Source organism: Ambystoma mexicanum, chromosome 11 (assembly GCF_040938575.1).
Source record: "Ambystoma mexicanum isolate Mex_15411 chromosome 11, UKY_AmexF1_1, whole genome shotgun sequence".
In the NCBI taxonomy this organism is placed as follows: Eukaryota; Metazoa; Chordata; class Amphibia; order Caudata; family Ambystomatidae; genus Ambystoma; species Ambystoma mexicanum.
In genome coordinates, this window is record NC_090934.1 from 584,273,164 (window position 1) to 584,345,252 (window position 72,089).

The following is a 72,089-nucleotide window of genomic DNA, read 5'->3' on the forward strand; positions in this document are numbered from 1 at the left end:
AGGAGGCACAGAGAGAGAATGAGGCTCTCTGTCTGCACAATGATAGGCTCCAGCAACAGGTAGCCATGCAGGAGAGACTGATAGAGTCTAGTAAGGCCTTAACTGAGGAACTGAAAGCGCAGGCTCTTGCATTGCAACAGGGAGCAGGGGCTGATAGAGATGAAGTTCGCTGGGAAACGTAAACACCTGAGCATAACCTCAGGAGCCCTAGTACCAGAGGCCTTCATCTCTCCCAGTCCTTGGACTCTGCCACCCCCATGTCCCCTGGCGCACATGAGCACAGGGCCACAGGGAGGGCAGATTACTATCCGGCCAAAAGTATGGGGTTCATAGGCCAGTACCTCCCAGGAATGGATGGGCGGGCATCCGGGTATGGGCACCTAAGCACAGTGCAATTTAGTGGGGAACCCCAGGAGAGTAGGCCCACTAAGGGCATCCTGAAAACCTCTGCCCAGTTAGGTCAGTGGGGGGGGTACCCATCAAATCCTGGCAGCAAGGAGGGATCTGAAGACTCCTCTGAGCGGCCCAGGACACAGGAGACCAGGTCCCCACATTCTGCCAGCCATTCCCAGGCTCGTAGAATCCGGGAAAACCTGGAAGATCAGACGGGTACCTCTGGGAGCAGTGCCTCTGAGTCAGAGGATGAGTGGACCAGGGTTACCCGAACCAAAAAGACCAATAAGGCAAAAAGGGCCTTGCTTAAGGACCCCTTAAAGCAGATCAAGGCAATAAGGAGTATCATCACCCCTTATCACAAGAACTCCAAGTATTCTGTTTGGGAACACTTGGAGCTCTTTGAGCAAATGATGGAGACTTTCCATTTGAAGGACAGCAGTAGCTGCATCCAGTACGTCAAATGGACATTCTCCCCAGAATACTCCAGTTTCTTTGCGGGGCTGGAGGACCAAAATCATTCAAGATGGTCCACCTATAGTGCGGCCATCTTGAAATATTTTTCTGTTCATAGAAATTCCCAAGAGGCTCGCGAGGCAGCCTACAATTTGTGCAATGTGGGGAGGATCAGGCCCCACAAGAATTTGTGCAAGAATTGAAGCGTGCCTTTGCGCAGACCACCAGAAGGGTGCGCACGGACAGCAGAGAATTCATCAACACATTTTTCCATGCTCTCCCCAAAATCATAATGACCCAGCTCGTGAGAGATTTTCACGAGAAAAGATCTTTAGACTGGGCATCTATGAGGTGCAGAAACCGGTGGAAAATAAGAATCAGCCCAAAAACCCCAAAACCAACAGCACCCCTGCTGCTGCCAAGGTGGCAGAGGTAAAGGTTGCCCCCGTTTTAGATTTGGAGACGGGGGACCTAAAAACCTGCCTGCACCAAATAATTCACATCCCAGAAGGCCCTCGGGCCATTCACAGACAGGGAGTCAAGGAGGTAATCCCACAAATGGGGTCCCTCGCTCCCCTGACTATGTAAGTCCCCGCTACAAGGGAAGCAGACCAATCCTGGGTTATGTGTGGACTCCTCCAGCCCAAGGGGGGGATCCAGCCTAGCACCTGACCCAGGGAACTTCCCTCCTAACTTCCCACAGGAGGGCAGAAATTCCCCAAACACTGGGCAGAACTTTTTTCCCAGGTATCCACCCAATTTCCAACCCCAAAACCATCCTTCCTTCTTTCCCCAATTCCCTGAGCCCAGACAACCTAATCCAGGAGAGGGGAGGCCAAGGGTGGAGGGGTACCCAAATCTTCCCAACCCGGGGCACTACCAGAGAAGGGATAGCTACCCTTCCCGGGATCAGCCCAGGGGAGAAAGCAGAACCCCGTATGAGTCTGAGCGGGTTTCCCAACTTGAGCACCAGGTCCAAAATATGGCACGGGATCTGGGTCACATACTGAGGGCTCAACAGAACCCTCAGATGAGCATGCCACCACAGAATGCCCCAAACTCTGGGCCTGGTGCTCCAGAACAATGACGGGGGCAGCACCCCGATAACCCACCGGTTCCCAGGGAGGAGGCACAAGGGGAAGGGGGGTGTAAAGCCTTGGAGATAGCTTCCTTCCCAACTTGTAAACAGCCCCTGGAAACCCAGGAACCAGAAACGAAATCTCCTACCCCTGAAAGTCTGCCACCCAAGGAGCAGAGAGGAGGTAGGAGAAACAAAGTACCCAAACAGTCCCACTTTGTGGAGGAGGTACAGATCTTCCAATTTGAGGGAGAGGGATCCTCAGAGGATCCTGGGAAAAGGATCTTCTCCTTCAAAGATGGGGGAACTCCTCCCAAGGAAAAATGCGTCCCAAGGGAGTCCAATATAGACTGGGTAGATGTGGGGATTGAGCTGTCGCCGCCCATCATTCTATCCCAGAACAAAACCGCATCATAGACTGGGTAGAGGTGGGGATCGAGCTGTCGCCGCCCATCATCCTATCCCAGAACCAACAATACCAAAATCCCATGGGTCAAACCCATCCTGCCTCCAGAAGGGGGAGGGCGGCCCAGAACTGGAACCAGGGGAACCAAAAAACACTCCCATTTCCAGTTGCGAACTTTTTCTTTCAGATTCCCTTTCAGATTTTTTTTTTTTTTGTGGCAGACGGACAACCAGTGGAATAGTTTCAAGAATATTATCATGCGTGAGAAAATGATAAGCTTAATTTTCAGAAATATGTCACAAAAGGGGGTCTTCCATTAATAGAAATGCAGAACTATGTGAGATATTACTTGTCTGCTATTCTAGGGTGATGTGGGGCATCCAGAGTCAAGGCAGCGCTCAAGGGAGTTTGTTAGAAAAAAGGGGGTTGAGTTATTTGTTGAAGAAGAGATTCCACTCGATGGATATATTTAAACCATTTTTGACATTTTGACAGAGTCCAGACGATAGATCCAATTTTGCTCAAGTTTTCGGAGCGCTAGGTCACGATCACCTCCACGAAAAGGGTTTTGGACAGTCTGTAAGATGACCCAGAAAATGTCATTATGGCTGTGTTTTTTCTGCTTGAAATGAGCTACAAGTGGTTTGTCTTCGACGAGGTTGTTAACACAGGAGCGATGTTCACAAATTCTCTGTTTAATTTCCCTTTTGCATTTGCCGATGTATATCAGGTCGCAAGGACATTTTATGGCATATATTGACCATTTTGTTTTGCAGTTGGTGAAGTTTGGAAAAGTCCATCTAGTTTCTTTTAAGTCGATGTATTTGATGTTTTTTGTTAAACTACACACTGAGCAATTTCCGCATTGAAAATTGCCTTTCACGCTCGGAAGATCCCACAACGTGGTTTGTCTTGTCTTTGCTTTTGTCCTATCTTCATAGGTATGCACTAGACGATCTTTTAAGTTCTTATTGCGTTTGAACGCAAATCTTGGTTTTTCTGGTTTGAAAACATCTGTGTTCAATATGTCCCAGTTGGTAAGAATGATCTTTTTTATGCGATTGCTGAAGGACGTGAAGGTGGTTACGCATGTCATTCTTGTTGTTTGTATTTCTTTTGCTGTAGGAGTGAGACATTGTTCCCTGTCGGTGTGTTTTGCTCTCCTGCGAGCTTGACGAATAACGTGTCCCGGATAGCCTCGTTCTTTAAGACGTGTACTGAGGTCACTGCTCGTGGAGTCATATTCATTAATGGTACTGCAGTTTCTCCGTAGTCTGAGAAATTGACCGAAGGGTAGGTTCATTTTTAGGCCTTTGGGGTGGAAACTGCTGTAGTCCAAAAGGGTATTTTTTGATGTAGACTTTCTGTATAGGGTCGTGGCTAGGCCATTGTTGTGGTCTTTGTAGATGTAAAGATCTAGGAAAGGTATTTTATTTCGGTTTTGCTCACAGGTAAATTGGATGCAGGGGTTGCATTTGTTGAGCCAGTCTAAAAAAATTAACAATTGATCCTCCGTATCTTTCCAGATCATGAAAACATTGTCGATGTACCTACACCAGCAGCCGATAGAATTCTTGAAGGGATTGGAGATATGGTAAATGGAGTGTTGTTCAAAAGAATCCATAAAGAGATTTGCCACGTCTGGGGCAAAAGTTGCACCCATACTTGTCCCGTGACATTGCTGATAGAACGTTTCTTCAAAAATGAAGTAATTTTCTGTTAGTGCTAACCTTATGCATTCTAACAGAAAAGAAGTGGGTGGGTCTAGGCGTGTTCTTTTATCCAAATAGGAGGCCAAGGCTTCAATGCATTCCATTTGTGGAATGCTGGTGTAGAGTGACTCTACATCTAGTGTCACTAGTAGATCATTTCTGTCTACAGTCAAGGTTCTTAACTTTTTTATCATGGCAGTGGTGTCTTGTATGTAGGATGGCATGCAACTGATGAAAGGTCTTAGAAAATGATCGATGTAAATCGATAGAGGTTCTAATATCGAGCCAATTCCGGCTACTATGGGTCGTCCTGGAGGGTTCTCTGCGTTTTTATGTATTTTGGGAAGCAGGTAGAAGGCTGGAATAATAGGATGATGGTTGACCAGGAATGCTTTTTCGTCGTCATCTATCCAACCTTCTTGCCAAGCGTGGCACATTAGGCTTTCGATTTCAGCTAGTAATCGGGTGGTTGGATTTGCTGGAATTTGTCTGTAGAACTTAGTGTTGGACAGTTGTCTAGTCACTTCATTATTGTAGAGGAGGCGACTCCAAAGGACAATTCCTCCCCCTTTATCAGCTGGTTTTATCAGGAAGTTGTGATCACCTTCTAGTGATTTTAAAGCTTCTCGTTGTGATTTAGTGAGGTTGTCCTTATAACGAATGGTATTCGATTTGAACATTTCTCTCATCTCAAGTAGAATGCGGTTTTCAAAACTAAGTATCTCCGGGCATACCATCGATGATAAAGGTGTAAAGGTTGATGGAGGTTTTAGGCCAGTTGTCTCTGGTGGATCTTTTTTAGGGCTATCTCTGAAGAAATATCGAAGGCGGATGGTTCTGAAGAATTTTCTAAGTTCTACTTCTGTGCTGAACTGGTCGGGTTTTGTGTTCGGTATAAAACTAAGACCTTTACTGAGGAGATTGATTTCATCTGACGATAGAATGTTTTCACTTAGATTGAAAATAGGAATTACCATGTTTGCGGCGGTGGCACCCATTGTCGGGTTCGCATTTGGTGTGGTCCTTGATATCTTGGCCGTCCGCGTTTTCCTCTCCCTTGAAAAAATTGTTGCTGCTGTGGTTGGTTGGTTCCTTGGTTTGCCTCTGCTTGTCCGCTTGTAGTAGAATCAGAGTCGCCGCTATGGGAGCTGTTCGAGAATGTTACAAATTTTTTGTTCCTTCTTTGGTATTGTCTACTGTTTGATGTTCGGTTTTGTTGGTCGTAGAAACCGGGTACCAGATACGGATAGGTTTTTTCTTCTTTATAATTTTTTGTATCGTTTTGTAACTTCCAAAGTTTTTTATCAATTGTAAATTTTTTGACCCATGCGTATAATTACTGCATAACTTTGTACAAACTTATTGGTTTTCCTGTGCCAAGGATGGAATACTTTACCTTTCGACTCTTGTAAAGGTTTTTAATTGTGTAAATCTAATAAATCGAATTCTTTAATGTTAGAAAAAGATATCTTGATCTTTTGGTGTTTATGTTATGAGCTAACTGATATGTGCTAAGTTAGCCCCACTGTGATCTTTTTCCTACTGAAAGCGTCAATGACTAGGGTAGCTGTTGACTCCGATTACTTTCCTAATTGTTGCCTTACCCTCTGGAGTCAAGCCCCCTTAGAAAAAAGGAGGGTTCCCTGCCTTATTTTATAGACATCAAAATTGGGCGACACAAGGTGAAACACCCGGTCATAGTAGTGACTCCAGAGGGCACCCCTTGTTCACTAGGGAATGATCTCCTGAGAAGGTTGTCACCCCTAATAGATTGCGTAAACAAGGTACTCTGGACCCAGACTAGCCGCCCAATAAATCTAAAACACAGTGTCAACCATGTTAGTTTAAACGGCACGTGCCACATGGTTGAACAAAAATCTGACCAAGTAGAATTTCACTTCCAGAACAACCAAATTCCAGACGTAACAGTAATAGCAGTAGGAAAACAGACTGGTGATGGGGGGTCCTCTCTATTATTGAAAATCAACCTTCCTTCCAGTTGAAGGTGGTATTCCACACTGGAAGGAAACACTCTGAAATTCTGTACCAATCCACAATCAGACACTCCCACTCCTATAGTCCAGAAAGATGCGAAATCAGCTCAGAGCCTGGCTGATATCCAGCAAATTGGAGAGCAGTTGTTCATCCCTGTTCAGTTAAATGATGGGAAGGACTCTGTTCTTGCTCGGGTGTGTGTGAACAACGGTAAGAGCTTCATCAGCGAAGCCATGTTCCGCCAACTCCCAAAAGATCCAGCCATTCCCACATTCAAACTGATAGACAAATGGGAAATGGATCTGGAAACACCCAATTCGAAACATCTCCTGCCAAGCAGGTGTATGCTCAAAATCTCCATTGGCAACAAGAGCATAGTCCATAATTGTTGGGTCGTGCGAGACGTCACTGCCACCTTTTACTTAGGCTGTGACATTCTCAATCGCTTTGCCATTAGTTTGGACCTAATAAACTTCAAAGCTTGGTCCCGATTAGCGGATAATCCCATGGGCTTTGAGGATCAAGAAAAAGCATTTAGGTCAGCTCAATTGCTACCTTATGCAGTCGAAATTCAGATTAAAGAGGAAGTCACCATCCCAGAAAGGACCCGACAATTCTCCCTGGAAGTGAAAGTTAAAAGAGGACAAAAATTGAAAAACCCTGATGCTTATATTCATCTAAATGCTTTCCTCCAGCAGCAAGGGTTAGGGGTAAACCCAACACCATTAGTCAACATAGAACATGACACCATTCCAATAGAGGTGGATAACAGCGACTTAGAGTATTACTCTAGCCGCAGGCACCATTATTGGAATGGCGGTTGATGACCGACATTTCTCCATTGATTTAGGAAATGAACCGTTAGGACCAATCCCCAAGGACTGTTTTGACAGTGACAGTGATAACAATACAACACCAGACAGGATCTTTACCCAGCATGGGGGGAACTTCCTGGTGTACACTTCTTGCCCTTATGTTAAGGAAGATGTGACTTGTGACTTCAGAGGGGATGAGGTGATTTTCCAGGTCCATGAGGGCTGTCTTTCCCACCTGAAGCCTCCGGTCCAAATCAGCACTCTGACCAGGGACTTCTCCACCCAGCTGGAGGAGGCTGCTGTGATAGCGAAACCAGAAGTTTTTCCAGGCTTCAGGCAGATGGTGGAAGAGAGAGTCAACCTAGCTGATGCCTGCGTGACTCTAGAACAGAAGCAAAAGTTGAAACAAGTTTTCTTGGATTTCCAAGATCTCTTTGCGGTAGACTCATATGACTGTGGTCGCACCGACATCCACACAACAACAATTCCCACAGACCCTGGCATGACTCCAGTGTTTGTGAAGCAATATCACTTGCCTCTCGCATCCATGGAGTCCCTTAGTGAAATAATTAAGAACCTTGAGTCCCGGGGAATAATCCATCCAGTACACACCACCTTCAATAATCCGGTGCTGGGAATATTGAAGCCTAACGGCCAGTGGAGACTCTGCGCTGACCGTAGGGAGCTCAACAAACAGGTCCATACTTCCCGATGGCCCCTGCCCTACATTGACCAAGGGCTGGCCCAGATTCAGGGGTCACAGGTATTCACTGCAATAGACCTGACCAATGGATACTGGACCGTGCCTGTCAGTAGGGAGGACCAATACAAACTGGCTTTTACCTTTGGGGGCCAGCAGTACACATGGACCCGGACTCCCTTTGGATACCTCAACTCTGGCAATGAATTCAACATTTTCCTACACAAGGCCATGCCCGACCTGGGTGCGAGGGGTAACCTGGCTTATGTAGATGATGTCCTCATTAAAAGCTCAACTGTTGAGGAACACATAGCGGAGATCTGTTATGTCCTGACCCAGTTGAGGGCCGCCGGAGCAAAACTTTCCTACCAAAAAGCACAGTGGTGTAGAACACGTGTTAATTTCTTGGGGCATGAGATTACTCCTCAGGGTCTCTGTCCCCAGGAAAAGAAAGTGGAAGCACTCCAGAAACTAAAGGATCCCACAACTCTGCGGGAACTAAGGAGCCTCCTTGGACTGACTAATTACAGCAGAAAGTTCATTGAGGGCTACGCAGAGATCACCAGACCCCTGATTCATCTCTTGAAGGGGGGGGTCAAGTGGGAATGGGGTCCAGAACAATCCGAGGCAGTAAGACATCTCAAAAGAAGCCCCTCACAAGCGCCTTGCCTAGCTTACCCTGTCAGAAACAAGTTCTTCCTGGAGACAGTGTTCTCTAATACGTGCCTGACGGCAGTATTATACCAAAAGCATGACAAGGTCAATAAAGTAATCTCCTATGCGAGCAAAACTTTATCCTCTGTGGAGGAAAAATTCAACGATTGTGAGAAGGCACTCCTGGCAACGGTGTGGGCATTGAAGAATTACCGCCCGTTCATCCAGGGGGAAGACATCATAGTGGAGACTCCACACCAGCCTCTGCAATATCTCCAAAGTGACAGAATCCGGGCCGGAAATGTGAGTAATTCCCGAATTACTTCCTGGATTCTGTCAATGCAAGGCTTTCCTGTGGAGGTCAGATATGGCCAAAACAAGAAGAGTCCCCTCGCGCAAGGTCTGGCTGACTTGCATGATTGTGCCAGAGAAAACTGTCTCGAGGACGAAAGTCTACAAATCAAGGACAACATGGAGGCATACCTTAATTCCCCACACAAAGTCTTTGAAGAAGACAAGTGTGAGGGAATGCCCACTGTCTATGTGGATGGATGCTTTTACCATGTTGACAACAACGGGGAAAAAGAACTGGTGGCCGGCGTAGGGAATGCATGGGTGAATGAGTCCCCAGAACCCTCCGCTGGGTACAATATTGGTCCCCGAAGTAGTCAGGTAGCAGAGTTGATGGCTGTGCATCAAGCCATCCTCACTGCTGTCCCACATCAACTCCACGAACTGGTCATAATCACAGATTCGGATTATGTCCGGAACGGGTTCGTGGAGCATCTGGTTAATTGGAAAACCAGAGGCATGTTATGTGCTAATAACAAACCCCTGGAACATGGGAAGTTAATCCAAAATATTGATGATCTGGTCACATCGAATGGGATGACCATCTACTGGAAAAAGATCAAGGGTCATTCCAAAGTAGAGGGACCAGACAAAACTGGAAATGACTTAGCTGATCAGCTGGCCAAAACCGGGGCCATCCAAGGGGATCTAATAAAAATAGAGTCCCTGTTGGGGGAAATCCAGGTCATTGCTATCACTAGGTCCCAGACAAATGCTCACAATGATCTTTCAACTGCACAATGGAGTAAGGAGACCCCAGATGCCGATTTGATTACGGCTCAGAAGGGGGATCCAATAATTGGTAAGTTTTACCAACACATTGAGGACCCTGAGAACTTTCCCCTGACGGATACTGATTACATTGGGAAAGAGGACCTTAGAGTGTTGATGAAATGTCCAAAGATGTTCCGAATCCAAGACGGTTTGTTGGTAAGGAAATGCCAAGCTGGCCATGATCAGTGGGTGGTTCCTACCTCATTCCGGAGCCTGATGTTAAGTCACGCCCATGATGCGGCCACCGCCGGTCATAGGTGGTTTCACACAACACTGGAAATCTTAAGAGAGGTTGGATACTGGCCACACATGGGGCAGGACCGCGACCAATACTTGAAGGGGTGTCTGGTGTGTGCACAATTTCAGCCAACATCCCTCACACCCCGGGCGCCTCTCCAAAAGAGGGGGATGACACTGCCATGGTCAGATTTGCAAATCGACTTCGTAGGCCCTGTGATTCGCTCGTCTAGAGGAAACAAGTACATGTTGACGGTCACATGCTTGTTTACCAAGTGGGTGGAATGTCTCCCGGCCCCAAACTGCAAGGCAGAAACAGCAGCTGCCCTGATGATTAACCACATCTTTTCCCGTTTTGGTCTACCTCAAAAGATTGAGTCAGACAGAGGTAGCCATTTCACAGCGAGGTAATGACAAAGATGTGGGAGATACTGGGGGTCAAAAAGAAGGTACATATTGCTTACCGGCCAGCCTCTTCTGGTGCAGTAGAGAGATACAACAGAACCATTGTGAGCATATTAAAAAAGTTTGTGGCAGATTCTGGGCCAAGTTGGGATATCCGATTACCTCTGGTCCTAATGGCCATCAGATCTACCCCTTCATCTGCAACCAAAATGTCACCGTTTGAGCTGATGACTGGACGCAAGATGGTGCTTCCCTAGAATTTGCTCTACAGGACCCAAGAGCTGACATTGATAAATGCCTCCACAACTCATGAGTATGTGGAGAATTTAAGGAAACACCTTCTGCTTTTGCCTATTCTCACCGGAATCTAGAAAGATCAGCTGATGGCATGAAGACCCATTACGACCTGAAGACAACCCGAAAAAAGTATAATGTGGGAGACCGGGTGTAGCTATACAATTTCCAAAGGAACCAGGCCAAACAGCGAAAATTTTTGCCTACATGGAAGGGACCGTTTGAAATTATAGACAAGATCTCCCCAGTAGCCTATAAGATCAGCATCCCCAAAGGTAGTCTGGCGGAAGGGGAAGACAAATGGGTACATATAAATGAGCTAAAGTGTTGCCATCCCAGCACACTCTGCAGCAACTGGAGGAATCCTCTGGAATCCCAGAGGCGGCCGCTCCAGAGTAATTCAGTTCCAACCCTAAAATATCCCACATATAGTCTCTAAAATATCGTGATTCTGGTATGAAAATGTTTCCTGTTATATCTGGTTTTTTAAAATAAGACTGAAAAATGTATCCGGATGTATGAAATGTATATGTTCGCCACACCATTAATAGTGGTGGAAAAATGTCTAGGAATGTGTTTTGCCACTTTGCTTTATCATCCTAGGAGAGATGAAACCCGGAGACTGACCATAGAAGACGACCTGGAGACCGGGAGCAAAGATCTGAGGGGCCCGGGGTACCGCCCACTATTCCCATCAGGACAGGCGAGGAGAACCGATCGATCAAACTGGATGGAGGAAAAGATACTAAACTGTGCCATCTACGGAATTGGAAGAAGATGATGCGGAAATACCAGCACGTGGATCAAAACATCCTTTGCACCCGACTCCCCCTCGACTCAAAATCAAAGTGCAGTCGGGCGGGGGGGGGGGCTTGTCAAGGGTTTTGACCCATGTTGAATTATTAGGCGACAACAAAAACGGAATCAATAGACTGGGTAGATGTGGGGATGAGCTATCGCTGCCCATCATTCTATCCCAGAACAAATCTAAATCAATAGACTGGGTAGATGTGGGGATTGAGCTGTTGCCGCCCATCATTCTATCCCAGAACCAGGAGAACCGTGCAGTTTTGCGCACACCAAAATGGTTGCCTAACCTGCCACCCACCAGTCCAAGCGTGATGGACCGGAAGCGCCAGGGGTGAAAGGCGGGGCCAAAGGAAAAATAGCAGTGCCTGTTAGATCAAAAGTGCCTTGAAATCACTGCTGTTTCTCTGAAGTACAAGCTCAAAATGTCCATTTCAATTTGTTCAAAATCCGTTTTAATTGATGTCAAAAAGTTGCTAAAATCATGGGCACAAGACCACTCTAAAGATTCAACCTTCTTGTGGGGGGTTCCACATCACCACTCTACTGTAAGGATGCCCATCAAAACAATGGCAGCAAGGATTAGAACCGTCAATCAAAATCCTCCTGTCAAATTCAAGACAACTCCTAAAAAAAATGGGTGCAGTACCAGCTTTGGACACAAGCCGGTGCTAGCGGTCTAAACTCTGACAGTAGAACTGTATCTCAGGAATGCAAGAGGATCCTGAGCTAACTGGGACTTCAAAGGTTTGTTCCCAGGAGGTAGGCTGATTCAATTAACAGTTCAAAGGGCCTCTGTCCATGTGAAGCAATCACACCAGCCCTTACCAGCAACAGCCTAGGAGATCACATGGACATGCTAACCAAATGCAGAGTGGCCCCCTGGCCTGCTGACCTCAGACTCTTTCCATTGAATAGGATATGCTGATTTGGGTGTTGACTGTAAACAGAGCTCTGCCTGGTAGGAGAGACATGTGATCCCTGACTCTCCCAGTTCCTAGGGGCGGGCCAGACTGGAGTGTGAATTCATATTGCAGCAAATGTATGTTTGATTAAAATGCTTATAAAATGTATTAGGCTCACAGAAATGTGCAATTTGGGGGTCCACAAAATGGAAAAGGCCCTCACGATTTGAGACCAAACTCCAATTTGTGTGGTGTCCTAGGACCGAACCCCGCTAATTATTAATACTGCAGACACTGTGCTTATGCTAGAGACCTAGTAAATTACTGGAATATGTGTAGAAGGGGGGTGTACATTTTTGTAATTTTGGGTAAAGATTTAACATTGGTAAACCAACTAAAAACTAAAATAAGTTGCCATTTTTGAATGCAAGCCCCCAGGAAGATCAGAGTTTGGCCAGAATGTACCTTAAGTCATCTGCAATCTGTACATGTAATGTCAACCACTTGTGCGTTTGGGAAAGATGTTTAGTTATGAGAATGAATTCTAAAGCAAAAGCAAAGGGGCGTTTCTTCAATAGATTGCAAATGGCAGCATCACCCTGACTCACAACTCAGTTCCCCCAATCAAGGGAGAGAGGAGGAACTGGCCAATGATAAGTTGAGAGGGTTGGGCATTCAGAATGAGCCGTCCCACCCACTTTCTAAACACATAAAAGGAGACTATGCAGCACAGGTAGGAAGATTCACTTTCCACTTTCTTGCGGGATGCTTTGCCGGGAGACTCCAGACTTCAAATCCATTAATCTCCAGAGACCAGAGATCCAGAGAGACCAGAGATCCAGAGAGACCAGAACTGTGCAGTGCTGAGAGGTGACCCAGATGGCTGTGCGCAGAACCAGTACCAAGTGGCGAGAGAACCGCAGCCAATCCTGACCCAATCCGTGACGACTTGCTACTCCTTATAGTTCCTTCGTAATTGCGCTCAACGCATGCGACTAAATTGCCACGATTTGACATTTTGTTTCATTTCAGCCACGTGTAAAAATATTTGTCGTTTGCTTCCATTACGGAATTCCGTTTTCAACCTGGTAACCATCCCTGAATCATTGATAGGGCTGGCCTGAACTGATTTAAAGTATCTCTCACTCACCCTGAACCTCTAGAGGGAATGAACATCATTTTTAGCATATTTTTCTCTTCTTTGCATACCACCTTTAAAGTACTTTGCTTGTGTTTAAAATCATCCCTGTTTCTCTAAGCTTGCTAGGGGGGAACTGAATTCGGATTGTACTGTGATTGTATTCCTGAAGACTGGGTGTGTTACTTCCATCTCCTTACATTGCATAGAGGGGGGGGGTGAATTGCCAAAAGGGGAAAAGTGATTATATTATGTTTTGCTGAAATCATATCAAGTTTATCCCTCTGTTGCTTCTTTTCCACCTTGCATTTCCTTGTACCATATAAAACATTCTCAGCTACCTTATCCTCTATACTACATACCTCTATGTCCCGGGAGGGTAGCTCAGCGGCAACGTGCGCACCTTGGAAGCAAGACGACACGAAGGAACACAGGTTCGATCCCCGGGTCCGCGCTTAGAAACCCCTCTGTGTTTAAGGGCGTTATAAATACGCAACTAAGACAAAAAAAAACCAATTACGCAACTAAAGAACAAACAATTCATGTAACAGCGCCTCGATGCCCGCGGGCTGTGTGAGTGCTTTAAAAATGCAAAAAAAAAAAACTACTCCTGAGTAATTAAACCAGTGTGCTAGTATAACATCATCCATTGTTGATCACTGTCATATGTCTAAGTGTGATATCAAATATTAATTTATTATAAAAGTGTGATATATATCTATTGTTTAATTTTTCAAATCTTTCAATTTGCAAAACAAACCTACTTCTTGGCTCAGTGGGGTCAGGGGGATTCTCAGAGAGGGGCGTGATACAAGGGTTCATCATCAAGATTATAACTTGTCATAAAAATATATAAATAAGGGCTTCCCTTGAGCAATCCCAGACAAGGCACTGACTTAGTGGGACTGCTTGATTGGAGTCTTTAACAGGTCAGACGAAAAGTTAAATGTTGGTTTAGGGAAGGACAATCCTTCAAAGTTGGGAAAGTTTCACAAACTTTCACGGCGGCCGAACGGAGTTCTGAAACGCACAGTACCTTTAAAATGAAGAAGAGCTGTAGCTGAGGCAGTTATTCCTGGCAGTTTCTGCAGATATCGCTGTTCCTGAGCTTCAGTCATGGGGGCAAGTAAGAGGATATCAGGAGGTTCCTGCACTGCCCAGGCAAGAGGCCACAAGCTTGGCAAAATGTCGATTTAAGGTGTTAGGGCCTTAAAGACCACAAAATGGTATTCTTCCCACTGGCAATCCGGTTTTCAACAGCACTCTGAAGAAAATTCAACCAGTATGGGGACGGTGTCTAGGCGGTTTATGAGTTGGTTGTTCGCACCAAACTCAAGGGGAGAAGTTAACCTTGAAGGGCTTCTCTGTTGGAGTTTCAGGCAATTCGGACCTGCAGCAGGGCATCACTGGTGGACCAGGAGTTGCAACAGTTGTCTTCCTTCAGCTTGCCTTCGGTTCTTTCGTTCCAGTGGTCGACTCTTCTTTCCAAGTCCTAGAGGCCTGCTTTAGACCCGTTTTCCTCCATTCCAGCTTGGCTGTCACTCACACAGCAGGGTAGCTGTCCTTGGCAGACAGTCAGGCGGCCAATCACGCTAGAGTGCATTCAGGTCTCCTAGGAGACTAAGCACAGGGAGTATCGGGCACCTGCCTCACATGCTGTCCACCCCAGACATGCAGGCGCCATTGGAGGGCTTCAGCACTGAAGCACGCCAAAGGCCAACGAACAAAGGGACCAAACCTGGAGTCTGTTTTTACAGATAGGTCTTGGGCGCCATATTGGAAAACATGGCTGACCTGATTTTTGGCTACCGGTGTTCGCGGTCGGGAAAAATCATGGTTGTTTGTTAATAACCACTGCCACCAGCCATTTAAAGTAGAAAAGGGTAGAATTTGACAGTTACATGAGTATTTAGACTCAGGGGATGCTAGGCAATGCCTCCAGCACTCTATTGGAAGATAGTGTGTGCTGGGTCTGTAAATTTAAAGGGACTAGTAAAGTCAGTTTAACTTTACATGCTCTGGGAGATAGTAGTCAGTCCCAGAGAATGTATTTAAACCTTGGGGAGTCTGAAAGACACCCCTGTGCCACTGCACTGAAGGTGCTGTGTGACACACAAGAAAAAGATGATGCCTATGGAGTTGTTTTAAAACTCCATATCCAAAGAACACAAAAGTAGTACACACATCAAAATACATGAAAGAGTAGGACAAAAAGGCTCACACTCTTTCCAGTTGCTGGGTTTCTCAAAAGGAAAGGGAAATTAGCACATTCTTCAGAATTCTCCCTAACACTCGTCCCCCCAGACAGGATGATTTAATCCACTCCTGGGTGAATCTCCTTACTCCGTCGGTCAAACATCCTGGAGAGACCATCACATTTTGGTGGTGACACCCAGACCTGTGTTCAATGGTAAAATCAAACCCTTGCAGGCTGATTGACCAACTTAGTAGTGTAGGGTTTTCCCCTTTCATTTGCATCAACCATCTCAAGGGTTGGTGGTCAGTCTGAATCACAAAAGTAGATCCATACAAGTATGGTCTAAACTTCTTCAGTGACCACACAATAGCAAAGCACTCACGTTCAATGGTTTCCCACCTTGTCTCAGGTTCCTTCAACTTCCTGCTGATGAAGCAAATGGGGTGCTCCCTACCTTTCCCATCCAGCTGACTCAGAACTGCACCTATACCTGTATTTGGAGCACCTGTTTGCACAATGATGGTTTGGTTATAGTCAGGAGCTCTTAGGGCTGGAGCTTGACAAAGGGCTTTCTTTAGGCCTTCAAATGCTTGAGTGCACGACTCATTCCACCTGACCTTCTTAGGAAATTTGGGTGAGGAGACTACATTCAAGGGAGAAGCTATGGTCCCATAGTTCTCTATGAAGTTCCTATAGTAACCAGTGAGGCCTAGGAAGTCTCTCACCTTGGTTTCAGTAGTAGGGGTGGCCCAGTTTTGTACAACTTGTACTTTGCTAGACAATGGCCTGATTTTACCTCCTCCTACCTCATGTCCAAGGTAGACCACTTTACTCTGACCTATTTGACACTTACTCACCTTTATGGTCAGCTGGGCCTGCTCAAGGGCCTGCAAAACATATCCTAAGTGGTCAACATGTTCTTTCCAAGTAGGGCGGAACACTGCAATGTCATCCAAGCATGCCATGCAGAAGTCCTCCATCCCATTCACAGCCTGGTTAACCATCCTTTAGAATGTTGTGGGTGCATTTGTTAGTCCAAAAAGCATTACCTTAAACTGGTAGAGGCCTGCTGGGGTTGAAAATGCTGTTTTCTCCTTGGCATGGTCTGTCAGTGCTATTTGCCAATAGCCTGAAGTGAGATCAAATGTACTGAGGTACTTGGCTGAACCAAGTTTGTCCACCAGTTCATCTGTCCTGGGTAAAGGGTGGGCATCAGTCTTTGTGACTGCATTAAGAGCTCTGTAATCCACAAAGAATCTCAACTCCTTGGATCCTGCCTTTGGCACCAGTACAACTGGACTAGACCATGGACTTGTAGATGGCTCTATTACCCCGAGATCAAGCATCTTGTTGACCTCCTCCTTTATGTGGGTTCTTACATGATCTGACATCCTGTAACCTCTGCTTCTAACAGGTAAACAGTCACCAGTGAGGATATCATGCTGACCTCAAGGGGTCAAGCCTGGTGATAGTGAAAACAGGGAGGCAAACTGATTTAACAGAAACTTGTACTCCTCCTGTTGTTCAGGTGTGAAATTAGAAGAGAGATTGACGCCTTCTATTTTCTCATCTAAAGGCTGTCCTATGAGTAGGTCAGGTTAGAGGTTCACTCTCCTCCTCCTCTTGAGCTGAAGCTAGAAGCAAAGCTCCTACTTCTGGTCTTGAGACATAAGCTTTTAGACGGTTGGTGTGAAAGACTCTGGGAGCCTCCTTAGTTTTGCCTAAGTCCACCAGATAGTTGACCTCTCCGAGTTTTCCCACAACCTTGAAGGGTCCTATCCATTTGTCATGTAAGTCCCTCTGCCTTGTACGTACCATAACTAGAACTTGCTGGTCTTGAGTAAATTCAACCATGTTGGCCTTCTGGTCATGCCAATGCTTCACCAGAGCCTGACCTGCTTTCACGTTATCTGAGGCTTCTTCCATCATGAGTGACATTTTCCTATGGAGACCTATCACATAGTCAGTGACTCACACTGGCTTGGGGGAAGGAGCACTCTCCAACCCCTCCTTAATCAGGGCCAAGGGGCCTCTAACTGGATGGCCATAGAGAAACTCAAAGGGACTAAATCCAACTCCCTCCTGAGGGACTACTCTATAAGCAAATAGAAGAAGGCATGGCAGTAGAAGGTCCCAATTTCTTCTAAGGGATTCCTCTAAAGCACCTATCATGTTCTTCATTGTACGGTTAAACCTCTCTACCAACTCATTCATCTGGGGATGGTAGGCAGTTGAGAACTTGTAAGTTACTCCACAGTTTCTCCACATGGCCTGCATGTAGTGGGACATAAAATTGGATCCCTTGTCAGAGATAACTCCCTTAGGAAAACCTACCCTGGTAAAAATACCAAGTAGGGCCTTAGCAACAGCCTGCGCTGTAACAGTCCTCATAGGTATTGCTTCAGGATACCTATTAGCATGATCTACTACAACCAGGATAAACCTGTTTCCTGAAGAGGTTGGAGGGTCTAAGGGACCAACAATATCAATTCCTACCCTCTCAAAAGGGACTCCCCCCACTGGGATAGGCACCAAGGGTGTCACATTCTTGGCTCCACCCTTGACTGAGGTTTGGCAAGTGTGACAGCTCCTACAGAACTTATCTACATCAGACCCCAATTTAGGCCAGTAGAAATATAAAGAGAGCCTTTCCTTGGTCTTCTTGAAACTCAAGTGACCAGCCAAAGGTATCTCATGGGCTAACTGTAGGAACTGGAGTCTGCTTTCTAGAGGCACTACAAGTCTTCTGTATTCCCCTGGGATAGACTCAGTCGGTTCACTGTAGAAGAGGCCATCTTTCTAGTACGACCTATGCTTAGCTGGCTCTTGCCCATCCAGCTGGGATGCTGCCTGTTAGTGAAGACCTTCAAGAGTAGGACACTCTTTGACCTCTGCTGAAGTCTGCCCTACAGGGCCCACCTTCTGCCAGTAAAGACTGCAGCTCAGGATTGTCTGCAGGATCCATATCTCCAAGAGGAGCAAGGTCCTCTTCCAGTTCCGATTCCTCAGCAGCTGATTCAACCACACTAGGTTGTTCCACACACTCAGCCTCAGCTGGTGGAGGAGTCACAGGTGTGACTGACAGTCCTCTCAGGGATGTCCTTGTTGGTAGCACAGGGGTGCTCGCTGTTTTCTTCCTGGAAGTTTTGGGTTTTCCCTTTTCCTGTGGACTGGGGATTATAGTTTCCTCTATAATTTCCCCTTGAGAGCCCTTTAAGGTACTCTCTCTGGCCTTCCTAGTCTGCTCCTGTTTCCTTTTGATGGGATGCCTGGGGGTGCTTGATACAACTCCAAGGGTTTTTAAGTCATTCCCCAACAGGACTCTCCCAGGTACTTCACTCTGCGCACTTACAGGTATCTTGACAGTCATGTCATTGCACTGGATGAGAGCTGGTCATTGTGGAAGCTTTTGGACAGGGTCTCCAGCAAGCTTAGTGAGGTATTTGGGTGCCTTAGCAACATCCTCTACCTTGAAAAAAGATTAAACAACTACAGTAATGCTGGCCCCAGTGTCTTTGATAGCAGGGGTCTCCTGACCATTCACAAGAACACTGTCTTTGTAATGCTCTTTAGTATTGTCTGGAATGGAATTGTAGACATCTAGGTTCTGATGTTCCCACAGACTCAGGGATACTAAAGAAACACTGGCTGAGCCTTTCATGGGTTCCTTAGCCAGTAAGTGAAAGTTTCCACTTGCCATTGGTACTTCATCCTCTGGTGAGAAGGCTAAGGAGACAGTGTAATCCCTGAAGGTTTACCCTTACATTTGGGGTCCCCTTTCACATGGTCAGTTGACCCACAAGCATAACATTTTCCAAATGTCTTTATGAATAGGGGTTTGTTCTGACCTCCTTCTGGTTTAGCACCAGGGGGTACTCTAGCATGATTCGGTTTCCCTTGAGGCCCTTGTTATGTTTGGGGCCCTCTTCTGGAGTGGAGATATTACAATTCTCTTTGTTGTCTTTCTTGTGCTGCTTTCCCTCATCCTTCTTCTGAGTTGCCCCAGAATCCTTGTGAGTAGCCCTGTTGGCAACCCACAATTCAGAAGCCCTTGCTAACTTCTTTGGATCAATTTCCTTAGAGTCAGCCAAGTGCTGTCTCCGCTCAGGAGAGCAAGCATCATAAAGGGACTCCAACATAAACAGATTTATCATACCTTCATAAGTGTTAACTTTGTAACCCTTAACCCACCCATCTAAGTTTTTCAAACAGCCACACACCCAGGAAGCCCAAGGGGTACCATCATGCTTTTAAAGGGTTCTAAACCTCTTAAGATACTGGGAAGGGGTCTTCCCAAACCTAGCTATTAAAGGTAGTTTCACACTTTCATACTCCATTCTATCAAATTCTCCCATTTCTATTACAACACCAGATGCAACAGGGGGTAGCCTAGAAAAGAGCCAAGGAATCAACTGATTCCCGGTAATGTTCTGAATCCCATGGTTATATTCAAAAGTTGCCAGCCAGTCCAAAATACGAAGCTTAACCTCATAATACTTACTGCATCTTTGAGCATGTGAGGCCTCTTAGGATTGGAAGACCTAGAAGACTCTCGGAGAGAACCATTCTCAAGAGACAGCTTTTTAATTTCAAGTGCATGATTGAACTCCATTTCTCTGAGTTTAAATTCTTGATGCTTACTTTCAGTTTGGGCTTGGATTCTTTTAAATTATAACTTAAGTCTCATTCTTTCCAGAGAGACACATTCAGGACTTAGTGTTGCACCTGACGGGGTCTCTGTGGTCAAAGGTCGAGGCCTATGAGCAGTTAGAGGTAAAACAGGGCCTACATTTTGAGACTCTTCTGTCCCATCTAACTCATCCATAACATTTGAGTTGCACTCTGAAGCATTATCATCCTCATCATCATTTTCCACATTTGCTGCAGGAGTAGGTGTTTCAGACCCACTCCTCAGACTTTGGTACTCCAACAACTTTTCTATCAGTTCAACCTTTTTGCCTTTTACAGTGAGATTCCTAGCTTTACACATTTCTCTCAATTGATCAACTATTAAAGTGACTAGGGTCTCCTGTCTGTAGCTATCCATATCAGAAATGATAAACCAATTGCTTCTCTAGTGGTGCTTAGTCTTGGGAAGGTTATTTCGATAAAGGTAAGAGCAGCACTCTCAGTGTAACAACTATACTTTATCCTCACCACTGTACACCAGTGTTAGGCAGAATCACATGCAGTATTCTTTGGGAACAATACACACAATTAGGGCTACACGTGTCAGTACAATTTCACCTTTGGTACAAGCCTGTACTACACAGTAATGTGGTAGCAGTGGCTGAGCAGCCAGACTTATCTCAAGAGTAAAGTGAGCAGTACAAAAGGTCACACAAAGGACTAGCAATCACAGTGATTCAAACAAACACTCAAGGTTTCCTGGTAAAAGAATATACATTTATTTACACAGTCAGTTGGAAAACATTCCACTAGCAAGAGCAGCTCAATATCACAATCTAATATACTACAATACTCAACCAATCAGTTTCTGAACAGGTTCAGCTCCCCTGAAGTGGGAGCAAAATGGCACTTCAGTTACTTTAAAAGGGGGTAAAAAAGACAAGGTTATAAGAATCAACAGCACAAATACTTTCAGAGGTAAGGCAAATAGTTTCAGTTCACTACAACCAGCAATTCAATTCAATAGGGCTGGGCCAAAGTCAATGGTTCAGAGTCTTGGATAGGATAGTACAGTTCTGGTAGTAAACGGTTAAGTCTTTGCGATGGTTTTTAGAAGTGTTTGGTCATTTATTTGGAAAAGTTAGATGTTGGTTTAGGGAAGGACAAGCCTTCAAAGTCGGGAAAGTTTCACAAACTTTCACCGCGGCCGTACAGAGATCTGAACTGCACTTGTACAGTACCTTTAAAATGAAGAAGAGCTGTAGCTGAGGCAGTTGTTCCTGGCAGTTCCTGCAGATCTCGATGTTCCTGAGCTTCAGTTGTGGGGACAAGAAGGAGGATGTTGGAAGGTGCCTGCACTGCCCGGGGAAGAGGCCACAAGCTTGGCAAAACGTTGGTTTAAGGTGCGAGTGCCTTAAAGACCACAAGATGGTATCCTTCCCACTGGCTATCCGGTTTTCAACAGCACTCTGAATAAAATTCGACCAGTAAGGCGGCGGTGTCCAGGCGGTTTACGAGTTGGTTCTTCCCACCAAACTCAAGGGAAGAAGTTAACCTTGAAGAGCTTCTGTCGATGGGAGTTTCAGGCAATTTGGACCTGCAGCAGGGCTTCACCGGTGGACCAGGAGTTGCAGCAGCCGTCTTCCTTCAGCTCGTCTTCGGTTCTTTTGTTCCAGTGGTCGACTCTGCTTTCCAAGTCCCAGGGGCCTGCTTTTAAACGGTTTTCACCCATTCATTCCAGCCTGGCTGTCACTCACACAACAGGTTGGCTATCCTTGCTGGACAGTCAGCCGGCCATTCACGCCAGAGTGCATTCAGGTCTCCTAGGAGACTAAGCACAGGGAGTTTCGGGCACCTCCCTCACATCCTGTCCACCCCAAAAACTCAGGTGCCAGAGGAAGGCTTCAGCACTGAAGCCCGCCAAAGGCCAATGAACAAAGGGACCAAACCTGGTTTGGCGCACAGAGTTAAACACAAGAAGGACCTTTTCTAAAAGAAATGGTGAAAAAAAGTCAACCGGAGTCTGTTTTTACAGATAGGTATTGGGCGCCATAATGGAAAATATGGCTGACCCGATTTTTAGCTACCAGTGTTCGCCGTCGGGAAAAATCGTGGTAGTTTGTTCAAAATCACTGCCACAAGCCATTTCAAGTAGAAAAGGGTAGCATTTGATTGTTATATGAGTGTTTAGACTCAGGGGATGCTAGGCAACCCCTCCAGCACACTATTGGAAGATAGTGTGTGGTGGGTCTGTACATTTAAAGACACTAGTAAAGTCAATTTAACTTTACATGCTCTGGGAGACAGTAGTCAGTCCAAGAGAAGGTATTTAAACCTTGGGGAGTCTGAAAGACACCCCTGTGCCACTGCACTGAAGGTGCTGTGTGACGCACAAAAAAAAGATGTTGCCTATGGAGTTGTTTTAAAACTCCATATCGAAAGAACACAAAAGTCGACCACACATCAAAATACATGAAAGAGTTTCAAAAAAGGCTCACACTCTTTCCAGGTAAAAATGAAAATCCTAGGAATCCAGCAAAGTTGCTGGGGGTCTCAAAAGGTAAGGGAAATTAGCACATTATTGAGAATTCTCCCTAAGAGAAGGTGCTTTAACACTCCTGGTGTTTTGGATATCTTGCATGAACCCATGTGACCGGAGAGGACTCCCGTTGTTGAATGTCTTGCTAGCTGCATTGGGTAGACACAGGTAGAGGAAGCAGGCTTTCCACGGCCCCAGAAAACGATGCTGTCGAAGGTCATTGGATGAGACCCAGAGCTGTATTTGCAGGCAGAGAGTAGCAACCTTCAAAACCCATGAGCCTGCCCAGACTTCATTCCTCCTCACCTCCCTCTTTCTACCTCCAAGATGTGGGTCTAATGTCGGAATCCCTACACTGTAATGTTAGTTTCTAAACACAGCCTGTCAGCCATTGGTTTTGGCTACAGTTCGGATTCCCTGCACTCAGCCGGTCAATCAAATGTAGATGGTCTTTGGTTTTAATGAGAAAATGCCCAGAATAGCAGAGCTACACAAACACCTCTCTGAAGCATCACAAAATAATGTCAAACTGAAGGTAAATTCGTAACACTGTGAAAGACACAAATGATGAAGCTGGAGGTCTTCTCAGGCAGAGCCCATGTCTGCACATTTTCTTTGATCCCTGGCATCAGTGTGCCCACTGGAAGCTAAGTTACAAATGAGCAATAGGTCAGATTAGTTTTTAATCAGATAAATTGGACACTGCCCTGTCCGTTTTTCATTACATTAACAAGCACAGTTTGTGTTTTGTTATTTCCCGCTTGCAGCCCAAGGCACCTGCAATAGTCGATGGGACAGCCAATTACAGACTGACCAGCAGACCCATAGGATGGGGACGTATTGAAAAAATGTCTGGGTTCTGACTGGATGCCTGTAGTTACCAAATGTCAGTGGGCACTAACGCTGGTTACCAATAAATGTGGCGCATTAGCGAACAATAAGTAACATGGTAACAGATTAAGTCATTGAACCAAAGTGCTTTACTCACATTTTGGTGGTCCCGAGGAAAGCCACCAGATGAAAGAGAGTTGCTGAAACCAGTCAACCTGAGCTGGCTTTTTTGGAGCCAGAGGGATATCAACACAAGTTTAATTGCTACTCGGTTACTTGACTGAGTTGTTTAGGATTCTAGCACACAGGAAGGAATATGAGGGTATATTAAAGGAATAGAATTCCCTTACAAACCTTCCTGTTTTTGTAACAGCTTTTGCCCTTGACAAATGGCTAGTTGGGTTCTGCCACAGTAGTTAGGCCACCGTAACTAGTTTCTCTACAATACAAGTGGATATTCATGCTCAGCACCCCAGATCTGAAAGATGTATTTAGGGATCTCTTTTCTTTTTAGATATGTGGCATCTAGGGTAAGGCGTTATCAAACTGAGGAAAAGTTTAGCCATTCCACATGTAGGGACCAGGAAGATGACCTGCACATTTAATAATATCCATTCAAAGTACATACTTCACCTTCCATGGAAGCCCACCTGTGCCGCTTCACATATTTCAAAGAGGACAAGTTGTTGGCAATGATTGGCGTTACCCTCCCTTCTGGTTGCCTCGGGTTTTACAGATCCAATAGCCACGGTCCACATCATATCATAACCCCAGATCTGCCTAACTCCAACCTGTTCAGATTGGGGTTGGTGAGAACATAAACACCTTTTTTGGGGTGTTCCATTATGCCTGGAGCATATTGTTTTTACTTTAGATGTAGTTTCTAACTAATTCTTAAACGACCTAGATTTTCATGGTTAGGATTGAATTCATGTTATTTGGTTTATAAATAACAGATATGTACTTTGGTGTTGAGTTTCAGCAAGCTGAAGACTAGTGCAATGTCCACGCCCCCCTTCAGAGCCAATCCGGAGATAATGTAGTGGTACCAATCTAACATACTTGTGTACCTTCTTTAACACCCCTCATATGAATTTGAAGAACACCATTATATCTTTCAGAACTTTCACACAAGTTTCAAATGTGGCAATATTTTCTGAAATAAAGTTCACAGGAGGGCCTGTAGAGGAACAAAAATGAAAGTCATAATCTTGGCCATCTTCCAAGCACACACAATTTTGCTTTATAGACTGAGTAACGGGCCGTTATCATTGCTAATGCTAATGACCCACGCTGAAGGCCATATGTTGGGGAAGGGTCATTATCATAAGCGATAATGACCTCTCCCGAGGTCTATAAGGCTAGTAATAGCAATATGATTTGGGAGTTTTCATGGTAGAATTAAAACATTACCTTAATAGTGTCTAAAGGAAATAGACAAACACATGTGTTTTTATTTTGCAGTATGTAAATAAGATTGTCTTCATAAGTTAAGCATTTAAATTGCAAACTTGTCTATACTGGATTGGGTTTAACATGAGCTTTCATTAAATTTAATGTAAAAGATTTCTCTATAAGAAAGTGAAAGTATTTTCCCATGTTTCTCTTTGTTGTGTTCAATTGGATGTAGCAGCAGAAAAAACAAAGATCCTCCTAGAGACCATGTATCTTGTTGAAAACAATCTTGCCTGGAAATTGCATTGTTGTTTCCCTCTGTTTTTGAACACAGAATGTTCAGAATGCATTCAGTATCAGTAGTTATTGACTGCACTCTGAACATTCTATTTGACTGAGAGGAGGTCAATAATTGTCTCCATGTGCTTATAGTCAAGATGATCTGGATGTCCATTGCTTGAGAACTCCAGATCAAATTTTCCAGACAAGACAAATTCCAAACCCCTAACCCGTCCATCTTGGCAAGACTATGAAGACTCTTGTAAGCACTACAAAGAAGCAAGCACCCACGGACCCAACCCATGTGGAAACAAACCAGCGTATAGCAACACGTTGCATGGCACTACAGGTTGACAGCAAAGAACACAGGCATTATATACTTACATCAGTTAATGCTCTTAAGATATTCATACATGTCCTGCACTACATGAAGTCTCTCAGCACGCCTGAAATGGAACCAGTTTATTGAGTTTAACAAAGGAGCATGAAAATACCCCCGCCCCCCAATGTAGAGGTTTGCATAGTCAAGCAGGAACTTCTCTCATGCATTCCCCTATCCGAGAAGATGGATCCTTAAAGTAACATCCCTTGTGCTGTGATAAATTAAGATCATATTTGAAGAGAAATAAGAACTCACAGGTCACAATTATCGCTAACAGCATCAATAAATAATTAGAAACTTAGAATCCAATCGCTGGGTTTTCACAAATTTTATTTCTAGACTTTAGTTTTTTTTTTCTTTTCTTTTTGCTGGAATATTGTCTGTTACAGGTCTGTGTGTGTGACAATGTGCATTCAGACCAATGATGACAATGCAAAACTTACAAATTCTGAATTGCTCTGTTATGACAGACTGTTAATACGTTGCGAATAATGTTGAAAGATAAAGCATCTCCGTTGGCACGTGAACCCACAATCAGCATTTGGCAGTACATACATTACTTAGAAACATTTTGCAGTACCCACGCCACTGCGTGAATTGCGCCACACACACACACAGACAATGCATGCGCAACAGTCTTGTTGGGAGGGGGGTCACAGGGACAGAGGTGCCGCAAACAGAAGTGTTTCTGAGGTAAGCAGTAAGAAATGTTCCTGATATTTGGACAGATTTGAGTCTGGTCCTCCTGGGTCCTGTGAATGCAGTAGGCATCAATATGCTTGTATTCCATTGATTTACTGTGTAGGACCTTCACTGCGTGCACCTTCGACATATATTCTAATTCTGTTTTGGTTTAGCAGCATACAGGCAAGAGCTAGATTATTCTTCAGCATACAACTCTGTTAGCTGGCTTCATGACATGCCCTTTTAAATAAGCATTATGCTATAGTTAACAGAAAAATCTAGTGTATCAAAACAGAACACACAACATAGTTCGATCTCAGAAGATATCCTATCATGCCATGTGATAATTAATTGTTGGCCATGTGGCATACAGGATGGTTACAATAATACATGAGTGACTGAAATAACTATGTAAAAAAAACCTGTACATAATGTCCTTGTTACAGGCCAGTTGTTACATCACAACTGATCTGTAGTAAGCTTATGACATCACAACTGATCTGCAAGAGGAAAATGACATCACAACTGCTCTGAAAAAAGGAAATGGCATCACAACTGCCGGGAAATAACTTATTATGATACAGTTCAGATTGTTACCATCTTCCAGAGCAAACGGAGCCATTGGTCTATTTACAAATCCAAACCACCAGTAGACTCACACTGACCTAACATATTATGGAACACCAGTGTGCTTCCATTACCTGGTATGATTTGGACTGTAGGAGGACAGAACACCATGTATTATAAGGAATGATGTACCCTCCACATTACACTTAATTAGGGTATGGGAAGGTACAGAATTACCTAAAGTACTTCTCCTGTGACTTGCCAAATCCTAATTTATTAGACTCAAGGGTACTACACCCCTTATATAATGCACCTTTCATAAATCAATGTGACTAACAACTATAAAACTACTATGTTAAACCCCAGATCAGACAAACAAATCCAGCTTTATAGACACAACAAAAATGACATCAATTGAATATTTCTGAAATGTCTGAAGTCCATCTTACTTAAGATTAAAGGGAATATAAACCACAAAAAGAACAACTTGTCATGTGTACATACCAAATCTTTTTTTGGCTTGTTGCAGCCTGGATTCCTTATAAGTCCTCATTTAAAATGCTTATTTTTACACACACTTTTTATTGTGTCTCGAAGTAAATATTACCCAGGATGTTCTTGTAATGCTAATTAAGCTGTGACATGGTTCTCATGGTAATTGACTTTAGTGTGTTTGATGGCTCACATTATTAGCAGGGCCAGTTAAAACGCTACCTGACCTGCAAAAGTGAGCATATCCAATAGGTCACAGCTTGCTGGGTAATGTTGCATGCTTTTTGTTCATTTGAGAGTTCTTGCAATGCTTTGAGTCAAATGGTGCAGGAATTTTAAGTCAACCAGGCTGGTAACAGGAGATCAGGGAGGCGCTCATGTTAAGTGGTCTGACCAGTTTACATTCCCTTTAATGCAACCTACAGTCTTTGCTAATTGCGAGACCCATTCAGAATGCCGTCCCTTGCATTTCAGTTTGCAGAACTATGAGGCACTGTGTAAAACATATAAATCCGGTCCAAACACGGTTAACTGATGTTTGAGGTATTGTGAAACAGGAACCTTTTTTGGAATAGAGCAGTAATCACATTAAGTAAAAATTGATCACATAAAAAATTCTACAAAAAATGATGTCCATAATATAATTTTCTATGAGAAAATTAAAAACCTATAACATGGCAGTATATGACATTGTATAACACAAAAAAACAGATCCACAAAATAGCAGCAAACACAATGACAAGGATACAGGAAAGCATTGTTAATTATTTTCCAAACCATGCTGGGAATTTATCCATAGCAGCTCAATAAAAATTGGAGTTCCCACTCCTCTTTCTCTTTTTTGTAATTTTACAATCAAACACCTTTAACGGCAGCTTCTCACATACAATTTTCCCATCACATTCTCCTCGAGCGTCATCCTCAACAGCTAATCCCACCTGCCTTCCGACTACTTTCTACAAATATCAACAAAAAAGGAAAATGGCCAAGATGTGCAAATGTTCTAATTGTAGCTAAATTAAGAAACACAAACAAAAAAATGGGGAATACACTGGAACATGAACTTCTTTCAAGTACACCAATTCTACGGATTTAACTATGGTGTTTATCTTTTTTTTTAATTTCTTTTCCAGATTTTGATTGCTTTTGAAATCGCCTGAACACGAGCTGAAACCAACAAAGTGCCTGGCTCATCTCACTGTAGAAGCTCTGTTGAAACTGCAACATCAAGGATAGAAAGGTGTCAAGCGGCGTGCAGGTCGTTATTTTGTAATGTCTTTTTATTACAAATTATACTGGCCTTGTGAAAATCCTCTGCAATAAATATTCTTATTTTAGCCTGAGCTATAAATTATATATTTTAGTGTTTAAAAAGCTTCAGTTGATAAACAACTAGAGATACAACCTCAAGCGGTGTGTCCTATACATGCACCTTAAGGCCTCATGCTTGCACACATACCTGGCTGGGCACAAGGATGTCTACCTCCCTGCCTTTCGACAGAAAAACATAGGAAAAATAACCTGGCACTATGTGAATGCTCTTTATTTCATCGCTGGAATGCAATCTTCCAAAATCACCTTTCCATAACACCATAGTTAAATGCACTTGCTTTGCAATCCCGAGCTTGCACACAAGCACTGATATATTTCTAAACCATTCCATTTGAGTTATAGAATTTCCCACAATAACAATAAAAAAGGACGCATTCGCTATATCTATTGGACTGAAAGTGCTTTGAAGTGGAATGGTTTTAGAATATTTTAAAAAAAACTCATCTGTGGATTTAACCTGGACAATATCAGGCACTGAATTTGTTGGGTCAAGCCAGCATTTCTTTTTCTTTGTACACAGGCAACTAAAAAAATACGAGGATTACAAAAATATAATATATTATGTTCACTATGTTGGATCCTCTTACAATAGAGTATCATATGGGTAGGACACTGGGCTCTTTTCTGGCAGTGTTAAGCTGGCTTCCCCCTGACAAGCCTCGTGCACAGGCAATCCACAGGCACACAAGATTATCGTATAATAATGATGTTTGCTAAAATACACTAGGGTACGGTTACACTAACCATTTTTAAGGCGAAGAGGATGCTAAAAAAAGGAAATACAACTTTACAGACAAATTATAAAGTGACTAAATGCATAAGCAAGCAGGATACAAGAAAGCCTAGACAGCGTAAAGCTATGCTTTTTTTTTTAAAGACACATAAAAGAATATGTTTCGCCTACCTAAAAATAACCCTCTTCTACGTTAAAAATGGTTTCAACCACATAGGAAATCAAACGTAATGGCTCCCCTGGTGACATCTCTGCTTTGTTAATGTCCATTATTACAGCAAACAGACATAAACACTTTCATATGAAAACTAGCTGATTATGGTCTCATACAATCCTTATTTTTGTAGCACAGACCCTGCAACCGGGACATTCAAATACTATTTTTTCACTTTTTAAGACAGTTTCTTTTTTTTTCTGGGGAACTTTTTTTCTTTTAAGTCAGGTGTAAAAGAGAAAGAGCAAGAAAAAAAACACGTGAGAGTGACGATTTCCCTTCTGGTTTTGAAAAAAATTCAACTGTCCCGGTGAAAAAGGGTTTTCTGTGAGTGGGAAGGGGAGGAGTAGGCCATTCGGCGATTTTTCACGTCCAAAGCGCCTTTGCTCCGCCAGCTTGTAGGTCAGCAATCGACTTCCACAAGTCCCTTCAAATGTTCACGTCTCGCACATCAGTTGGAGTGCAAGATAGGCCATCCTCGTCGTCGGCATTTTTGCGCTCGGAGACATTGTGTTGTTGTGCATGGCGTAGACTGGATTCTAGCAGCGATTCAATTTGCTCCTGGCAAGCCCGTAAACAATCCTGGAGAAAGGAACCAAAGAACAGTGTCTTTAGAAAGCCAAGGAACCAATAAACATTACACAGTGAATGATCACAAGTGGCAGCACTGTAAAATCGATGGATTTTTAATGGGGTTGCTTATCTAGTGCCTATTATTGAAGACTGCAACAAGCAAATATGTTCTGCTGTAACAACTAATTGCTACCTCTATCTTGCCCACAACAATGGGTGCTAGCCGTGCATGGCACTAAAAGTAGTGTCACCTATATCCAGGAACACAAAAGGTTTTTGGGGTTACATGCAAGTATATTTACCCCTTCCTCCAACACGGAATGTTAAAACAATCAGAAAATCCTTGAAAGATTTCATAATAGCATCCACTTCTCCAACATTTTAAAACTGGCATTGGACTATACAGTGTCTTGGTGGGAAATGCTGTATCTGAAGTAACTGGATACCCTCGTGTCACAGGTTCCATGTGCTTTCACCTCTGGTTTTTTTCACCCTAAATGTTACATTTTGGAATTTTCAGTTTTTTTTAAATTTAGAGCAGGAACAAAATGCAGCCCCGCCAACTCTGCCACAGCCCACAATTAACCCCAACCCCCCCTGCTGTATCACACTAATAAACCCCAGCCCTGCCTCAGCCCCATATAAATCATTATTCCATTTACCAAAAGGACTATCTGTTTTGTTTTTTTTAAATCATACATTATGGGGGAATTTCTTGACAATGAATAGTCAGAAAAGTGCGCACTGTGAATATTCTGCAATTAAATCACTGGGTACCATTTCACAAAATGTTGAAAATAATGACTTAATTTTCCTTCCTAGTACATGCATCTAAATCGACACAACTCCTACAGCCCATTCCTTCCAGTATAAATGATAAAATAGACACAGAATGTGATGACGTATATGAAGGCTGCTGGCCAGCCTAGTCTGCCCATGTGCCGAGTGCTTCATGGTCTGGTATTGGATGCTCTGTTCATTAGTTGAAGGCACCTCCTGATGAATTTGCACAAGACGTCATTATCATGGGGACGTGTTGAAACAGAAATGCATATCTTCTTATATCTGATTTTTAGGTTCCCACCTCAATCCTCACTTCCCCTAAGTAAGTTGCATACCCCCGCCCTTCAGGCGACATAAAATGTGAAAGAGAAGCAAGACCTCCCTGTCTGTCACAGGAAGGGGGACGCCTGCTTTTGAATATGAAATAACGCAAAATCATTTTATCGCCATATATCAAGCAAATTATTTAGATGTCTACACACCAAGCATTTCTTAACGTCTTCAACTCCTTTCAACGGTGGGCTTTGAAGTTCCCTTTCAGGCCTGCCTCTCTTATAATGTAACCTATGACATGCCTTAGCCCCAGCATTGACCCCAGTCTTCCATGATAAATTGGTGTCAAATGTGTTGGGATGTGCATGACTGGGAGTGAATGTGGACTTTCACCAGAGGGCGATCTGTCCGCTGTTCATGTCGTTGCCCCTTTCCCGTTGGACTCCCCTCACCCCCATTCAGAAGCATCCTGTGTGACCCAGTCTTTTTTTATGACAGCGCCACCAAAAGAGACTTCCTCCTACCACCCAACAAGGGCATACTGTTTTGGGGGGCTGTAGTGTGAGAACATGGCCATACAATTAACTCACCCTTCATTTTTTAGCTTCTTTCAAAAAGGGGAGAGGTCAATTTTGGCATTGAGCAGATCCAGCCAACATTTATATCTGACTAACGGGGGGTGGGGTGGCACTTTTTTCCTCTCCCGTGGCCGTCAGGGTCTTAAAAGTGTAGTGTTTGCTGCGGGCATACGCTAAAGTTTATGCCTGAGGTTAATGGGTAGGATAAGTAGATCCACCTCGTGGTCTTTGGAATCCATATATGTTAATTCCCTGCACTGAACTGTGAACATTATACTTGGTGTTATGTAGCAGAAAGCGAATCCATACGACTAAGCTCTACAATTCATACAACCTTAATCTCACTGAGACACATGACTGAATCCTTTAACCACGCCAAATGGCCTATATGCCATGTACACCATGTCCAATGAGCATCAGCACCCATGGCCCCTTGAGTCCAAAACGTTGTTGCGTCATGCTGTCACGATGGCATCTCTGTTCCCTGTGGCACAATCGTGGCCTCAGCCCCTTCTTGTGGGAGCTTGCAAGGTCAAGCCAGCTCTGCCAGAAATCACCCCAGTATTCTGCGATTCAATGCAATTATATGCAAATGGTATTTCTATTGGTTTACCCCAGTTACCCAAATCAGATTGGATTCCTCTCCTGCCATGACCACTGTGGTTTTCTGTTTTAGTAATAGTCGTGTGAATCGGCCCTTGCCCACACTCCTTAATTTATTGAGGAGCGGTTGGTGAGCCCAGCGCGGTCTTGAAAAATCTTTTTCATTTTGCCAGACATTGATTGTGTCCATTTCATTGGACTAGCCATTCAATTTCAAGCTTGATGGATTTTCTTCAATCTTACTTTTTTCTACTTTCCTGTCCTGTGCGTCTCATACCATAATTTCTATTATTTGAGACAATTCATTCATTTTGTAAAGCACTTTGGTGTAAAGTGCTATAGAGGCACAATAAACAGCAGAGTGGATCTGCATATCAGAGAAGGCCACGTTGAAAGGTTTCTTTACAACCATAATTACTGATGTGTACGCTGTAATATGTCGCTTCAAGCATCACTGTTCAAAATAACTACAGGGAAGGGGCACTTGAAAACGGTGGATGCGACATGTATTTCAGGAACACTTCCCCAAATATACCTTGTGCTTCATAGTTCTTGTCCAAAAACTGCAATAGTGGTGAACAACCTAGAAAAAGTCGCAGCAATTGTGTGTGTTGTTATGTTCCTTCTTGTTTGCCTGGCTCCATCATGGGATTTACCTTCACTGTGGTTTCAGTATTTTAGTCCAGACCAGGCTTGCTGTGCTATCTATATATCTTTTTAATGACACACCCACGTACGTGCATTAAACTATTATAATTATCACAGCAGGGAAAAACGAACAGGAACCCTGCAAGCATTCCATAACAGTAGGTATATACTTTACAAATGAAGACAACTGTTTCCTATTTCCATTGTCTCCTCGGACTAAACTTCCAAAAACGGTTTTAGCCCTTGGCACTGGGTGCCCTTCGGTCCCCACAAGTGGCATGCCATGATTAACTTACACTGAGAAAGCCAAAACCCAGTCATGATTGTTCCATAAAAGCAAAGTCAGCAGCCTACGTTTTACGAGAACAGAGGCCAAAAGCTTGTTTTTTGCATGGGAAATTACATAATAGAACAAACGGACACAGATGCCTTCTGGGACAACGCATGTAAATGAGGCATGGATGCTCAAAATCCTGCATCTCAAATTTGGACCGTCTGACAGTCTGCCTTTGAAATGATTGTCCATAGAAAGATTGTATAATAATGATCTCACGCCTAGTCTCTCAGTGAAAAGATAATTTAAAAATCAAGCTCTGTTTATTCCCCCACACTCCAAGTGTCTTTTTGTTGTTGCTTCCAAATGAAGCCAGCACATCCTGTAACCCTGCTTATTGTAGTGTTACGCAACACAATGGCCAGTTTTCCTTCGCATTTGTTTGTGTTATTGACCAAAGGTTAAACTAGAGACCAAAATATCTCAGCTGATATCTCAGAGTGGATGTTTCTGCCACTTAAATTTAAATTTAGTATTTGTGAAGATACGGAAAAAATGAAAAACCAATATTGAGATCCCAGCAAATAAATCAGCACGGTTCCAAGATAATTGTGTGACTTTTAAAGTTGTTTGTGTGGTGCTTCCAAGCATCACTTATATACCCAACCACCATTTTGGGCATTGGAATCACTGCACTGCTTGAGTGTGGCCATGCCTCCTTCAGGGAGAAGCTGGTGAGACTATGGTGAGAGTAGGGTAGACGTTCCTCTCCTAATGACTAGGATGACTCGAACCCAAGCGTCGACACCAGCTGTGATTCACTGAACGCTCCAATGCCATGCTGACGAGCTGTGTTTATGGCCACTCAAGATCTAAACAATTCTCTAGAAGCAGCACTAAATTGCCTCCACTCCTCCCGTGTCCTCTAGCTGGCAACAAACCGTCCACTCCAGTGATTTTGGATCCATCTGTGGGATACCTTGGGCCGAAAGGACAATAATGCAGAAACTTGGAGAAACGTGAAGATTGGTAATAGGTATGGGCCGATTGATGGCTAGGCATTTCTGCAAAGGGAGCTACTACCAATCATGGGCACAGTGTTCCTAGCCTCAGGGCTTCTTTCTTTTTCTGGGTCCGGATCGGTACGTATTGATGGATATGTCATTGTGGGTGGTGGCAAGTGAAGGGAGGTCGCAGCAATCTCAAACCCTTTTTTCATGTGCCTAAATAACAGTGGCCTTTGTGATGGGTTTCCAAATGGAATTTTCAATGTAGTACTAAGTTCCACCAAAAAACAAACGTTTGTCTATATAGGCGACTCTCTGTTCGTAGCCTCTTAGCTGGACGTAGCGTACCATCACACTTATTTCAGAAGGCAGCTATGGCATGCCCCTTGGTATGGGGTTCACCCGTTCAGGTACGGTTTAAAAACATCCCATTGGCATACACTGCACTTCATGTCCGAGTTCTTCCTGCTTCAAGGTACTAGAGTAAAATATGTTAATGTATTGATTCCAAATGTAATGATACCCAATTTCTAGCCATCGGAAGGATGAGGACCTAAGTCGACCCTTCCAGGGTTCAAACCTGTGACAGAAGGTTGCACACAAATCCCTGTAACACACATTGAACTCACTGAGCCGTTTTACCAACTACAGACTTCATAAGGGGCCGTTTTACCAACTACACACTTCATAACGGGCCGTTTTTACCAACTACAGACTTCATAACGGGCCGTTTTACCAACTACAGACTTCATAATGGGCCGTTTTACCAACTAGAGACTTCATAATGGGCCGTTTTACCAACTAGAGACTTCATAATGGGCCGTTTTACCAACTAGAGACTTCATAATGGGCCGTTTTACCAACTACAGACTTCATAATGGGCCGTTTTACCAACTACAGACTTCATAATGGGCCGTTTTACCAACTACAGACTTCATAAGGGGCCGTTTTACCAACTACACACTTCATAACGGGCCGTTTTTACCAACTACAGACTTCATAACGGGCCGTTTTACCAACTACAGACTTCATAATGGGCCGTTTTACCAACTAGAGACTTCATAATGGGCCGTTTTACCAACTAGAGACTTCATAATGGGCCGTTTTACCAACTAGAGACTTCATAATGGGCCGTTTTACCAACTACAGACTTCATAATGGGCCGTTTTACCAACTACAGACTTCATAATGGGCCGTTTTACCAACTACAGACTTCATAATGGGCCGTTTTACCAACTAGAGACTTCATAATGCAAGGATCCAAAGCTGAATGCGAATATATCAGCACATGTGCTTGTTGTGGTTTCTAATTGACACGCAAAACAGTAGGGTCCGCTCTGCCATGTTCATTACAGAACACAGGAATGAAAACGTCCACATGTATTATATATGCTTTATCACGGCCAAGGGGTCCCATTGTACCCCAAAATGCAAGTCTGTTCACCGCTGTGGCGCAGGCAAAGAAAAATTCTGGATAAATGTGTGCCACCTTTTTTAGTTATGATTCGGAAAGGTGCAAACTGCGGGCACGGCCACTTTGTGGCACCCAATAACGTATTGTGCATAGTCAAATGCAAAACAGCAGCTGCTTCACGAGGCCTCTTGAAGTGCAATCCACCCTGCACGGTTTTTCAATGGTTAGCGTTACTATCGCCAAGTCTGTTTTTACGAAGTAGTAATGCTCCCCTTAAAAAAAAATACAGGAGTAGCATGCTAATGTCTTTCTGTTTAATCACTTGATTTAATCTAAATATAAATAACTCGTTTCAAATGTTCAGTTCTGGAAGGATGCACAGCACTGAATTTGGTGCATCAAATACTTTTGCTTCGCCCAAAATGCCACCTAGGAACACGGAAAAGCCTTGATCAGCTTTTTTTTTTAAGCTGTATTTAGCCTGGGGACATGGGATCCGAATGCTGAGAACAAATTGAACCCTTCCTGTTACTTGGATGGCCTCTCCCAGCATTTCTGCTCCACTGCCCAAAGTTTGTTCAGAGGTCATAAGCCCTTTCTGGCTTCATTAAGCCTCCGAGTGCACAAGAGGAGGCCTGGGAGCTTTGTCATGTGCTCAAATACATCACTCAGTATACACAGTAGCTCTGATAAGATTGAAATTCAGGCTTGCATACAATGCAAAGGGGGAGGGGGCAGGAAACTGAAAACGACAGGGCTCGTATTTGCATTTCAGCTCTGGCCTGGCTAACGTGCAGGACGACAGACATATGCTTCAAGGTGGGCAGACAGGTGAAGCACAATCTTGGGTGTGCACTGGGAGCCTGGAAATCGAATCTAGCTCGAAGCCACTTCTGGCCTGGAAATAGTCGAGCACAAATGAAAGGTGACTGGAAGAGGTGAGGAGGAGGGTGCTGCACTGGAATGATAGGAGGCGGTCCCGCCGTGCCAAAGATGACCTGATCACTAGTTACCAGCAATCAGCGGACATCTGCAGCATGGCATGGGCAGGTTCACTTCTGTTTCTTAACTTTATACTTTAATAAGAAATAGGCCAAACTCGCACATCACAAACTGGCGCCTGACTGGGTATTTCGCTATGATAGTATCACCATAGCTGGGCCAGCCCAAAGTTTGCAGACAAGGGACTTAATCTAACTGTAGACCAAAGCAGGTCACGTTTAGGACACTGGATTTAAGCACCAGAAGGAGAATAATGACTAAGTGATACATCAGGTATGCCGTGTAAATTAAGTAACGCAACACACCGGCAACACCATGCCCAAAACACCATTAAACAAGTGCATTTAACCATTCAGAGATGTCTTTCTCCACACTGAGATGCGGCAGGGTTATTTTTAAATATTTTAGTTAGCGAACCCAACAGTATCAATATATACAAGGTTACCAGACAACTCCATGTTACTGGGGCACCATGTCCTACGTTCCAGGCTTTCATTTCATGATTGCATTCTGGGAAATGTACAGTAGTCTGTTCACTTCAAAGTGAAAAAATCGAACATAAGTAAAACCAAGGAAAAGAAAATCCCAGTACGAGAATATGGTGTCTCTGGTGACATGGAGCCACATAGTAACTAAATTTAATGTGCGTGTGTGTGTATATTTAGGTGGCGGTTGTCACCCTATAGTTAAGGTGAAGCATGTGTACATAGATAAAATTCTATTGCTAATAACTTTGGACTCGCTGGACGGATTCGAAAGAAAGTGCACCCCCAAAAAATTGCGAGTGACTACCCCCAATACTCCCACCCCGCAAATGTGCATTTTGGGGGAATACATCAAAAAGTGCAGGGTTTTTTCAGTTGTTGTTTGCATCCGTCTTTCCGGGCTTTGTTTTAATTTGTTCACTGCTTGCAAGCCGTCTGTATTGAAGCAGGTTATTCACTATTTAATGTAGTCATTGCTGTTCTTAGTGGTGCTTCATAATTTCCATTTTGTTTTCATTGGTTATCATTTCTTACAAGTATTCATGTAAAATAGATAGACGCTTTAACTGCAAGGTGAAAGTCACTACACTTGGCCCTTGCATTGCTTTGAATGACCCATTTTATCGCCTGCAGAAATATTTTGCCTGGGCAACTTCAAAGGCTCTTGTTGGGCCCCTTACAGTGGGAGAAAGACTTACAAGAGTGGCATTCTCCTTGCAAACGTCTTTCTCCCCGCCCTTTTTCCTTATTCTTGAGATGCGTGGACAAAGAGCAGCCTCTCGAGCAGACGGACATCTTTAGTTTCGCGGTATAGTGCCTAGGTTGTAAAACAAACCGCAGAAACTATTGGCGAGGCTGACCCATATCCTTGTCCTGTTGCGCCCCAACCCTATGACATTTTCAATTTCCCGAGCCCAGTGTAATTGTTTGCAGACGTGTTCAAATTCCATTCTACCTGTTATATCACAAAGCATCAGAAAGCAGATATGCGAGGAATCTTAGTACTGGAAAGCGCCAGCTTGTGTTTGCTGGAGTCTGTTGTCCAGTCTTTTGGGGACCTCACCCTCGCCATTTCTGAAAAAAGCGGAACGTTTTATTGGTCCTTGGCATTAGTTAGAAGACAATGGACAACTGTGCCTCAACTTCACACTGTTGTGACATGGATCATTTCCCCCAGGGCTTCCTTGCAAGGTCGCCTTTCCTGGCTCAATGACTGATGAATGCTTTAAAGTCATTGGCGTGAATCTCCTGCAACCCCCGGGGCAAAAGGGGAGTCTTGAAATGATCGACCACCACCACAGGGCAAGCGTTTGTCCCACGGGCAGACTCAATGCCCGGCTACTGGTCAGATCAATCACATAATAAACCAAATGAGGTCATTATAAGCACTTATCAGGGCTCTTTCCCTCTTCGCTGATGACAACAAGGACTTCTGAGTAACTGTCCCATATGTGGGGGTCCCATGTGAATTTTACATTTGATATGTTACTATTTCTGAAAGAATCTTGGGGAAGGGATACGTGCACTTTATGATAGTAGAACGGTTATGGTACCCGGCTGAAACCCAAATATCACCAGCATGTTAGTATTTAAGTATACAGTATTCTTTTTAACTGGCAATTACTCTGTTATCTTTATTCTATGCAATATTTGTACTATGTATGATTATAATGGTGTAAACTGAATAGAATCTTTTTGACTGACTCCATCAGGTCATTTTTTTTGTCTACAAGTTCAAGCACCCATACATTGTCCTGTACAGTCCACTGTTCCCCATCTTTACATTCCTGGGGCATATTAAAGCAAGAGCCACACAACATATCAAAGAATGACAATCATAGCCAACTTCTGATAGGCAGGAGCGATCTCCCTTACGCGCCTCGTTTCCCACTCAATGACTTACCGGATCACACTTGATGACTTGCGAAAGGAAGGGCGTGAGACACTGGTGGGAGAGGAAACTGTTGGTGTTGCCGAGGTGAAGGCCTTGAACAGCTGCAGCGACGCTGCCTGCAGCGATCATGGATGGAGGGTTTGAAATAAACTTGATGTCTGTTGGGAGAAAAGATAAGGAAAGAGGACTTGAGCTGGAGGGCAAGCAGGATAGTCATTTCACTTCCATTAAAGAGAGAAACAAAACTGTTGGTGGTCCATAAAGATATTACATTTGTATCATAAGAAATAAGCGTACTTGTGGCCCCTGGACACTGACTACGGGAGGATAAGATTTTTGAAATTGTTTAAAATCAACAGGAGCCAACATAGAAACATAACTGTTATTAAATATTTTTAAATGCTGAACTTGGACATAAGTTGCTAAAATGCATATGCAAATGTGGCATCTTAAAATGCTGCCTGTCACGCCAGACTCATGGCACTGGCTGCCATCCATGCTGGCAGCAGGGTTCTAAAGTAATCTGGCATTGCCAAGTGAGAAGGGTCCCAATTAATTGGCAGACAGTCACATTCTGAAGTGGCACCATGCTGGCAAGAGGCTGGGCCCCCTTCCAGACAGACATTGCTGTAGGTTTCTACAAAGCTAACCCCCACCCGACTTCTAAAGGAGGCCAGCTCTGACATTCAAACCCCCCGTTTCCTATTCTAAAAGGGGCATAATCCACATTTTAACACCACAGGCTCTTTTGCGCCACACTGGAGGACTTTACTTGATGTTTCATCATAAAGCGCGCCTCACGCAAAGAATAAAGGACGCGTTATAAGGGGCGAGAGGGCGAACCAATAGAAAAGTCTGAACGAAGGTAAGAACATAATATCCACAGATCGTTTCTTTTGCTGCATTGTCCCCCACTGTCTATATAGCAATGATTTGCTACGAAAAATATGTATCCAGCTAATGCTTAATGAAATAGCCAAGTTTCAGAAAATGGTTCCTGGGAGATCAATAGCAAAACACATTGCCAAATGTTCTCATCCTTTAGTGCTGTCTGAGCTGTTAAAGTAATTTAAAGTTGTATGAGCCATCAGGGTGACTATCCCAGCCCCTCTGCTACTTGTACCCCCTGGGATGTGACCCCGATGTACAGCTCTTTGTTGCTTCACAGCTAGGTTTGTGCTTTATAAATCCCATACATACAAAGAAATTCTTAGCCAATCAGAGGGACATATTCCACACAAGATCAGGGAGGCTGACATGTCCTTAGTTCACCATGTGCCTATATAAGGACCAACACATAACATCTTGATACATCTGCCTAACACGGTCAGCGCCTTCGTGCATGTAAAGGAAAGGTGATAAGAAGGCTAGGCCTATTGGCATTGTGAATGCTTGCTTATCACAATGCCTCAGCAATGATGAACAGAAGCAAAAAGCAGCTCCTAGGAATTTGGCATCACTCTGTAAGCAGGAGCTACCTCTGGTGAGCAAGTTGTCTCCTTATATATGACAAATTGTCCACTAAATGAAAGCTAGAGTTCCTTTATACACATGCTCAAGGTAGGTACGTTCGTATGTATGCCAGTCAGGGTAGGTTCTCTTCCAGGCTACAAGCAGGACCTAAATAGCTCCCCACTCCTGGCAATTTCAACTCCTTTATTTGCATACTACTTCTGACTGCCAGATGTAAATATTACAATTATTTCTCCCATCATCGAACCTTCATCCACACTTCTTGCCCAAACATCCAACACGTCTGAAAATGTAATCACTTTCTGAAAAAAGTTACATTTGTGTGTGTGAGAATGTACTAAAATTAGTTGCATTTCGATAAGCAAATCAGCCTGATAAAGCAACCTAACCTAAAAATGGTATTTGCAAACAATTTCTGCACGTGTGGCCACAAAAACACTCATGAAGATCTGATCTAAAACAGACAGTAGCACAAAATATAATGGATCATAGCCCGCTCCTGGAAAATCATCTCCTTAAGTTTGGTAGTTAAGCCTGCATCCAAGTCTTAAACTGGTGTTTTTTTTTTCTTTGCTAGGTACCCCAGTTAGAATTCATCCAGCTCCCAAGTAGCCATCCATACTAAGTGTCAATGGCCCACGTGTCAGGCATATACTAAAATGCAGACCGCATTAGTGATGTGCAGGTACTCATCTATGTATGGAAATAAGGGTTCTCCCCCGAAAGTAAAGAACGTGGTACTGCTGCCAGACTCCATTGCTGCATCATCCCACTGCTTTGTGAGCGTGTGGGCGCAATTGGTTCTGTGACAGATGAATTACACTGGACACAGCCACAATACCCAGCAACACTGTGTTGCACCAATGCAGGGTCCGGAATTGACATGAGCTGGGAGCTATTTAGCTCCTGCTTGTGGCCTATAAGAGCCTGGTTAGCTTGACACCAACAGTTACCGGGGCTAAGTTTAGTTTCCCATGCACACTAATGCAGATTTTACTCTGTTTTTGTGACAGTCTATAAATAAGCATTAGGATACATCTATAAAACATTTGAAGAATAAGGGGTGATGGACAAAAGGTTTACATCTTACATGCAAGCTAGATGTTCAGTGTTTAGTTGATAGCTCCAGGCCTCTCAGTAGTAGTTCTTGGTCACTGGTTAATGCTAGACAGCCAGGAACAGCATTTAGCTCCTGCTTATCTAATCTTAATTTCGATCCCTGCAATGTAGCCCACAATCACAAATTCCGACCCCAGGTCTTCATTCTGAAAGAATAAACAACTTAAACATTGCTGGGGTAAGAAAATACAGAAGAGCAGGAAGAATGCCAGCCACCCACAAGAGAAGACAAAAAGAAGCATACGGGACTGCAAGCCTTTGGGAAAACCCGAGCAGGTTGCTTACGCTCATCTCCTTAACCCCCTTCTGTGATGCAGTTCCATCCATTCAATGAATGAAAAAAGGCTTTCATTGAAGCCAATCAAAACCCATGAAGATAAATCACTCCTGGAGGAGGTAACAGGTCTGAACTGGTCACATACCTTAACTCGAGTCTTACAGGGACACAACAACGTAGGAGAATGGAAGGAGTGCGGCAAGCGTGCTTCAAAGGGCCTTCTTTCTGAAAAGGGGTGGGAGGGTACGGAGAAGCGGGCCTCGCGTGTTCAGATAATGGGGGCAACATAATGAAACACTGAAGGTCCAATATTTGTTCCAAATCTCTACCCGCCAAGAGCCTATTTCCCTCCAGCGTGGTTTCTTGTAAGTGTTCGTCCCGGAGAGCTCCTTTTCTCTCTCCCATTGCTCTCACTCGTCCCTGCATTGCTAGCCCAGGCCACAGCCCATCACTGAAAGCTTAATTATGCGTTTACTTCAAACAGCACGGGTACACATTTCCTAACCTACTGCAGCACAATGGCCGCCTTCGGCGGGGGCCGAGAAGCAGCGAGTCCTATAAAAAGCAGACAATTGAGAGCCGGCATAAAGGAAATTCCATTGAGCAGCATCACCCTTCGTTGGCATCTTGTGCTGTCTTGAGGGAGGATAAGAAGGGCACATGCAAAGTATCCAGCGGCCATCCTCCTCTGTCTCCAACCAAAGGTGCTTTATAAAAATGGCCGCTGAAATATAGAATTCAGCAGTGGACGATGACCTGGCAGCTAAGGGGGGGTTCCTGTTTCTGTTTCTCTCTATGGATGCGGAAACTCGGCCCATCCAGTGCCACTTGCTGCAGGATAATATGACATCGGTCATTTTGTTTTGCACTTTTCCTTTTGCTCTAAATGGGTCTCTGTGCCCTCTCAGTCCCATTAGTTCAAGTGCAAACTAACTGAAAATCACTGTTACATCCAGTACTTTCCTCTACAAATTATGTACAAAACTTACAAGATAGGGGTTAAAAATGCCTCATAGGGCAGGGGTCTCAAACCTTTGGTTTGCCAGAAGCTTTGGACTACAACTCCCATCGGCCAGTCAGCATAACCAATGTTGAGGGACCATAGCAGTCGTAGTCCAAAAAGCCTAGAGACCCACAAGTTGCAGAGCCCCGTCCTATCGGCATTGTGGCCGGACTGCAGCAATATGGGTTGTTGGGCAAAAGCAATGGATCTGCCATGGCTTGCTTTGCCTTTTGGGTCTGGGTTAGTCTTTCTTCTGGTTCAACTGGGAGAATGTGACCCAACGCAGTTATGGTCAATCCGATTTACCATTTGGGGTTTGTTTGGTACCCTAAGTGAGCAGAGTCATGTTTATGTCTACTTGACTGTAAAACCACCATACCACGTGGCTCAAATTGCCACCCTTGTTGGCAATATCAGCAAAGAGACCAAGGACTGAATGTGCTCAGTCTTAACTACGCTCTCACCTACCTTCACAGTTAGATGCAACTTTTTGGGCACGGTGGTTGGGAGTCTTGAGCATTCGGTGCTCGAGTGACCTTTATTTCACAAGCACAAACCTGTAAATACACATGAACAATGACCGGCTAAAACATTGAAGTTGAGCACCAATGGACACATTCCCCTATGATGTAGGAGACTACATTCAACAGGATGCAATGGGCTGTAAGTTTAGAGTGGAGGTTTTTAATCCCTATCACCCTTTATCAAATATTTAGTATCTATTCAAAGTTGGATGGATGTCAACTATTTCAAGATTAATTCCAGAAATACAGATGTGTTGGCGTTTAATGCCAGATGTAACACTTGGAATTCGACCTTTTCGTCTGAAATATTTGGGCCTTTTCCAGAGGCTGTGTCCAGGGTGAAAGATCTTTCCATCATCATAGATTCAGAGTTAATATTAAAACACCAAGTTACTTCAGTGATGACCTTGTTTTTTCCATCTAAGAAAACTAAAATGGCTGCTAGTATGAACAGTAGCAGATGCAGCCTTTAGTGCTGGGGTGGATAATAGGGCACCAGCGGGAGGCTGGGGCCGCACTGGGCACTACGGGGGAGACCTGCCCCCTCCCTGGCTCCGCCACTTACTATGAATGCTTCTGCCTCGTCCCGTTTAGACTTCAGCAACAGCATGCATCTATCCCTTCCTGTAAACATACAGAGTAAGCTGCAAGAGGTATGGTATGATATGATAGGTTATTTATAATGCGCTTAATACCCAGAGGTTTATAAGCGTGGACCCGGGGGTCGAACCTGTGTTGCTCTGTGTCGTCTTGCTTTCAAGGTGAGCACATTGCCGCTGAGCTATCCTCCCGAGACTAAGGTAGAACATGAAACTGCATGGTTTGTTCTTGGATGGTGGAGGATTGACCATATCTCCCCACTGTTGATCCTTTCGTTGGCTCTGTAATAAACTGCGGGTGATTTTTAATTCTCTGTGTTTAGTGCATAAATCTGCTGATGGAAAAAGACAGCTCGAGATAAGAAGGTTTGTCAATATCAACTCACTGGATCACTTAGACACATGTTCGTTTGTCACTGTGACTTTCCAAAAGGAAAGGATCAGAGGCTGTACATTCTCCGTTTTGGCCTGGAGGCTTTGGAACAGTCTTCCAGACACCATAAGCAATGCTCGTGATCTTCTGTCTTAGTGGAGAAATGTGAAGAACGCCCATTTATAGCATAATCTGAAATCAAAGCTGAACTTGTAATGCGTATTCTACTATCATCAATAATATGTATAAACCAAACGGCTCATTATGAGCCCCGCCCTGGCACCTTTGCGCCCAGGGAATGCAATGCCCAAGCTACACCCCTGTGACTAGTCAATATTGATTACATTTGCCTTCCTTTTGGAAGAGCTATGTGCATCTCCTGGACGACTTCCGGGATCGTCCCCTCTGAAGACCATTCCTAGAAGTCCTTCAACGGCTCTGCATTACATTTCTGATGCAGACCTTCCTGGCTCTTAGTGTCTTTCCTCTGAACTCTAGACTGTCTCCATTCCTCTGGACACAGATCCCCACACTGGACCCACTACCAGAGGTGAGACCTGAGGAATGATTTGAACCGTGGCTACAATTGGGCAGATGGTTTCCACTCTGCCTCAGTATTTAACGCCCCAATGCCCCAGCAATATTTGTAAACTTTGAAATTATAAACTTAGGTGTCCCCAAGATCCGTCTTTAGGCTGGGGACTACCAATACCCTATTCCTCCATAGTTCCCCCATTCTCACTGGGCCATGAGTGTGACTGAACTTGGCTGTTTTGTATCTTAACACAACCCTCTCAAATCCCTCTGTGTTTATTTACTCACACTGAAGTATCAACCATGTTGGATATCTTGGAGCCACTTGGAAAGAGACATCTTTCCCTGCAGTTTAGCAGGAAAAGGCCCTCCAAACGCTTAATAACCGATTGGAGTGACCATTAACCTTCAATCCCCTAAGCTGTTCTGTGAACCACGTGTCTACCTGGCGTCTCTGAAGCCGTCTAGTCTGCCTATTTGTTTTCGAAATGTAAGTGTCAAATGTGTAAATGATATCCAAGCAGACCACATTCCTTATTCTGGTTTGGTACTCAAGAATAAAAAAAGGGATTTGAGTTGTAGGCCAGGATGCCCCCCGCAACTCTCCTCATGATCTCATACTACTGTGCATCCAGCTAGCTTGTGGGTCCAATGTCCCGTTATTTCCTTGTTTTATTTTTTTGCATTAATGTCCCTAAGGCTTCGGTGAGTATGACTCCCGCATCCATGAGTGGCAACCTCTTCTGTTCTCTGCTAATGTAGAGTTGGGCAACATTATCTCTTCTACACTACTCCCACTAGCAAATCATAGCTCACGAGCAACCGTATCTAACAGAGGACGACAATCATTCATTTAGTCCCTGGCGAAAAAACAACTTCCTGTTCAATAAACAACACACTAACCTATTTATGGGCCGGGCTCACTAAGAACGGCTTTAGTGAATGCATCAGGCAACATACAGTTATGTCATTCTTTTTTATACTGTATTTCTTCAATGTCTGGCCAGAAGGCATGTTACCACGTGACCATGGGCTACAGCTCGAACAGAAAAGGAAATGGTAGCATGGGAAAACACAGTAAAGAGAGCTCTGGCTCCAAAATGCATTAGAAGTGCTTTAGTTCAATGTCATCTTTTCCCCAGTTTGCCCTGGGCCGTGCTGATATGACACCCCCTTTCATCAGTGTTGATGGAAAGTTGTATTTTTAAGTAATATTTTCTCCAACGTGACCAGTGAGTGACCGTTCAGTTAAGGCCCCCCTCCCCTTTCATTTTCTAGCAGGAATCAAATGCCTGACAGCGAGAGCGGGCCACAGTTAAGCTAGCCATAAGCCCAGACCAGCATGCTTTACACGAGAGCGAGGTGCCCCGCTGGGATAAATATAAGATCTGGATTGGGATTTGGTATTGACAAAAAAGAACAGAATAAAAAACAGCGGCTTCAGATCAAAGGGCTGGAGTCTAAGCAAACTCCCAACCTTTGAACCACTGTTTTTGTGAAACTCACGATGCCAGCACTTGCCCCAGGTGCCAGTTTGCATAAATACCCAGTAAACATGCCCAACTGAAACACTGGACTCAAGGTTTAAAATGCAGAAACTGCCAACAGGTTTACTAGGAAAGAAAGCAAGTCAACAGCCGTGTTTCACAATCCAGGAGAAAAGGTTGGAAAACAACGCCCGACCCTGCACAGCCAATGTCTCGCTCACTTGTTATGTCTGAAGTCTTTCGTCGCTTGCATTTACAGAAATGCAGACTACCACGATCGCTTCATAGGCAGGGGTGGACCAGGAACCAAAAGGCCCTGGAAGTAATCTTCAAAGTAACCCCGTGTTACACATGTTCAGCAAGCTCAAGCATTTTCCTATGAGAACATATGGAAATAAAATAGCTTACCACAAAAAAAAAAGCCCAGGGCGCAGAGGCCTAGCGGGAAATATCCAGAGCTGCCTATATACCAGTCCACCCCTGTTAATATGCCAGGGGAACTACATCCCCAAGAAGTGTCCCTGCTCAATCAATAAAAACCACACAGACCTCGTCTGCTTAAGTATACAATGCCTCATTCTAGAGGGCATCAGCCTTGTCCAATACTGGCAGGTTGCGTCTGGATCGCTCACAAGATCATACAATAACGACACGTGTGAATTCTAAGCAACATATCAGACAGGGTAATAATCTGGGAAGTACACCCGCAGTTAAAACATACTAAACAATGTATGTGTTTGTTTTATCAGCCTCCCCGCCCTGCATCACATTTCCTGTGCTAGACCACATCACACTTCTGGGGGAAAGCATAACTTTCCTGAAAAGACTTAACGTTGCCTGGCCTATTTATGGGTCAATATAATGAGCTTGGGGTGTGAACTGTGTACACTCACTGCTCGCTTTACTAAACGCTCCGTTGCGTGCACTAAGGATAGGCTCCTCCCATGAAGCCAAGCATCCTGTCGTCGGCGCATCACTTCAGGAAGAGCAGCCGCGTGTGAAAACAGAAGCGTTGCGGGATGTTCACCCAGTCACCAGCAGGGGCAGTAGCGCACCCGCTCTGCACTAGCAATACAAAATCTGGTTCGCTCCAGTTGCGAGATGCACGTGTCCGGCAAACAAAAAGAACTCTGGCCCTGTAGAACACAAGCGGAGAGCAGAAAACGTCCCTGCTGTGTCCGTAACACCATAAACTTCCTTTTACTTTTACACTACACGTGAGCCTGTGAACAACACGGCTCACAGTATAACAACAAATATCCCCCCATTTCATCAGGAAAACTGCTTTCCGGAAACTTCCAAATAAAACGGATTTCTAAAATGCAGTGACCGATTGAGGCAAGACCAAGAGTACTACCCCCAAAATAAAAACTCTTAGAAGAGGGGCTTGATTTGGGTGGGGAAGCCTGCCATTTCCACATCCACACAATATGAGGGGTTTGGTACCATTTATTGACTAACTGGACATATTAGCCACCGATGGAACCATACATTAGCTTTCAACTTCATGTAGACTTCTTCAGATGGGGTGCAGTGAAATGATCAGTAAAGAAAAAAAACAGGATATGTCACTATCAAAGAGAAAAGGGGAGCATTTTAAACGTCACTGTTTTCAGTTTGTCCAATAAAATGCCCCAAAACCTGCATTTTGTATAATTTTCAAACTGGTCTAAGATGGCACTGAACTTTTCGCTGCACACGCACAACAGAAGTAGATCGGGTTGCACTGAATTGGGGACGGTGTGTGATGAGCTTTGAAACCTGCCAGCGATAAGTTCTGAAAAACGCCTGCTTGACTGGGCCAATTGCTAAGGTGTAGTATTCGGTCCTGGTTTAACCTTCAAAATGGGATTGTCTGCCAATCCCTCAACAGAATGTTGTGCGTAAAAAATAACAGCACTGGTTAAGGAATCCATCCTACGTGCCATTAATGGACACATGGCGTGTGACCGATGGCTGCCTGAGGCCTATTGCATGTGCTGTGGCTGGACACTATGTCAAGGCTCAACAGTCAGCATTAATTTCCATGACTGCAATCGCCTCTTCCCTTTATTTCTCTCGAGCCCCCCTTCCCTGCAGCAAAGCATGGCCTAATATCTAGTGCTAAGAGGCTCTGGCCTCGAACAATAATGCCATCTGCGGGTTTCACTGCCACCTCCATCTGCAACACCCCCCCCCTTCTCTGGGGTGAGCATTTTTAAGATTTTGGTCCTCTGTTCGTGGAACTGCCTTCAGTCTGCCCGTATCCTCTGGGCAGTAGTCTGCACCCTTTGGCTCTCCTGGTTGCTAGCTCCTATCAGGCCTAGGTAGCATAGCCAAGTATCAGAGATCATGGAAATCGTAGTCCAAAACACCTGTAGAGCCACTGGGTTGCAGGACCATGCTTTTGGGGATGCGGCCTCAGAGCTGGACTACACAACAGGAGGGTTCATGTGTCATGTGGCCCGTGGCAACGCTGGATGACTATACAGAGAGGCAGAATGTTCTGATAGAAATAGAAAGAAAACTACTCGTGGCGTATTCTTATTCCCTACCTCCTGGGAAGCAAAACTTGCAATTTGGATTATTTGCATCTCTCCAAATAGCCGCTCGGTTTTGTTTCAATTATACCAACCAAGGAAGCGCAGCCTCCCTTCTGCACGTGCTTCTTGCCCACCAACTTCCAACATTGCCAGCGACTAAAACATTTTTTGGGAAAGTAAAAGCAATCACGCAGATCCAAGGTCTCTGCCCTTAGACTGGAATGTGTCTTAACACGGGATGCTGTGAGGTACCAAAGCCAGTGCCCCAAGCATTGGCCAAGGGGCCTGTTGCAGCCGTTTGCCTACTCCAGGCTGCGTTTTGTACATCCATTCTGCAGCATCAACGCAAGCGAAGCACAGCACCATTCAAGAAAGGACAGTTCATTCACGGGCATCTGTTGGCTCGTCAGACTTTACAGCGCTGTTTTGTTTTACGTGGACTTACCTCTGAGAGCAGTAGTCCCTTGTAGGCACCAAATCACGGCTGGGAAAGTTCATATGGGGGTAGGAGGTGGGCATTGTGGATCCGAATGAGGGGCCGGCGCTTTTAGCAGGCCAAGGCGCGAACATGCACCAACAGTGGGACTATGTCTGGCTGCCCCATCTGCAGAAGGGCAGCGGGGAAGCTGAGTCATGGCATGAAGTGAGCGGACACAACTGTGCCTCTCATGGGGGCAGAGGAGACCATGGGGGCGTGGGGAGGGGGGAGGGGGGGCTGCACATTCCCACAATGAACACCACATCATCATCATCAGGTCTGCTTGATTCCCCCAGGACTCGGACCCATACCTGTAGCGCAGAGGGCCACAAAAGTCTGTGCGTGCTTGCGGATGATCTGTTTGGTGTCCTCTGTCAGGGGCATTTTACAAAGAAAATGTTCGATGAAGTCGTGAGGGGTGACGGAGGCCAAGTCCCACTTTAGTTTGTTCAATGTCAACAGCTCCATTTGCTGTTTGGGGGGAAAACGGAGAATGGTGCAAGTCAGTTTAGGATATTGTACAGGTGGCAAAGCAAAGATGGCAACATGTGCAAGACATTCAACCTGCTTATTAATGTGTATTACATTTTAATAAACACAATGAATACACATGTACATATTAACCACATTTTTGAATACAACATATAAGTTGGTGAAAAAATCTTGATACAATAGAACATTAGCCCATTAACTGTTTGTTAAATACAATATGAATGATCCAATAACAAGAAAGAGGACAGGGCAAACAACACTACAAAAAGAAAGGGGAAGGGCAACGTAAAAAAGATCACATGCATGCCATATAGAAATGCCATGGTGGTTTAGGAACATTAGGATTCTAACGCTGAACACCTATAACAGGAAGGTTCAATGAATAAGGAGAGCCTGTTTTAATAGAAGTTTATGTTGTGTCGCAATATAAGGATCACTTTATGTGTAGACCAGATCTAATCTGAGTTAAACCCTAAAAACAAAAACTTAAGGCACAAAGGAAAGGTGTGAGCATAAGTCTCGCTGGTCTCCTAGTTGTGTGAACATAGCCTTTCACGCATGAGGGCAGCGGTCAATCTGTAGTCGCTCTCCGGTGGATTTTCTGAAATAGGCAGGAATCCTAGTAAGTGGTCGTATTATTGAAACGTTGCACTGAAGTACCATGAGCAAACATTGTCATGGCTCAAAAACGCATGTGTGCACACGTGCGATGATGGCACTCCTTCCTACTTAGTTTGTGCACTGGTGTGATTGAACCCATGTGGAGCCATATTAGCAAAAGTTCATAAATGAATTGAAAGAAAGCTATGTTGCGCCCTAGCGCAAATTCCGTGCTAAATTGCCTGGGCGCCGTTGCAAGGTTTCTGTAACACAGGCTCACATGTGTATTATTCAGCACGCGAGGCCTAATCAACGTGTGCCAATTGCAAGCACGGGTACAGCTGGTGACTATAATTGGAACCTGCAAACGCTGGCACTAAATGGCCAGTCAACAGTAAAAAGATCGAGTAATGGATATTTTAACTACACTGCACGCTCCATGTGTCCGTGTGTGGTCTTAAACTGAAAGCGTTGGACGTACAATAGCTCATTCGGTCCTTGTGCACACTGCGTGTCCCAACTTTAAGAATATGTACTTCGAAGGCTATATGAATGCAGGTTATCATCACGATTGCCTGCCACGAGGCCACAATATCCACAGCAGCAGGTGTAAAGTATTTTAGAATGATCACATATAAGACTTGAGGGTGAAGTGAATTCGCGCATATAGAACTTGCGAGATAATATTTCTGTGCGCGTTCTTCAGACATGCCACTAGAGGGGAGTAGAAGCTCGCGTTTCAAACAGCACTCCGAGCTTTATGTCAACGAGGTGTATTGTTCCAGCGGAGGGGGCTCATTGTATGACTTAATGCTTTGTGCGGAAACCGGGGGCAGGATGTGCAAGAGAAAGCGACTTGGTAATATGCTGATGCGCCATCATCTTCCACTCCTATTTTATTTGCTTTTAGACACACGAGGCAATGGAACGCAAAACGACTCGTGTAGATCGTACTTTTGGGGACAGACTTTCATCGGTGGGGCCAGTGCACCCGTTATCAGTGTGTGACCTTAGAATGAAATATTAACACGAGTGGTCAAAAGGGCAGAGGGCACATAGGTGGGCGGACATACACACAAACACAAACATTTTCCACAATGCATAGTTCTCTTATGGTAAAAACAAGCACTAAATTACCACTAATTCGTAGGGTCCGATGGAGTTATCAGTGTAAATGCAGAGCTTTTCCGCCGTTAAAGGGATGGTTTCTTTCATTTTCGACGCCATAAACATGCATGTGGCCCCCAGGAGTTGCAATCGGTTCTTTTTAAGTTGTTCCACGGACAAAAATCTGTCCAGATAATTCATTGCCAGAGGGAACACCTCTTCTTCGCACTTCTGCTCTTCACATACCTACGAATTCAAAAAATTGATAAAAAATAAAAAAAAGGCTCTACACTGTTTGATAGCGACAGGTTGGGCACTTTGTTTAAAACAAATCATGAAATGGGGAAAGCAATTGACAAACTCCTCTTAAAAATCCACCTCCTAAAGGGAGCGCAGATGCCAAAAAGCTGCTCTTTTTCAAAGAACCTGAATGTAAACATTGCCCTCTTGTTACAGAAAGTGCAGAAAAGACACGAAATCGCTCCTTATTATAGCGAGTTAGCATTTATTTTCGCTGCAACGTGCCTTTTCCCCTTCACAAAGGTGGCGTCTAATCCAGCCCATGGCCAAGCCACATTTTACATCGTCATCTTTTCAAAAAATATTTAAAAATATAAAAAAAATCCACAGGGGCATACAAATGTCATGAAAATGACCAGCGGGCGATTCTCTACCGAACCAGGGTGGTTAGGGGGCGTCTGGTTAGGGGGGTCGCCCCGATCCGAACGAGACATGCGCTGCCCCCCGGCCGTCCCAGAAAGCATGCGACATTTGCAGGAAAGCAGTCGAGCTAAATTTGAAAAATTAATAAAAAATATTCAAAAGCTCCAAAGGGCACAACCAGACACATGAAAATGAACCTCTGGCCCTCGTGCTTAATGTGAGCGGGGTCCCGGGGTCCCACAACCATAGGAGGTCCTGATTTCCAACTTTTTTACACGTGCGACCTTTCAAAAGTTTTGCTTAAGTACATGTTCTGTCTGCAGCGAGACAGGACATGGAACCCCCAACAAAGGAAGAGACCTCTTAAATCGGGGCTCAGGGCTTCCCATGTACCCCATGTCACCTCACTATCACGGAGACCCCCTTTGCAGCCCCCCCACCCAATATTTATTGCCATATATGCAGAATTCGGAGCATATTTCTGCCTGCAAACAGAAATCGAACAAAGATGGCGTAGAACACTGGCACGGAAAGCACTGCATACGTGTACGTGGATATTAAAAATACAAATAAATTCGTATAAAATAGTAGAGGGGTGTTTTCCGCCTGGGACTGGCAGGGGCTCGGCTGTGTGGGGGCGCCCTTCGGTTTCCCCTCTCTTCCCAGGCAGCTACCGGGTTATCAGGAGAGATGCCCCGTTCTAGAGGGCACAGGGGGGCTCCCACATGGTGCACGGGCATCTTAAAAGTTGGGGGTCCTAGAGGGCATTTCTTATCGTATAACCCTAGCAGGGCTGTAAGGGAGCGGAGGGCACAAGGCAAGCGCGTTGCTGGGCGTGGGTGCGTGATTCCTCGTGGCATTCGACACTTTTGGTGGTGGCTAGCACAGAGATCCGGTGCACAAACCTCCAGCATCCAGGTGGCCACAATCTTTCGCATATAGGGCTGCACCTCCTTCTGCACGCACTTGAAGTAGGAGGCGGAAGGGGGGCAGCTCTCCTCGGCCTTCAGCATGGTCTGCAGCACCCTGTCATTCAGGAGGTTGGCGTCCAGGTAGGCCCTCCGGATGGTGTCCACCTCGCAGCACAGCAGCTGGTGTTCCATGTCTGCCCTTCCCCTCGGTATCCTGCGCTTGTTTCCGGAGTGGGAGTCGGTGGTTTCAGTTCTTCTTGGTGGCAGTGAGAGAGCCCCGTCTGGGTGCTTGCTGTTGCTTCTGCTGCTGGAGCCCTCTGGAGGCGGCAGTACTTTGCAACTTCTCGGTAAAGTCTCTCCTCCCTCCCTCAGCGTCCGGCCAGAATACCCTCCACCTCCAGTGACGCGCAGCAGGGAGATCAAAGCCCTCGGGCGGGGAGGGGCGTCCCCGCCGGGCCCTCCCACTTCTATGCTGTACAGAAGCTCGCAGCCGCATGCAAATGCCTCTTCGAAGGGTAATGGGGGTGGGAGCGAGGGTCTGGCCGGGTCCTGGCCCTGTTTAGGAGCAGCAGGCCCTCATAGCAGTGCATAGGCAGTGTGTTTCAATATACACGCGTGGGTGCAGCATGGAAACAGACCGGCCCACGGGTTAGAACTCACAAAGAGCACATTTTCTCTCTGGGCCTCCTGCTTATTGATTAAGGGAAATGTGATCGGCTTGCCATGCCAGATGCAGACGACCTCGAACCCGTACATATGTACTTCCAGCGCATACGGGGACTCGTCTGGGTCTGCAGTAGCTTTAGGCGCCACGTTACACGGTGCTGGGTAGCATGTGCATCGACTTCTCTAAGGCGACCGCGAAACGCATGTGATAGTAAGTTCACTGCCTGCTCGGGCATAGACAGGTGCTCTCAAGGCAGAGAGGGTCAATAATGCCAAATCTAGGGGTTGCCGTCCACGCTTCTAAATTCTAACTCGATGAGTATGTGTGTTTAATATTTGTGTTACGTATGCATGTGTGTGTGTGTGCATCGATACGTTAGGTGCGGCGGTTTCATTATGTAACTGTACATGCTACACCCAGACATGTGACATGTTTCTGGAAAGCGTGCTTGGCATTTCCCGAACTATACCAGTGAAATGGAAGAGTGGACAAGACGGGGCACAGCAAAAAGTGCCAATCCAATGGCTTAATTCCACCGCCCGCCGCTTAAAGCTTTAAAGACCAGAGGGGCACAGGTTATGCACAATGAAGCGGGGGCATGTGTCCTAGCTCTGCCACTCTGGGGCAGCATCGGCGGGCAGTCACCATCTTGTCTCCAGCAAAGTTTGCCATGTGCTCTGTGCACAACAATGCACTTCCCCCAGCCTAGGCTCTCATTGAAGGGACGGGGGAGGGGTCTGCCCGCAAAAACGACCCCCTGCCCAATGCTATAGCGACGGGGCACCGCTGTGAAGATTCAGACGGGCTCTAACGTTGCCAGTCGTGTGTCACCTTTTCAACACGTATACGGCACAATGGATTTCTGGGTGCGGTGGGGAGAGCACAGGTTAAGAAGAAGAAAGTTGGCATTTCGGAGCCTGCCGGACCTAGCTCTCAGTGTGCACAAACACGAACTATAAATGACATAGCACAGCAATGCACGTGGACATTTCCGTCCCAGGGTGAGCTCGGTGCTGGATACCACCAGCATACGTCTGTCTAAACACAGGCTCAAGGAAATATTCCTATGTATTTAAGCATATGGCTAAATCGAGTAATGCTCGGGTGTGTGTGGGCGCAGGGGCCAGACACATCGGCAGCCACGTTATGATACAGGAAACAGAGGGCTAAGTAAAGCGGATTTATCTTTTTTCATTCACAATAATCAGCAGTGCATGTGCCAAACTTGCATCCATTGGCTGAAACAATGAAACCTTGCACCCTGAATGCAGCGTGCCTGCACGGCCATTAATGCCTGCCTCCATTCATAAAGTTTCCGTGTGTGGCTCGGGGGCTGCCGCCTGCATGAGCGAGTGGCTCGGGCAGCGTGCGGGCTGGAGGGGGGTGGGGAGACGGGTGCCCCCCTCCTCCGTCTCTCTGCTTGTGTGTGGCAACGCGTACGGGGCGCCCACAACCCCCCAGAAAATGTGCCTTTAATTCCCGGACGGAACTTCCTCCCCCCCAGCTCGCCCCAGAGCGCGTGGTGGGCGGGGCTAGCAGAGGAAGCATTTGCATGCGCCAATAGGCGGCCAGATGTGTTACCGGGCGGATCAGGCAGATCTGAACTAGGAAGTGACTGCCTGAGCTGTCACGGCAAGCCTGGGCTGGGGACGCTCTCAGACGCAAGGTAGATGGCGGTGCACGGCGCGCCTCGCTCTCCCTGCGCTGCTGCTGCTGCCAATAAGGAGTTCACAAATCTCTCAACCTGACAAGCCATACGTGTACGCCTTCCTATACGCACCGCCTGCTCGCCAGGGTTTCAGTTTAATATGAGCATTTGAGGTCAAATGAATCGGTCTGGTTGCTCAGCACTGCCCCAAATGTCAAGTCATTTCCAGCAAACTCGGGATGCATTCTCTCCGAATTTCAGGCCCGTGTGCAACATGTGCTCGAAAGAAGCAACGCGCATGGACTGGCACCGCTCCTTGTTAATGCCGTGCCGTGGGTGGTGGCGTCATGTGGCTCGTGCTCGGGAATCCACGTGCATGCTCTCTGCGGTTCAGAACTCACACACGGGAGCTGGGAGAACCTCAATAGTACGCGCAACGTCGCTGGGATTTCTGATGGTGTGCAAACCATTTTCAGAGGTGCTAGCCGGTTCAGTAAAAGCAAGCCTTGTGACGAGTTACCATTTGTATTCAATGTGTACCTGAAGCTTTTCTTGGGGGGTGGTAATTCGGGAAGCACAGCGCATACTGCACAGTAGGAAGAGAAGATGAACGCTACTGCGCTTTCGCACAGCCCATTTCCCAGTGTAAGTCCTCCTCCTGCCACATGGGGGAGCGCTGCGAACTAGCATTTCTCTTTCGGCTACGTTTTACTTTGCGGGTTGGGGGGCGGGCGTAGGGGGTACTTTCAGTGCACACTTTCCCCTCTTAGCTCTCAGTGGCACACAATTTAGCATTTCGGAATTGAACTTCCTTGTTTCGCAGGTACTATGTACATTTTTTTAGTAGGCGATTTTGGCATCTCTTTTCAGGGTGTTCGATCGAGCCCCGTGCCTGCCCTTCGGGCAGGCTGCCCCCTCCCCTCTCCGAGCACCGCAGCGCCAGTGCTGTTTTGCCCAGCTCCCTGGCACACCATGCAGCCATTGTGTGTCCGCTGAGTGCCGTGGAGTGAGCAAGCTTCCCACGTGTGCGGGTGAATCACCTTGAGGCAGGTGCCTTGTCGGCACACTTGAAAGGTCTGATTTTCCGTCAGTGTTTTCCATCGTTGAACATTGACTTTCTAATTAAATAATGGCCCTTCCCTGGGAAGCGCCTTATCTGAGCGGATTCCAGGGCTGGGCCCTGCTGTGCATTCACGCAGCCTCCTGGCCAAGAAAAAGTTTCAACGTGTCACAAAGAGTTCGTGTAAAGTATACTCTGTAGACTTTTAATGGATCTTTGTATATTAATATAATACACATAGCACGTGTTTCAAATGTATAGTCATATCTTATGTTATTTACCCATTAGTATTGTAAGTACAAGGCTTCAACCTCATATTTTACATGACTGATGTCTTCGGCCTCTTAAATTATTAATCGTATTCACAGAACTCACATCAGTTCTGAAAATTATGGATTTTTACCGCTAGGAAAGTTGCACATTCTAAGAAATGACACTTAATGTTAACAAAAAAAGCAATGGTTCCAACGTGCGTTATTGTCCAATATCCGGGTCCAATAATGCAATCTCATCTTTCGTGGGGTACTGTTGTTGACCTTTATAAGAGACTTATGGCCTGATTCACAAAGGTGTTTTCCAATGGGAAAGTCATATTGAAAACATTTTTGTAAATCAGGCCTGTGGACTTCAGCGAGGTGCATTATACGCCCACAAAACCTGCATATAGACTGTGGCCGGTCGGTGAGGTACCTTTGACCCTGGGGTGGGTGGGTATATATTCCAGAGGCCGAACGTTATGTTGTTCTGGGGTGGGATTCTGGCTTTACAGGGAATGAAACCTATCATCCCTTTATAGTGTATTCACTCGTGCATTTTCCATTATAAAATAGCAAGAAAGCAAAGTGTAATAGAGAAACAAATCAGGAAACTGTGAAACCAGTCTTAGCACACCATACTCCTTGCATGCCACCTATTTAATGCGCCCTGACCAATGTATAAACACAGCTGGGAGAAATGGCACAGGGCAGCCTTAAAATATGCATTCATGTTTCTTTGTTTTTCTCCATATGAAAGTCCGAGACCTTTCCTATTTCCGAAATAACCCTTGCGTCTGTTGGGCCGTGAGCTCCGCAATTAGTTAAAAGCTGACCACATGGGCTAGCTCTTAACCAATGGCCTAAAAGGAACAGCCATGTGATGCTTTCGCTCCGTACACTATGGTAGAGTCAGCAATAGTGACTGAACATATGTTGAGGTTGGACTAAAAACGCACACACATTTAGAAAGAGGGACGTAGGTGAAAAGGCAGATTCTTAGTTAAGTTTTAACCCCTCCATTACAAAATAACGTATTTTATGGTCTCTTTATTTGTATTCACTGCATAATTCCTTGCCAATCTTTCACAAACTAAGTGTGGACTGAAGGACTCCCACGCTGTAAGCGCTACGCACTGGCGGGCCGGCACGTCCCCTAGAAACAGTGACGCCCTTTGGCGGCCTAGCGTACGTGGAAGACTTTCGCGTGGAGAAGGCAGAGAAGGACGAACTGTGGGATTACCCTACCAATCTCTGGCGGCCGGGGCAACCAGAGTGAAAGAAACCGAAGCCTTGGTTAAGAACACTCCTACCCCCTAGATGAAAGGTGAGGCGAGGGTGGTGCAGGAATTCCTAAAATGTGTGCGAGGGAGGGGGGAGAAGAAACATCCTGCTCTAGTGCTCTGACCCAATCATTATTTGACTTATAGACAAAGAGGTCACTTCAGAGACCTTCCTGTATCCAGGCAGAACCGAGCCTGCAGCAGTAGAGGTTTCAACTGCCTAAGGCACACGGCAAAGCTAAAAAGGCATGCGCAGCACATCTCCGTTTCGTGGCATATCCCACATTCACTTGCATCACTCACGGTATCTTTTCCCCTAACGTATGAAACTGTCATGTAGGGCTATTATTGCACACTGACTATTAAGCCCGTCACTTTTACGTATCTCATTCTTATATGTTTGGTAAGAGATTAAGCATCGCCTTTGTCTGGGTCTAGCCAGCTGAACATGTCATTTAATTAATTTAAAATTTAAATCCGAGTAGCTCTACTGCTCCATGTTGTCAGTATATATTTAAGGCATCTCTGAACATTTATTTTACACACTGGTGCATTCGGGGAGTTGTAGTCCCGTTTATCCTTCATTGGATTTATCAAATTTAAGCCCATGAGAACTGATTTGGAAAAAGAAAACGCTCAGCTCTGCAAAAGTGATCTGGTGGCATGAAGCAATCTGGTAATAGTGCACATGCTGCGTGCCTCCTTTATGCCAGGGTATGTATCAGAGCGGTCTCTTTATTTCTTCGTTCGTGGACATTGCTGTCACATGCCTCACACGATTTCTCGTCTCATTATGCCAGGACCCAGTGTGCACATCACTCAAAGTGCCTGATTCACAGAAGCATTTTATAATAGTGCAATCCCATTGGAAAACGCTCAGGTCCAAAATCTCGCAGCACATTAGTAGCCACCACCATGCCAAACACTTCTGTTTTGTGCAGTGCTACAATTCGTGTCTCTTTTCTCCTAGCTGTTAATTTGAACCACTGTTTGCGTCTCTTTTGGCATACCAAGTGACTGTCTCTTTTTTTATTTGTATCAGACAGCCTTTGTCATGTGGCATACCCTGGCCCAGTCTCCATGATGTTATCTCTCACGTGCAGCGTGTGTTTCTGTCACACGACATGTACGTCTCTTGCTTTGTTACTGTCTCATGGCGTAAGAGCGTCTCTCGCCATTCATGCCTTCTTAGTGGTGGAATAGTAGCTGCATTTCTCAGCCGCACTTTCGGTGTGACAGTGCCTGCACTTCTCAGTGGCACATGTAGAATATTGAAGGGATCCTACCTGCGCTTCCGATAAGCACAGGTGATGGGGCAGCGCGGGCATTTCCCACTAGTACTGTCTCTGCAAATGGGACATGTTCTGCCATTTGCAGAACCTGCAGTAATGCAGTGCCTTTATTGATTGATTGATTGGTTGTTTATTTATTATGCACTTTTACATAAGTGTTTCAAAGAGCAACCATACATGGGAGGGGTAGGCATAGGGGAGACAACACAGACGATCTTACTAAGCATGGCACATTCAGATCAAGCTGGTGAACAGAGCAGGAAGTGCATGGGGGTGTGTGCAAAAAGGACCAAGTGCGCCCAGTCCCGTCAGAACAGGGGTTAAGTGCAGAGAGATGCCACTCTCATTGGTTGTAACCGAAGTACAGTGGTGCTGAGGCAAGTGCAAGGCCTTGGGGCAAGTGCAGGAGACTGGTGAGGAAGGCTTGGGACCTGTGAGGCTCTGACCCAGGCAGCCAGTCAGCGAGACTGAGCAGATGCAGAGGAGGGAGAGCAAGAGAGCAGAAGGAGGTGGTTAGCAGGGGAGCAGGAGAGAGAAGGAGGAGGCGAAGGGGAAAGTCTTGAGGAGTTTCCGGAACTTATGGAGATCCAGCTCAAGCCATTCATCTGCATTTCTGTTAATGGGACAGGGCCTGAACTTCTCAGAAGTGGTCCAATGTTTTCATGTTGACAGTTGCAGCATAGATTATCAGTACTGCTCATGGGACAGTAACAGTACCTCTCAGTAATAGTTTAGTACCTGTCACGTTTGACTATTGGCCTAGTTATGTGGGGAGGGCTGGTGGGTCGATGGGAGAGAAATTACTGAGGACGGGATGTCCTCAGTGGTTGAATAACGTTGGTTCCATCAAGTACTACAGTGTATGGTGTCCATATTGTGAGCAAGGCCTGTAGAGCAGAGGCGGCCCATCTGTTAGCAGTTTACCGCCAACTCCACATTGGCGACAAAGTGAACCTGAGTGTGCTGGGGAATCGAAGTCCCGGGCCCTGGTGTGATGAGGAGCTCGCCCACACATGGTGCGTAGCTCTGTCCCTAGTGGCAGTGGCCGTGATTCTTGCCTTCAAAGGCCTACGACCCAGCTGGCAGCTGCGCGCGGATCACAGCGTGATATAAGGATAATCGCAGCCGCGTTGATCAGCTCATCAGGTGTGCGGCCCTCAGGTAAAGGGTGGGAACATCATGCAGAGACACACAAAGGTGCCAGGTGGCCCTGAGATAAAGGGTGTGCCTATCATGTGTAGGGGCACACATGTATGCCAGAAGGCTGCTGACAGGAGGGGGCAGGTGGAGAAGAGCGTCCACCCAGAAGGCAGGATTTCTCAATTTTTCTTCTGCAACGTGATAAGGCCAGGACATTGCTGACCATACCCTTTGAATAGAGGCACACGCACAGAAGGGGTAGGACCACCACCCCTACTCTAGCAAGGCGACAAGGCACATGGGGGTGCACAGGTGACAGAGCGACTCCATACTTCCAGCCACACAACTGACTGCGTTATCCACGACGTGGCAAGGCCATCTGGAGGCCATTGGCAGGTAAGTTGCTGGGGGTGTGCTGGAGCTGGCTGGTGAGTAGGCTCTGGGGCTAGTGTGACTGGAAGAAGAGCGGCAGGAAGATGTCAGAGGAAGATGTCCCAGCAACAGTGTCAGCGTGCTCCTCAGGGATGTTTCAGATGGTGCAAGGGGAAGCGGTACTGTGGCAGTTACCTACGCTTTTGATCTCACTGACACAAGTAATTTAGGCCCACAGTGGATCCGGTGGGCCAAGGACTTCAAGGTATACATTGGTGCCATGGGGGGTCATTAAGGATGATTGGAAGAAAAACATGCCAACGCTTCGGCGCTTTCCCCTATTCTGTTCAATATCTATATAAGGTATCTGCTGTTCCTTACCGAGTCTCATGGGTTCCGTTTCTATTCATGTGCAGATGATACCCATCTACTGGTCCGTCTTGACCTAACCAAACTTGAAACAGCCTACAGATTAAAAAAGTGTCTGGAGGAACTTGGTCTATGGATGACGCTGAATCGGCTCAAGCTAAACGGCACAAAAACTGAAGTCTTGGTTGTGGGTACTTCTACCCCTCATGTCTTCTGGACGGCCGACTTCTGGCCCTCGTCACTGGGCCCACTTCCTATACCCGTCTCATCAGTTAGAAACCTTGGAGTTCGTTTTTCGGCTACCCTGACCATGGATGAGCAAGTCGGAGCAGTTTGCAAATCAGGACATTTGAAACTTAGGGTTCTTCGAAAAGTCGTCCCCTTCATCCCCTCTGCCAGTCATGCCCCGGTTGTGGCTGCCTTGGTCCTTAGTGTCCTTGACTACTGCAACTCACTTTGTCTGGCGCAACCTGCCTACCCGATTGGCCGGCTGCAGCTGCTTCAAAACGCTGCAGCTCGTTCCATCATCCGCCCTCCTTTTGGAGCCCAAATGACCCCAGTACTGCGACAACTCCACTGGCTCCCTGTTGCTCAGCGTATTCTGTTTAAGTCCATGTGCATAGTACATCGGGCGTTTTACGGATCTGGAGCTGAATATCTGAAAGTAAATTCGCTCCCTATCAGCCCTTCTGCACCCTCTATTCTCTTACCACCCGGCGGGTGGTTGTACCTTATTTTAAGCTGGCCCGTAAGGGTGGCCGTGCCTTCTCTGTCGCTGCTGCTAGAATGTGGAATGACCTTGCCCTCCCGTTATGCGACACCACCAATCATCTTGCTTTTCGTCGAGGATTAAAAACCCTGCTTTTCTAGCTGCGTTCCTTTCTGCCCGCCTCCTCAGCGCCAAGATGCCCCCGGGTGTACGTGCGCTTTAGAAGTTTTGCTAACATAACATAACATAATGCTGGTAGCTGGTGCGCAGTGAGAGACATATTATATGAGCTGGTGGACGAGGAAAAGGTGACCTTTTCAGAAATACAGGAAGCACTATCTACTTACTTTGCGCCACACACCAATGTGGACTATGAGTGGCACGTGTTTCATACGACCAAAAAAGGTGAGGCACTAGACAATTTTGTCATGCGACTCCGATTACGTATGAAACCGTGCCCATTTCACAGGTACTCCAACGAAGAAGCACTACATTCCCAGGTCATCTCAGGATGCGAGTCCTTGCACTTTAGAAAGAAACAACGATCACTGGATGAAATGTTGGCAATGGCGAGGACAGAGTTAGCCACCATGCAACAAGTAATGAGCATGAGTAAATGTAAACTGCTCCCCACGACAAAGGAACAAAGACGATCAATAAACGGTCACTGTGAGGAATTCGACCATCTGCATGGTGGGTGTGCGCTCGCCTGGGCTTTTTTGAAATTATAAATTAAATTGAATGATGGTAGATGAACCTCTGGAAAATGTGTGGGGCTAATCGCACAGATCTTCCTATGCTCACCGTACGACATACACATAGACCAGTGTACTCTCAGTGGACACAGTTACAGGCGCTTTTCCCCACAGTCATATTTAGTTGGAATATGGCAGCCAAGAGTACAGCAAGGCATCTCAGAAAGGGCAAGGCCAAATCTTCCTCCTGCTATGGCTAGGCTAGTTAATTCCATAAATCCACCCTGTCCTTTGTTAGCTGCCGGTGGCAGCTTTGCATACTAATCAGAGTTAATTCAAGCCAGCCCATAGGGGGCCTGGTCTAAGGACTAACAAAAGACAGGAAAACCCCAACAACCTTTGATGTGCACTGTGTCAAAATGAAGCCAGCTCCTGCCTCTCAGTATCAAGGGCAATGACCTGTCATGTCTGGGACTATGTGTTTCCAGTAGGCAACCCCCACAGAGAGGCCCCATTCAGAAGGCACCAGTATGTGGATTGATGGAGACAGAAAGTCTGTTCTCGACACAGCTTTAAGGGAGACCTGCTGCTTTAATCAGGAACCACAGAGAGCTCCATTAACGAGAGAGAGCTTTTGATCCACAACGGACAGGAAGATGGGTGTTGAATAATAATAAAGTAGATATGTTTTATTTTATTAATTCTATTGTTCATTTATAAAGCACTTAATACTGGTGAGTGGTTCCTAAGCACAGGATCAGGATTCGAACCTGTGTTGCACCACCTTGTCTTGCTTCCAAGACAAACGCTCTGCCCCTGACTATCCTTCCTCACCTATAAAACCTTGACTGGACAGTCCCTTTTATTGCTGGGTAATAATTGTATTTTCATTGTGTTGCAACTAACCAACGATCCACGACCTTGCAGAGATAAGACTGCCATTCCGTACACGTTACGAACATTGGACAAGGAGGTTTATAATTTGCTTGTGTTTCCAATTTGTTTGGATCCCTTCTGGTGTACTAGAGGTGCGGGGCTGATTGATGGTTTACAAACCGATATTAATCCCTGGACCACAGGTGCCCCGGAAATTGATTTGTCACTTTCACCAGCCCATGGTGTGGGTGCCAATAGAACAGACAAGACGTGCTTCCAGTGTGGCTATGAATTCTCTCACGAGGCACATACCCGACGCTAGGACAAAAATGTGCAGCATGCGGAGGAGAGGACCATTTTCGAGTAGTCTGCAGGAACACGCCTGCAACGACCCCACATGGCGCATCACCAACAAGTGGAAGATGGCACATGAAATATTGATTGGATGACCGTAAACCCAACCATGACTCCAGGAGATACAGACAGCCAGAATGGGAAAGTGCAAGTACCAGTCAAGGAAGCCTAACAGGTCCCCAGACAGAATAAGCTCATACCGATCAAATAGGAACGTACAATACATAGAAGTCAGATCCTCATCCAGGAGTGACTCATCCTCCTCCAATGAACATAATAAGTGAGGAGGCATACAAGTCTGCCATACCCACCAAAACTGAAACCATCACCAGTGGACATTTGTCTGTATGGATCAAACACTCCATTTCCTAGTAAGGCCATGTTTACCACAGTGCGCGCTCACAAACCTCACACTGCACGTGTACAATTGCATGTACTTTCCACAGAGACAAACAGCGGGTGCATACTTAGCTTTAAGACTGCTGTTGACATGGGGCGAGTGCACATTCTATATCGCCTGTAGCGTAGGCGTTCATCAACTTATTTAAGGGTCTGGGCATATGGCGAAACTGCAAAGTGCGGCTGCACATTGATACATCAGTCAAACCCATAGCCCAACACTACAGGAGAATCCCAATCAACATGCAAAAGCAAGTGGAGGAGGAAATGTGCTGTCTGCTGGATCTAAACATCATTGAACCGGCGAGTGGGCACACTCCCTGGGTCTCCTCGACAGTGCCCATGAAATGGGCAGAGGGGTCCATCAGGCTATATGTCGATATGCCCTGACTTAATTACGCCATCCAAAGAGAAAGACACCAAGCCCCCAGGATTACCGATAAGATCCATCTCTGTAATGGGCCGGCAGTATTTTCGAAACAACCTTAACAAAGGTTAACACCAGTTGGAACTTGCCTTTGAGGCATGTTACATCACCACCTTTGTGACTCACATGGGGCTATTCAGGTATAAAATACTTAATTTTGGAATATCCTCTGTGGCGGAGATATTCCAGGAGGAAATCCAGCAGGTCATCAAGCACATATTTAATAGACTAAATTACAGTGATGACATTTTAATATTTGGAAAAACCATGATGATACACTACACCGCGTCTGCCTGGCCATAGAGGCAGCCAGGGTAACATTGAACAAAGACAAATGTGATTTTCGGAAATAAACGGGGGAAATTCTTCAGCCATATTTTCTCAGAACAGGGCATGAAGCCAGACCCAGACAAGGTGGCTACACTGACCGGAGCCCCTCGACCGACCAACATATCACCCTGCGGTTATTCTCAGGCTTAGCTAGCTACTGATCACGATATCTAGAGCATTATGCTACTGTAAATGCCCTAATATGCAAGCTCACGAAGGACAAGCAGGAATTCAAGTGGATCCCTGAATGCCAAGCCAGCTTTGAGACCATACGTATAAACTTTGCGTCTGCCACAGATATGGCAAACTTCAGCTCATCAAAGGAGACAGAAGTGTCAGTGGATGCGAGTCCAGTGGGTTTGGGTGTCATTTTGACACACTATGACAGACACCTCACATCAAGCTGATAGTGGCATATGCAAGCCACAGTCTGTCAGCCACCGAACAGAGGTACTTGCAGACTGAAAAGAAGAGTCTGGCGGAGGTCTGGGCATGCAAGTATTTCCACCTGTTTCTCTACTGGAAGGCATTCACTATAATCATGGACCACCAGGCACTGCTCACTATCTATGGCAACCCCAAAGCCAGAATGCCCCCATGGATAGCGAGATGGGGGCTCCGTCTTCAAGACTATAAGTTCACGATTTGCCAAAAACCAGGGAAAGACAGGAATCAGACTACCTGTCCTGCCACCCCACGGGGTCCACCCGGCAGGAGCATTCAATTGTGGAGGCATGCCTGAACTATGTCATTCATTAGATGAAGCCGTTCCCTATTACCTCGTCAATGCTCCAGCAAGAGTCCTAGGTAGATCTGGCATTGGCCATTATTGCACGCTACGTCCCCACAGAGAAAATGAGACACACTAAGGACATGGCATGGCACCTTGACCAAGTTACGCAAGAGGATGTCAAGGGTATGACCCTCGTGCAGGAAAAACTCAGTCACGGAGGACCACGTTATCATGAAGGGATGCAAGATTGTTTTACCCGTGTCGCTGCGCCAGCAAGTCATTGACCTGGCACACGCAGGTCATCTGGGAGTCGTGTCCACCAAGAAGCTGTTTAGACAAAAGATGGTTCCTGTGGCTGGACAGTAGAATGGAAGAGACCCTGAAGAACTGCACCACGTGGTGTGTAGGCGCTCCAGGCCAAATCCCTTCCAGATGTCCCTGCTGCCGGAGGGCGTCTGAGAGAAACTGGCAATTGAATTTTTGGGCCCAGTCAGGGATGGCTCCTACGTCCTGGTAGTAATGGATGAATATTCAAGATTCTCAGAACTGCAGTTTATATCCTCCACTGCAGCCGGGTCAGTCATACCAGCTTTGGACGGTTTATGGTCTTTCCATAGAAAACTTTACAATGAAATAATGAAAGTTTTGTAACCATTGTTTTCCATTGAATGCATTTTTAGTATTTTTACCTTTAAAAACCCACCCCAAACCAAAATTAACCCTTTATCCCACACACATACATTCGATGGAAAAAAATGTGTTGCAAAACTTTTGTTGGAAAAAGTTTTGTTGGAAACTTTTTCGATGGAAAGAATGGATACCCTTTGGACCACATTCTATCTGCTTATGGTATCCCGATAATCATTGTCGGACAATGATCCCCCGTTTACGAGCTAAGACTTTGCACATGGGGTTCCAACAACAGATGATAAAGCCCCTCTGGCCCTAGGCCAATTTCATTGTCAAACGTTTTATGGGAAATGTCCAAAGGGCACTGCAAGTGGCCCAAGTAGCAGGCAAACTGTTTGAGCAGGTGCTCTACAAGCTCCTGAGGGACTATCGGCACATGCTCCACAGCAGCACCGCATATTTTGCAGAAGAATCAAGACCCGGCCTCTGCATGAACCTGGGGCGGATGATCAGACAGACTGTGACTGGAGGATCCGTGAGAAAGAATCTGCTGCGAAACTGAAGATTAAGGGAACTGCAGACTCCCACAGAGGGACCCTGGAGGCGTCTTCTTTTCACGTGGCAGACAGGGTGGTAGTGAAACAACCCAAGCAACTGAGATAAGACTCCACGTTTGCCCCTGATGTTCTGACGATCACTCAGATGAACAGCACCATGATTACGGCAGGAGACGGGAAGGGTGGAGAGTCATGATAAATATATCCCATTTCAAAGAATGCCGAGAGGAGAATAGCAAGGCCGGAATGGCCAGGAGAGAGAAGGGTGCCTGGTACTCTGACGACTCATACCATGGTGGAAGTGAGGCTTTAGAGAAGAGTGGGAGATGCCAGAGGTGACTCCATACAACAATACGCCGAGAAAAAGTCTGGACCAACAGAGAGGGACGGCCCATCAGGTCAAAAATAAAACCTACAAGATTAATTGAAGAAATGGGTTGATGTACAACCTAGTGTTTAAAAAAGTGAAATGCTTTTCACACCCCCCATTTCCTCCCCGGCGCTCTCCTCCATTGAGAGGAGTGTGCCTGTGAGCACACCCCCTCCCTGCCCCCGCAAAAGGCCAGCGACATAGAATTAAGACTACAGTTTTATTTGTATTTACGGTAGTCCTACTTCTATGTCTATGGCCTGCCTGGGCTTTTTTTATCTGGTCATCCTAATCAAGTTTCTTCCAGCAAGTTCTACCGTGTGTGGTCTTTATATTGTGAGCAGGGCCTACAGAGCAGAGGCGGCCCTACCACCAACTCCACAGTATCTGCCCTGCTCAGCAGCACTGAACGTATTTGGTCTGTGCCAGCTCCTCCATTTCTCGTGTGTACCGCTCATGCCTTTGAGTAGTGCTGCAATGCCTGTTTTGTGATGGTTCCTGTACTTCTCGTCAGTGGCACCACCAGGAATCAAATTTAGGAGGGGCACAGAGGGGGCCAAAGACAAAAGTGGGAGGGAGCGCCTATGAAAGGTAATGTGTGACGTCACAAGCACTCCTGCAGAGAGGCTTTTGTGCACACCAATTACCCACATCCCATTGCACCCCCCCTCCAATCAGAATACAGGCACGAAACCATTCAGTGACTAATGGCTCATCATTGGAAGTTTCATGTACTAGATTCTGATGGGAGGGGCTGCAAGCTGCTCTGCACACTATGGAGGTCGCTGTGCAGAAGCCGGGCAGGAACACCTGGGAAGTGGCTCGTGTTCATGTTCATACTGATGCCAGAATGCATACCAAGATCACTGCTAGCCTTGAGACAAAAGGACAGTATTCGCCGTGTGAAATGCAGACATTTGCCTTAGTGAGTGTCACAAATAACACTGCGAACAGAGAACACGGTCACTACTTGCCTTACGAAGGAGGGGCACGGGATTTCAGAGGGGGGCACGGGTCCCCCCCCAGCACTCCCCTCCCCCCAGCGACGCCACTGCTTCTCGTTGTACCCCGAATGTGACAGAGTGTATATCTGTTTGTGGCACTGTACTGCTTTACTGGAAATGCCACCGTATTGTCAGCGGTATCACTCGATATTTTAATTGCGGCAGTACTCGCAACATCTCAGCAGCACTGCACTGCTTGAAAAGCATCAGCCCTTCTAATCAGTACTGTTTATGGGGCAGTGGCCGCGCCTTTGAAAAGCGCCTCGATGCATTATATTGAGGCAGCCCCAGCACCTATCAGCTGTTCTCTTAAGGAGCAGTATCCACAGCGTCCATGCACACTGCAATACTGTCCCCGATAAAGGACCTGAGCTGCAGTGCTCAGCACGGTCCCGCGGAACTCTTCTTGGTGCGGTGCGCACCCACTCTCGCGATCGGGCGCGCGCCGCCAAGCCCTGCCCAGTCCCAGCCTCTGAGGTGCATGTACACCCGGGCCCACCCGGATGGGAGGCCCGGGGCCGTAAGCTGGGAGGTGGGGGGTTTGTGCTAAGTCCGGTGGGGCAGTGCCTTTTGGCGCTGCCCCACTTAGCATGCACATGGTGGGGTCGGGCTGCTGGGTCCCTTTACAATGGGAACCCAGACAGCGCGTCTCCAAGACAGGAGGGTGAGGTGAGAGGGGCAGGCGACAACCGGCAGTCGCTGCCCCCTGTCACCTTGCCCTCCATACTTCAAAGGCCCCCCCTTCCCATCCTGCGGATGCTGAGCGGGGGGCCTTTTGAAGTTCAAAGAAGGGGCCGCCTTGCCCCCAGGCCGAATTTTGCCTTTATCTGGCGGGGGCAAGGTGGCCCCTTCTCATGCTTCCTCCCCGTCAGCCACGAACAGCAGCAGGACGGCTGCAGGGAGACTGGAAGCAGGACGACACGAAGAACTGAACGAAGTAGCTCAGCAGACGTTTCTTTGCAGCAGAGAACACAATTTGGATCAGCCACGCAGGCATCATCAAAGCAGGCGAAGAACACTGCTGACGGAGGAAATAGGGGAAATTACTGCCATATCTAAGATTGGCAGGCCGATTTCCAGTGACCAGGCAGCGCTCTGGTAAAAGTTTCCAAAGGAGACGGGAGAAGAGATCGGCCGAGTGCGGCGCATTAACAGCTGGCATTCCTGACTTTGGCACTGGGTTTCTATGCATGCAGCAGTCACATTGCAGTGTCGTCATCATTCAGCATACTAATAGCAGTAAGGAGGCATTTGGCCCTTGTGTCTGCATGGAAAAGTGCTCTGGAAAGTCCGTTTTGGCAAAGCTGGAATTTAAGATCACAGGAAGGCCACGTCTGGTGAAGATTGCTGCTGCCCAGTGTGAGGCACTCCGAGGGCACAACCGGTCACACGCATGACACGGACCGCAGCCGAGGCATCTCCCGCTGGATGGTAATCACTTTACATACACGGAAGCGAGCGGTAGGGCGGAATTCTCACCAGCCCCTCCAGCACCACTGAAAGCCTGCCAGCAGCGCAGGACAACCCACAGGGAACGCTGCTCGAACAATTATAGAATCGGGCAGCCCGCGGACAGAGCAAAAGCTATAAAGGCACCTGGTTGGAAGCAGGTCGACGCAGAGCACCCTCGAGGGGTCGGGGGGAGAGGAGCTGCATGGACAAATCCTCTTTACCTTAAGCAGGCCACACCATCACAGGGCAAGCACACAGGGGAGCAACCGGGGCCATTTTCTTTCACAAACCACGGTACCGGCAGGCGTTAATGAGAACCCCTACAGTGCGCAACGCTGCGAGAGCCGCAAATATGTGTAAGCAGGAAGATACAGAGCAAGAAACTTACCTAACACAGGTAACTGAAAGGAGAATAAAAGGTGCCATACAGCACTTTTGGCGCACACAGGAGCAAGGCACGCCGAGTGGGCAACACATGAACCACCTATTACAAACCAGCACACACAGGCCCAAAGAGGAAAGGGATGGCTGACGCTTTATCCCTAAAAGAAACACTACTCCTGGAATGGGCCAAAGCAGCAGAAGCTGTCCATGGCATGGATCTGGTGCAGGAAAGAATGGCGGAGCTCGCATCAACCAGTTTCAATGCTGACAACGCAGGCGCACTAGGTGATGAAGATGTCGGCGATGATGAGCCAGCAGGAATGGAACAGCCGACCAGGAAGAAGCACCGCCTCGATGTCCGCAGCATGCCCGCCTCTTCAGAAACCCACCCCGACACCAAAAGAAAAGCAAAATCAGGTACTGTGAAAAGCAATGTTTTGGGGCCAATGCTAGAACAATTTTTTAAAATGGCACAAGGATGGGGGTGCTGTAAGAAAGAAGAGACACAGGGATGACTCGAGCAGCTCCAGCAGCAAGAGTGACAGCACGGATACAGAGTCTGATTCTGGGGGCGAGGATGTCCAGGGCCACCTTAAAGCGTGGGTTGGGCCTAGCAATGATGTTGTGTCCCCAAGCCCAGAAATGTCTAAATATGGGAGGCGCACAGCCGGCAAAAGCGTGAATAGAAGTTTAAAAAAAAAAAAAAAAAAAAAAAAAAGACTATTGCATGGCACATTGAGCGCAAAAGTAAGAGAAAGATTTGGAAGAAGCCATTTATTGATATGTTTGGCTATTGGAATAAGAAGAATTAGGTTTTGGTATTTCAAAAAAAGATAAGAAAGAAGAAGAGAAAGATAGGGCGAAGAGGCCTACTTTGGAAAAGAATATCCAGAAATGGGAGGCCTCTTTTCAAATCCTGTCAACAATCATTTTAGAGAAATTCCCAGAAGAGGGCACTGCACTGATTGCCTATCACCACAGAATTTTGGAGATTCACAATACAGTTTGGGGGGGAATCATGGCTGAACTACGATAGAGAGTTCAGGAAGGAGATGCAGAAATTCCCTGATCTGGGCTGGGAGGAGGAAGAGCCCAAACTGTATATTTTCCATGTATTAAATGAAATCTCGGCTAGGAGCGCTCAGAGAAATAAAGACCATGAGCATCTGTATAACAGAAGAGGTAGAAATAGGCAGCATAACCAGCGCAGGCACCAGCAAGACAGTGCACAGGCCAACAAAAACAAACCCCCTGTTTCGAAGATCGCCCCCAGGGGGGCAAAACCAAGGGCAGTTGGCCAACCGCAGCACCGGTGGGGCCAAAGGGAGCACCCCGGGGACCTGCTTGTATTTCAATAGAGGGTCCTGCAACAAGGGCTCTGAGTGCAGATACAAGCACCTATGCAGCACATTCAATGGAGGCCACAGCAGCAACAACTGCACAAAAGCCTCTCCCTCCAGGCCCAGCCCAAAAGTCTCAGAGGGTAAAACATGTACTAGTAATAAAATGGGAGCCTCACCAACAGAAATTGACCAACTCATAAAAATGTTAGAGAACTAGCCTGACCCTGCAGCTAGATAATTCTTTGGTCAGGGCTTCAAAGATGAGTTTCAGATCCCATTCAAGGGCCAGGGATCTCCCACTATACCCAAAACCAAAAATCTGCTTCTTCCCCAGCCAACATAATAAGAGAATAAAGTGGTAAAGAGCCAAACCTAGGGAGGATTGAGGGTCCCTTCCAACTCCCTCCTTTCATTGAGTTTTTATGCTTCCCCCTGGCCATTGTGCCCAAAAAACAGCAGGTGGAGTTTAGGACGATCCACCATTTATCTCACTCACCCGGAAGCTCTTTCAATGTTGGCATCCTTGCCACTGAGGCTACTGTCTCTTACAGCGGCGTGCAGGATGCGGTTGACCTAGTAAAACTGTCAGGTAGACACGCTCTCATGGCGAAAGCCGACACTAGGTCAGCATTCAGGCTGCCGCCTGTGCAC

At 45.9% G+C, this 72,089-nt stretch overlaps 1 protein-coding gene across 1 annotated transcript; it reads right to left on the reverse strand.

Moving 5' to 3' along the window:
- Positions 1-25,685: 25,685 nt before the first annotated feature.
- Positions 25,686-53,474, reverse strand: CCND1 (cyclin D1). Its single transcript, XM_069623449.1, has 5 exons — positions 53,085-53,474; positions 51,547-51,762; positions 49,629-49,788; positions 38,938-39,086; positions 25,686-29,976 (listed from the first exon to the last, which is right to left on the reverse strand). The coding sequence occupies exons 1-5, from the start codon at positions 53,280-53,282 to the stop codon at positions 29,824-29,826; spliced, it is 876 nt and encodes a 291-aa protein (XP_069479550.1). The 5' UTR covers positions 53,283-53,474; the 3' UTR covers positions 25,686-29,823.
- Positions 53,475-72,089: the final 18,615 nt, after the last annotated feature.

What these genes read in the sequence shown, in the direction of transcription:
- CCND1 (XM_069623449.1), bottom strand. Translation starts at nt 53,282, where the DNA reads ATGGAACACCAGCTGCTGTGCTGCGAGGTGGACACCATCCGGAGGGCC. An exon ending in TGGCCACCTGGATGCTGGAG is followed by an intron (nt 51,763 to 53,084) that starts GTTTGTGCACCG and finishes TTGAATTCGTAG; the next exon opens with GTATGTGAAGAGCAGAAGTG. An exon ending in TCGGACCCTACGAATTAGTG is followed by an intron (nt 49,789 to 51,546) that starts GTAATTTAGTGC and finishes CCCCCCAAACAG; the next exon opens with CAAATGGAGCTGTTGACATT.